This window comes from Trachemys scripta, chromosome 4, assembly GCF_013100865.1.
Source record: "Trachemys scripta elegans isolate TJP31775 chromosome 4, CAS_Tse_1.0, whole genome shotgun sequence".
In the NCBI taxonomy this organism is placed as follows: domain Eukaryota; kingdom Metazoa; phylum Chordata; order Testudines; family Emydidae; genus Trachemys; species Trachemys scripta.
Window position 1 is genome coordinate 106,899,516 of NC_048301.1, and position 71,075 is coordinate 106,970,590.

General features: G+C 47.8%; 2 protein-coding genes across 2 annotated transcripts in view; both read left to right on the plus strand.

The window, feature by feature from the left end:
• Positions 1–16,453: 16,453 nt before the first annotated feature.
• CTSD (cathepsin D) lies at positions 16,454–52,494 on the plus strand. The gene is made up of 9 exons (XM_034770298.1): positions 16,454–16,659; positions 20,928–21,084; positions 31,820–31,943; positions 35,015–35,133; positions 41,192–41,391; positions 43,301–43,423; positions 45,093–45,237; positions 47,483–47,581; positions 49,323–52,494. The coding sequence occupies exons 1-9, from the start codon at positions 16,493–16,495 to the stop codon at positions 49,482–49,484; spliced, it is 1,296 nt and encodes a 431-aa protein (XP_034626189.1). The 5' UTR covers positions 16,454–16,492; the 3' UTR covers positions 49,485–52,494.
• A 12,243-nt stretch (positions 52,495–64,737) lies between these two features.
• The window catches only part of IFITM10 (interferon induced transmembrane protein 10), a 15,597-nt gene continuing 9,259 nt past the window's right edge, over positions 64,738–71,075 (plus strand). The window contains exons 1-4 of the mRNA XM_034768769.1: positions 64,738–64,765; positions 66,147–66,318; positions 66,462–66,596; positions 67,691–68,114. Of these exons, the coding sequence (XP_034624660.1) occupies positions 64,738–64,765; positions 66,147–66,318; positions 66,462–66,596; positions 67,691–68,114 (759 nt within the window). The remainder of the gene's footprint in view (positions 64,766–66,146; positions 66,319–66,461; positions 66,597–67,690; positions 68,115–71,075) is intronic.

Genomic DNA, 71,075 nt, shown 5'->3' on the forward strand with positions numbered 1-71,075 from the left:
CGGCCCTGCAGCTCGAGTATTGTGTCCAGTTCTGGGTCCTACACTTCAGGAAAGATGTGGACAAATTGGAGAAAGTCCAGAGAAGAGCAACAAAAATGGTTAAAGGTCTAGAAAACATGACCTATGAGGGAAGATTGGAAAAATTGAGCTTGTTTAGTCTGGAGAAGAGAAGACTGAGAGGGGACATAACAGTTTTCAAGTACATAAAAGGTTCTCCTTAACCTCTGAGGACAGGAAAAGATACAATTATCTTAAATTGCAGCAAGGGCAGTTTAGGTTGGACATTAGGAAAATCCCCATCATTGGAAATCTTTAAGAGCACGTTAAACAGACACCTGTCAGGGATGGTCTAGATAATACTTAATCCTCCCATGAGTGCAGGGGACTGGACTAGATGACCTCTTGAGGTGCCTTCCAGTTCTACAACTCTAATTCTCCTTGCTCCAGAGGTTCCCAGTCATGACCAAGATAGTGGTGGTTTCTTATCCTATGCTCATTACTGTCATAGCTGGGGTCATTGTTATTAGAGATACCACAACTTATTGCAGATCTAATTAACCAAGAATTGTTGCTATTTAAATGGAAAGAGCTGAGTTTCCCCTAATCCGGAATTCACAATGGCTGGTCATGGATTACATTCACTTTGGCCCAGATTCTTAAAGGTATTTAGGTGCCTAACTCCCATTGATTTGTAGGTATAAATACCTTTCAGGATCTGGGCCTTTGTGCCTTCAATAGAAAGAACTTTTAAAAGGCATCTCAGCTAAGACAATGGATCAAAATCAGGGTGAGTGAGTCAAACCTGACTAGAGGGAGTCTAGGGTTGTGTAATTCACACCTTCTTCCAGCCCCCTCAGTGTTCATTTTATATCAAGTTAGATTCTATCTAAATTCACTTAGGTTTAGGCACACACCCACTTTCCAACCTGTAATTTCCATCCCCACCCCACCCTTACATCGCGCCTGTGGCCAGGAGAGGACATGTAGCAAGGAAAGCAGTGAACTAGAGTGAATAAAAATGTGAGTAGTTAAAGGAGGCCACTCCTTGCAGCTCCTTCTGACACCTGTGCATGTATTCCCGTACACTGGGGAGTGGGAGCAAGTAGGTCTGAGAGAATTGGAGTGTCAGGGTGTCTTAGGCTATGGCTACACTTGGAGCTAGAGCTGTGACTCCCTGCTCATATAGTTATACTCCTGCTAGCTCACATCGTGCTAACACACTAACAGTAGTAGCATAGCCAGGGCAGCAGTGAGCGGCGGCACAGGCTGGCTGTGCCAAGTACATACCCATGCGATCTAGGCAGGTTTGTACTCAGCACAGCTAGCCCGTGCCAGCGCTCTCTGCTGCCCATGCTACCATAGCTACACTACTGTTTTTAGCATGGTAGCTCAATGAGAGCTAGCGCAAATCTATGTGAGTTTCCAAGCGTAACGTACCCTCAGTGGGATAGGGTGTCTTGCTCACACTACCTAGGGTGACTAGATGTCCCATTTTTAAAGGGACAGTCCCGTATTTAAACCCTCCTGCACGTGTCCCGACTTTTTCTTAAAAAATGGACAAATTGTCCCATATTTTCTGTCTCCCCCTCCCCAGCCCCCGTCAGTACTGGTGGGTCCTGCTGCTGGTCACGGGCCAGGTCATCCCTTTCCCCCCATCCACCTCCATGGCTGGAAGCAGCTCCCATCCCTTCCTTCAGGCACAGTGCCGAAAGACTGCTGCTGGTCACATTCTGGTTTGAACCCTGGCAAAAATCTGGGGAGGGGGGCATGGGATCCTGCATGCCCCTCCCCCCCCCCACTGTTGACTCGGGAAGATGCGGCACCAGGTGCCAGAAGAGGCAGGTCCATCCTGGGGGCCCAGCCAAACATGGAGAGTGGAGAGTGCCGGGCAGGAAGGGAGGGTTGGTCGGTCACTCCCTCCTGTGTGAGAGAGGTGTATGTGAGTGTGCACATGTGTGTCACCTCTCCCTGTGTGTGTGTGTGGGCGGGGGGTAAGAGGTGTGTGCGTCACCCCTCCCCATGTGAACCCTAAAGCCTTAGTTATAAGAAGGTAAATAAAGAGAATCCAACTATGCAGTAGTTCTTTTTAACAGGCGCTCAGTCAACCTGATGTTAATTTGAACGTTTGTACTGCATAGTTCTGATTGATAGCTGTTGAACTCACTTGAATATGAATAATTTTACCAGGTGTCCCGTATTCAGCACAGGGCAATATGGTCACCCTAACACTACCTTACACATCACCTCTGAATTTGGCCCAGTGAATATCTTTACAGATCTATAAACCCTGCCTAGTAAACAAGGGGAATATCCAGAAAACTCAAGGCACCAAGAAGTGTTCTGAAAGGAGCCACTTTAATGTTTGAAGATAATATTGTGCAATCTGGAATGATCTAGTCTGCATAACGACCTGCATCCCACACCCTCCATTTTAAATATACAGCACACGTTAAGGTCAGGCGTGAGCACTAAGATCGTCTTTGCTGATCTCCCACACATCCCAGAGCCAAACATTTCTGAACTTTGGTGTGTCTGCGTGATCCAAGAACCCCTCGGTGCCACCTGGCAAAGGGGTTACAAGATTATCCTGATCCTGGTAGATACATTGTGGGTCAGCAAAGAATATCATGTGAGATCTTAACCGAAAGCCAGGGTCATGCTGGTCATTAATATCATTGCAAAATGTATGTACAGATACTATATGAGGAAGTCTATAAATATACTGAAAATATGTTCTCGATTCTGTGTCATAGCAGAGGTGGAGAAAGAGGTCATCTGTCAGACAAAAGATGTTTATTTGCCTGTCTTTCTGTCGACATGTAAATTAAATATTGTCTCATTCACAAAGGGTCTCCTATCACCCGCCCAAACTGAATGCAGATGAAGGACTGTAAGAATTTTAGATAGGAGCTAACAGGTATAGAAACACCTAAAGGAAGAGAACCTTATCTTGAGATACACTTCAAAGGCTTCCTGGACTATACTTGGGGAACAAAGAAGATCCCCCTGTCATCCTGCACCTAGGAAGCAAACAAGCAATGCATTTACATTAATGAAAATGGGATCACAACCAGTTGGTTGCAGGATTTGAGTGAGATAAACTTCATTAGACAGAAGATCAGCCTAATAGTTAAGCTAGGTCTCTAGAACACGTGTTATGATTTTGTTTTCTATGTAACCTTTTTCTCCTATTATCAAAAAAAAAAAAAAAAAAAAAAAGAGGAATCCTTGTGGCACCTTAGGGACTAACAAATTTCTTTGGGCATAATGCATAATGCCCAAATAAATTTGTTAGTCTCTAAGGGTACATCTACACTACCTGCTGGATCGGCGGGTAGTGATCGATCTATCATGGATCGATTTATCGCATCTAGGTAGACACGATAAATCGATCCCCGATCGCTCTGCCATTGCCTCCGGAACTCCACCACGGCGAGAGGCGGAAGCGGAGTCGACAGGAGAGCAGTGACCATCAATCCCGCGCTGCAAGGACGCGAAGTAAGTGATTCTAAGTCGATCTAAGATACGTCGACTTCAGCTACACTATTCTCAAAGCTGAAGTTGCATATCTTAGATTGATCCCTCCCCCCCCGGGTGTAGATCAGGCTTAAGGTGCCACCAGACTCCTCATTGTTTTTGCTGATGCAGACTAACATGGCTACCACTCTGAAACCTGTCTCCTATTAGCCTTACTCAATATCTCTTGAATCTTTGGTAATAAATTTATCCTTGTTTTTAGGATAAATATATGTCAGTGTGGTGATATTAAGCAAGGTGCTGATCCTGAGTTGACTCATCCAAGCTGGTGTATATGCTGTTCCCCTGGGGACATCAGACCTGTATTTGTGTGTGTTCCGTGGATACAGGGGAATTCCTCAAAGTTGGGGATTTGGGTGCAGCTATTGTGAACCTGCAAGGCAAAGTAAGGGCTGGTCTAGCCCAGAGGAGAGGGCTCAGGTGGTTCACAGGCTGGTGGTGCCAGGGAGCTAACACCCATTTCAGCACAACTATGTCTTCTTCACGCAGGAGATGGGGATAACAAAGTGACGCACAGTCCTGGGTACCCCAAGAACAATCACAGTCTGCATAGCGGAGCTTGGGCTCACTAGTTCAAATAGCTGCCAGCTTTGGGTGTTCATTCAGTCCTTATTCAAGCAAATTCCCATTGATGTCAGTGAGCGTTTATCCTGAGTACATCAGAAATCACAGTGAAGTAAGGACCTAACAGTTTGGCCCACAGAGTCTGCAATTCCTTATTTAACCACCTTCAGTTACAATTCTAGACCTTATTGTTAATGTGTGTTTTTTACAGTGTCTATCGCGGTGCCCAGCCCAGGTGATGGCAGGGGGCCATAACTCAATCCATCCCACATGACAGCTGTCTGACCTTCAGTGACGAGGTTCCTGATATTTGGAAGTGCGTGTCTGATAGTATTAAAATCCCTCTCTCATGTTAATGTTTTAACTGTGTTACACTCTGTAAAGTATTTTGGGATAGTGTTTACATGGAGGACGCTGTACTAGTCACTGCCTTGTCCAGCCTCTAGGATCCTCACGTTCTTCATCGGCCTTTGTACTCGTAAATTGAGATGCTGCATTTAGACAAATGATCTGAACTTGGATGCCATTGGGTTGGCTGAGGAGATGAGTTCCAGCAGGCCTGTTCTGTGGTGTGCCATGTTAGTGACGAGATGATGAATTTCTTCACAGGGTCTCTAATATGGTTCTTCAGCTGGCTCCTTTGGCTAGAGGCACCTGCCTTGTGTCTCTGTCATGGGCACCAAGAGGAAAATTAGCTTAATATGTTCCCATTTTCTCATGAAAGCCCTAAGTAGCTGAGGAGTGCTGAGTATTTCTATGGGGGCAGAGCAAAGGGAATCCTACTTGCTCCCATCACCCCTGCCCTCTACAGAGCAGTAGTAGGTCTGCCTTGTAGCCACCATTTCAGTCTAGGAGATAGAGTGGGCCCTATGGTTGCAGCACGTGGAACCATTCAGAGGTAGGTTCTCTGCCTCACAAACCTGACCCAGACCCTAGTGCACAGTGTCTTGTTCAGCAGAGTGTATGGGGGCATATCTCTTTCAAGTATAGCAGAAGTGTCGCGGAGTATTGGGGGACTCAGGGCCCTGCACCCCCGGCCTCCTGCGATTCACCATNCTATTCAGCCACACTCCCCTGTCAGCATTCACAGACCACAGTAAGAACAGTCCCAGTTCGTCACAAGAAGCACATGGACTCAGCTGAGAAAGAGGTAGGTGAGCAGGACTGAATCATCCTGAATTGCATAGTTTTTTCTGGTTACAAGTCCCCTAGCAAATACCAGCTATGGCTAGAGTTATAATGCCACTATTCCCTGAAATATCCCAGCATTTCAACTATAATAACATAAGGCTGACACAACACAAAGTCATTCATGTAGCTTTCCCGATAGAAAACCAAGTAGAGTGCCTCAGGGGTTGGTCCTGGGGCCGGTTTTGTTCAACATCTTTATTAATGATCTGGATGATGGGATGAATTACACCCTCAGCAAGTTTGCAGAAGCCACTAAACTGCAGGGAGAGGTAGATAAGCTGGAGGGTAGGAATAGGGTCCATAGTGACCTAGACAAATGGAAGGATTGGGCCAAAAGAAATCTGATGAGGTTCAACAAGGACAAGTGCAGAGTCCTGCACTTAGGAAGGAAGAATCCCATGCACCGCTATAGGCTGGGGACTGACTGGCTAAGCAGCTGTTCTGCAGAAAAGGACCTGGGGATTACAGTGGACAAGAAGCTGGATATAAGTCAGCTGTGTGCCCTTGTTGCCAAGAAGGCCAATGGCATATTGAGCTGTAGTAATAGGAGAACTGCCAGCAGATTGAGGGTAAGTGATTATTCCCTTCTATTCAGCACTGGTGAGGCCACACCTGGAGTATTGCGTCCAGTTTTGGTCCCCCCACTACAGAAGGGATGTGGAAAAATTGGAAAGAGTCCCGCGGAGGGCAACAAAAATGATTAGGGGGCTGGGGCACATGACTTACGAGGAGAGGCTGAGGGAACTGGGGTTATTTAGTCTGCAGAAGAGAAGAGTGAGGGGGGGATTTGATAGCAGTCTTCAACTACCTGAAGGGGAGGTTCCAAAGAGGATGGAGCTCAACTGTTCTCAGTGTTGGCAGATGACAGAACAAGGAGCAATGGTCTCAAGTTGCAGTGGGGGAGGTCTAGGTTGGATATTAGGAAACACTATTTCACTAGGAGGTGAAGCACTGGAATGGGTTACCTAGGGACGTGGTGGAATCTCCATCCTTAGAGGTTTTTAAGGCCCGGCTTGACAAAGCCCTGGCTGCGATGATTTTATTGGTGTTGGTCCTGCTTTGAGCAGGGGGTTGGACTAGATGATCTCCTGAGGTGTCTTCCAACCCTAATATTTTATGATTCTTTGATACTGACATTCCTTGGAAATCTAACAAAACTGCCCACAAGCCAGCTCTGAAGCACTGCACTCCTGGATCTTGGGAAAGCCTCAAATTGCTCCTGGGATCATATAATAGGCATCACACATATTAGTTATTCTTTTTTGACTTAGGCTTTGTCTACACTAGCACTTTTGTCGGTGAAACTTATGTCAGTCTAGGGGGGGCAGTGGCAGGAGACGCTCTCCCACCAACATAGATACTGCTGCTTGTTGGGAGTGCATCAAGCGGCTACATGGGAGACCTTACAGCGCAGCTGCAGCGGGTCAGTTCTGATGCTGTAAGCTCTGTAGTGTAGGCATAGCCTAAAGCAACTATTTTTTATTGTGCATAAGAGTGACAGCTTTGAGTTCCACAGCTAGCTAGCAGCAGTTGATCCAGGTCCTCCTATACCATCACATTCGCCACCATCTTTTTCTTTTCCTTTTTCTCCTCCCTTCTTCTTGCTGTGGGTGGTTTGGGTTTTGTGAGGTTATTATTATTTTTGCTTTTCAGAGATTACTCCTTCATCCTGGTATCTTTGTTTTGTATACAACGGCTACAGCATCACTCCCTTGTCCGAATGTCTCCTGTACTGTGTTTGATTTGTCAGGTTGTTTGCATCTTTATATTTGGTTTGCTTTTCAATACTTTATTTAACAATGCAAAGACCCTATATCAAACAGAGTTCATGGCCCACATTTGGGAAGCCAACTCTATAGTTTCTAGGCACTTTGACGGATTTGCAATAAGCCTGACCTGCAGCACTCTGTTGGCACAGGAACTGCCATGCCAAATCAAAACCATGGTCCCTCTAGTCCAGTATCCTGACTAACAGTGGCCAGTCCCAGATGCTTCCGTGGAAGGTGGGGGAAAAAATGAAACCCCTGTGTGATATTTTGGGTACCACCCAGACCAGTGAGGGGTTCTGTCACTGCCTGACCTGTCACCTTGGGGGTCTTTGTGCTGTGCAGCTATGGTTCAGATCCCTGACGCCAATAGCCAGCCCATAAGCATAAGGTCTCACCCTGGCTCCCACCAGCCCCGTTACTCTTTGCATTGTGATACCAACAGCCCTTCAAGTCCTGAGTCTCCCCAAATAGTCCTCCTGAGTTCTTAACCCCAGACACTCGCACCATTCCTCTGCGGTTCGTCACCCCCAAAGGTGACCTCAGCCCCCCAGTTATCAGCTCCCTCTGGCATACACACTCCACACGGCTTCCACCCCAGAGACCTGCCTGGGATAAAATAATTATTTAATAGAAAAATCAAAGTAAGGGAAAGCAAATATATGCCAATTACATAGAAAATACAAATGACGACACCATCTCAGGCTTTACACTTTCATATTAGATAAAATCCCTTTTCTAATAAGAGTTACTGATTTGCCTATGACAGTTTCCTAGCACACCCCCTAGCTATAGATGGGATCCAGGGTTGACAGACAACCTCCTGACTCGAGACTCTCCTCCATTTAAAAAAAAAAACCCTCACTTCCAAGCCTGCTTTTAAAAGATTTTTTCCTTTTAGACTCATGGTTAGTCAGAGCAGGATGTTCGAGAGCTGGGATGTTCTTCACAATTTGCAGTTGTCTCAATGTCTTTCGATTAACTCTAAAGGTCCATCATTGTCTTTTCCTAGGCTGGCCAATGGATAGTTACTTGATGCCAGTTTTGTGTTCTGGACGTGCCTTTCCTTTCCCTGCTTGACTGCTCACCACCCTGCACTCCAGATTGTGAGCACTGTTTTCTATGTACACAAATACATAATTAATAACCAGTGTGTGTACATATTTCATAATGACTAGCCAGTTCAGAACATTACAAGCTTTCATAAAAGACTTTACTCAATATATTTTTATAGTACAATAATACAGTATGCAATCAGTTGGTTTAACTGCTTATTTTTGGCAGTTCTCCCCATGGGGTGTCTGGAGCCTGACTGTCACACCCTGTTATGGACCGGTCTGCTGTCACAGTGTGATTGAGCCCTTTAAGGGGAGTCAGGGATCGGTCTACCTGTGACAGACTTCCTTAAAGAGAAGAGGCCCATCTTCACCCACCTGTAAGTAATTAATTGCCTAGGTGGCTGGTTGGCAGCTAATTGGCTAATGAGTACTTGAACCTGATAAAGGACTACCACAGCATAGTTAGAGGGAGGTGTTTCTAGACAGAGGAGTTCCCAAGGACTAAAGCAGGACAGCTTTCAAGGAGAGGGACCTCCCAGATAGCTGCTGCAGGAGGCCTAGTCTGCAAGGAGCTCCATGCTGCCTGGAGAAGAGCTGCAGTCTGTGGGAAGTCCCTGGCTCCACGAAAGGAATGCCTTGGGGGCCATTTTGGTTAGTGTGTTGTGGGTCAAGGGCCTGGTTGTGAGATTAACTTCAGGTGGAGTCTGCCTAGGTGAAGGTCTATCTTGTATTTCTGTTGAGCTTTCTATTAATAAGTGAGACCCTCTGAAGGGGGGTGCTGTTTAATACCAGAAAATCTGGCTGATATTACTGATGACCCAATTGGGGAAGCTAAGAGAGGGTGGACCCACAGCAGGTGTGGATAACATGTGCCTTTTACACTTGCCCACAGAGACGGTTTCCTCCTAACCCCTTAGATGTTGAAGAGTGATGGTTGATATCTGTTCCAATGCTGCCTCCCTGCCCCCACCCCGATCCTGCTGGGTTTTGCTTAGTCAGTAGTGCCCATGACCTGTTTCCCTGCCTGGATAGAAGGGTGTGAAGGTATACCCTTTGGGCAGAGAGTTACGGTGTGAGCTAGATGGGAGGAGGTAAAGTAAGGTACAGTTTAGTACCGTGATGGCTTTGGGTGGGGCCTTACATAGGTTTACTTTAGAAGTTTCTTTCTGTTTATAAAGCAGATTCCCGAAAGGATGCCAACTGTTCTTGGAGCAGTTTCTCTAGAGGTTAGAGTGACCAGACAGCAAGTATGAAAAATCGGGATGGGGGTGGGGGGTAATAGGAGCCTATATAAGAAAAAGACCCAAAAATTGGGGGTGTCCCTATAAAATCAGGACATCTGGTCACCCTACTAGAGGTCCTAACTGGTTTCCCTCTATTCATCTCAAATTAGCCCGATCCATTAATTTAATCTAAAATGAGTCAATCAGCCCTTAAACTCCAGGGGTTGCAGTCTTCCTTTGTCTCTGTCTGTTTCCTAGGGACAGCCTGGCATGGGGCCTCTCCACTATCCCAGGCCTCCCTGTCTCACTCTGTTACCCTTCCTTTATACCTGGACTTGTTTCCTTAGTGGCCCAGCTGTGAGTGCATGCCTCCCTAATTGGCAGTTCTGGCAGCTGTGCTAGGCTGGGGTCACCCTGGTTGCCTTAAATGGGGAAGACTCTCTGCCCATTACAGAGGGTGACTCTATTTAGGCTCAGTGTAGGTTTGTTTGGATGGGGGTAAGGATGCTGCTGGCCTGCCTGCTTCTATGCAGCAGACCCATGGGGCTCTGCTGGGACTGGGAGGATGAGTGAGCAGGATTTGCCCTGAATTAGGAGACTTTTTCAGACTCTCTGCAAAAGAGAGACAAGGGGGAAATTAAGATGCTAATGGAACAGCGGGGAGGAGAGCAGCAGCAAGCTCAAATGGCAGCTCTTGGGTACCATAGAGACCCTTCTCCAGCCAGGAAGGAACACTGGAGGCAACAATGTGTGAACCTGGGGCACTGTCCAAGCTGCCTGGAAGTCCCAGCCCACCTGTAGCCAAAATGGGGCAGGAAGATAATCCAGGGGCATATATCTGGTTATGTCTGAATGGGTGGCTACTGCAGCTCAATGGGAGGAGGAGTCCCAACCACTCCAGTTATCTCTGTGCCTAATGAAGAGACAAGCAATGTATAACCTTCTGGGTGAGGAGGTGTGACAAAGTGGGGGATTGTCTTGTTTTTTCCAATGGTTTGCATGCAGAGAGGGTGGGACTCAGTTTCCCTGGGTGTTATTGGTTTAATGAGATGATGGGAGAGGGAGTTGTTGTTACAGAGGACCAGCAAGGGAACTTGGGACCCCAGCCAATGGCCTGGAGAAGGGATACCTCAGTGACTGGTGACCTGGAGGCCCAGCTCAGGAGTCGCAGCCAGTTCTGGCCAGCGGAAGGACCATAATCTAAGTTGCGCAACTTCAGCTACATGAATAACATAGCTGAAGTCGATGTACTTAGATTGACTTACCGTGGTGTCTTCACCACAGTGAGTCGACTGCTGCCCTGTTGATTCCGCCTGCGCCTCTTGCGGCGCTGGAGTACAGGAGTCGATGGGAGAGCGCTTGGGGATCGATTTATTGCGTCTACACTAGACACGATAAATTGACACACACACCCCCGCGCTGGATCGATCACTGCCTGCTGATCCGGTGGGTAATGTAGACATACCCTCAGGGAGGATGGCCGGGGCTTTGCTCAAGCAGGGAGGAATGTAACAGGCTGGCACTGTTTGCCTGAGATGCCCCAAGCTGTTAGCAGGTCTTGAGCCTTCTGGGAATGTGTTAAGTGGGTTTTGCTGACATTGCTACAGCAGACAAGGGAAGTGGGGAATAGAGAGAGCACTAGGGTGTAGGACAGTTGCATGCTGAGGGTTTTGCTGAATCACTGGTAGAACAGGCACATGATAACACACACATTCAGGCATACAAGTGAGGTAGCAGTTGCTCTCTCAGGCAGTGGGTGAGCTGGGGTTTGGCACCCTTCCATCCTGAGGAAAGGAATGCTAAGGGCAGTGAGGTCGGGGAGAAGCCTGAGTCTGAGGGACCTCACCAGCCAGCCAAGATGAGAGTTTCATGTAGGACTAGTTTGGCAGCCACCCTTTGTTAATCAGTCAGACCTCAGAGGGGTGATTCCTGACTCTACACCTTTGCAGTTCTGTGCTAGCTGGGCTTAGGAAGCCACTTACTTCCAGGCATCTAAACCAGCAGCAAGACCTTCGGCTCCTGTTAATGTCAGAGAGCAGCAGGAGCTGAATATCTCTTAAAATCAGCCAAGCTCTAGTCTGGGGGCTCAGTGTGGGTTGAAGACAGGAGCGCTGCCAGATTTTTTGCCGCCCTAGGCAGCGGAAGTTCCCACCCGCAAAATACTGCCAATGACCGGGGTGGCCGAAGATCCGGCCACTGCGATCGCCACCCCCTAAATGTTAGCACCCTAGGGAACCGCCTAGGTCGCCTAATGGGTTGCGCCGGCCCTGGTTGAAGACCAAGATTTTTTTTTTTTTTTTCCAAAAGTGACTAATGATTTTTTGGATGCTCAGCCTGAAACACTTGCCAAGGGCCTACATTTTCAGCCAGTGCTGAGCACTCATCCAGAGCTGGGCAAAAGAACTGTGGGGGCTAGATTCACAAAACAGCCAGAGGAAGAGGTGCCTCCCTGATAACTTTTAGCCTAATGGTTCAGGTACTCTCCTGGGATGGGTCAGACTGAGACTGGAATCCCCACACAAATATTTGAAGCCATGTCTCCCCTAGCCCAGTGTGATGCCCAAACCACTGGGCTGTAGGCTATTCTGGGTTAGGTAGCTTGCAATCTCTCCTGTGCAATCTGTTCCACTTTATATAAAATACTTGAACAGTCGTTGGGGCAGAGAGCAAGAATGACTCCACACCTAGTGGCTAAGGCACACATCTGCTCCAGGGTGGGGATTCAAACCTGGGTCTCCAGATGCAGGTGGACTTCAACTGTGAATTTGGCTTGATTTTTGGCCAACAGTTCTGGTCCAAAAAAAGGGGAGGGGAAATTAGAAATGCTGAAATTAATGAAAAATTAATTTCTGAAAGTAAATGCTTCCAAAAGATGTTTTATTTTGGAATGTGCTTACATTTTATTTTTTTAATTAAACTTCTAAAAAACCAACCAAATATTTTATTCAACCCTAATTGCGTTTTTATTTATTCATTTTGCTCAGAAATTTAAAAAATATATCTTAAATAGCCATTTTCTAATGGCAAAAAAATGAATTTGTCCAGTGTTGCAGTTCTGGGCCCCTGCACTTGTATTTCCTCTCAGTGGCCCAGCAAAAGCTCCCAATCTATTCCTTTTCTTAGATGGAGACCAACTTCTCTCTCCCCATCCTGACTGGGTTATTTCCAGGCTGAACAGTTCCCTGTGTTATTCCCAGCAAAAGACCGACTCCCTAAGCAGTCCTGCATCTCTTCTTTCCTCAGAGACAGTACACCATGTAATTGCTACAGTTGTAAGTTAGTACACAGCTCTCTCTAAGAAAGCCTGTTTTAGTCTTAAGGCAAAAGCACTACAGAGGAAACATATTAAAAACAATAAAAGAACCTACATGCATGCTAATAAGCTTACCTGAGATCATCCCCTGCTTCCACCAGGGGCTCTGGCAGGAGCAGTCCTTCAAAACTCACCTAGTGAGTCTTCTGTGGTTTCAAGTTCATCATACCTTTTGCTCAGCAAGAGAGCAGTCTGATGGGAACTCAGTAGGCCAGAGTCCTTCCAACTCTTCCCTAAGGACCGGGGCCTTCAGTTGACCAGAGGCCCTGTCCATTTGCTGGTTCAGAAAGAAGGCCCTGAGTCTGTTTACCACCAAGTTATTTATCCCAACAGCCTTTCTTTGTCTGCTGGTCTCTAAGAGAATCCAGTTCAAACTTTTGATGAGAGTGTGACTAGGTAATGAGCCAGACAATAGGTCCCCTTCCCAGGACAAAGTTTCAAAGGGCTGATAACTGGAGGGATTACAGTAGTATACCCCTACCTCCCAGTGAAATTGCATATAATCTCAGGGCAGGTCTACCCTTCAACTGCTGCATCAGTGCAGCTACCCCCTTCGTGCTTTAATGAAGATGCTCTAAACCGCTGGAAGAGAGCTCTCCTGGTGGCGTAATTAATCCACCTCTGTGAGAGGCAGTAACTATGTCGACAGGAGAAGCTCTTCCACCAACTTAGCGCTGTCTACAGCGGAGGTTAGGTGGGTATAACTACCTTGCTCAGGGTGTGGATTTTTCATACCCGAGAGACAGTTATATCGATGTAAGTGTGTAGAGTAGACCAGATCTCATGATAACACACAAACAATTGCATTTTTAATACAGTGGTCCCCAACAGTATTAAACCTAATTCAAAAGGGTCTATCCAGAATATTGCATGTCTGTCATGCTTGGCTCTAATCCCAAGGTGAGTGCCCAACATCATTAGTCACTTCTGAAACTTTTGGTTTATTGGTTTTATTAATCTTGATAGAACTGTCCTTCCTCCCCTCCCCCCAGCATTTAACAAACATGCAGCAGCCATGTTCTCTCCCCTGCAAGGGGAGGGTGTGCTGAGATCATAGAGAGAGCGAGGCAGGACAGATTCTTTGAAGCAGCAGGCCTGAAGGTGGAGGAAGGATGCTTGGCTGACTCTCTGAAGCATGGTGGGGGAGCACAAAGAAGGAAGTGAAGCTGGGGGGGGGGGGAGGGCAAAGGAAGGAGAGAGAACTGGGAGGAACACAGGAGTGTAGGAAGAAATGAGAGCAGAGGTGGGGGTGAGATCCCGGAAGGCCCTACAGAATGAGGTGTTTGAATCTGATGGAGGCTGATAAAGGGTTCAGGGAATGGGGTAACTAAAACACCAAGCACACCACCCCAGTTGCTACTAAGGGAGACCCCTGTTGGCAGCCTCAGTAGAGGCCAAAAACTGAATGGGCTTGGAAACTGAGCTCCCTTTTCTCCCATAAGTTTGGAGAAGCCCCTGTTCCACCTGTGCTGTAGATCAAAAAGGGCCATGGCTGGCTGTCTGGCACCATTAACCATCCATTAAATTCAGTCTCCTTAGCAGAAGTGTCCTCCCAGCTGTTAGACCCCCCCACCCCTTCCTTACCCTGAAAGCCCTCTTGCGAAGTGGGTGCTGCAAAGCCGCATCTCCTGCCAATCCTTTATTCCTTCTGGAGTCCTGCTTTTCTCACTGACTCCAAAGTAACTCTTCAAATGCAAATGCACAGGGGAAAAAAAGAATAATTATAATGGCTTTTCCCCTGCTACTCCAAGAAAGATATAATAATAGCAAGGTGGGGGTATGGGAGAGGAGCAGGCTTCCAGGGGGTGCTTCAGGCTGTGAAAATCCCAGTCCCTAATTATATTTCATGTTTTTCTTACTCCTCTGTGCTAGTTGTTAAGCAATCAAGAGGATGAAAACGGACCCCAGGATCAGTGTAATGTAGGGGAGCATCCTGGCTACATTCTTTTTCCTCCAGCCCCCCACATTACCTGGCAGAGGTAGGGAAGGGAAGTGGCATAGGAGTTTCTATATGGACAGGGCTGGAGGTCCCCCCTCCCTGCACTCGGAAGATTCTCTAGTAGTGCTTCGCAGATGGGCTTAGAGCCCAATTCTGTCAGCAGCAGGAGGCCTGCAGCTGGCCATTATAAAGCACATCCCATTCTGATGGATCTCTTTACAATCTATGCAGCTAAGGTTTGTTTTACTGTCTTTAGATTAGAGGGCAGCAGCCACAAACACCCCCACACTAACTTCAGAGTGGGTAAAATTTTGGTCAAAGGCCCCTTGCGTCCTAAAAAGTGCCCCCAGACCTTTAACATCCAGACAAACCAGACTGCACCTGGCTTTTCAGGGTATTCTCTAAAAGATCCAGGGAATCTGGTTCATCTGCCTTGAAATGGAGCAGCTGCCCTACAAAAATTCAAACCTACAGGACCAAGGAGTCCAGATACTGCAATTTTGCTAAGGTCCCTAGGTAGGGATCCCAAATTGTGGTCCATACATCACGGGTGGTCCACAAAACCCTTGCTAGTGGTCTGCAGTGAGCTGACAGCTCACATGATGCTGTCTCCTCCTTGTTTCTAGCTGCTAAATTGCACTAACAATCTTTAGTTCAAAGTGCAGGGACGCTTAGAACATCAGTCCTTGCCCTCTGCTATTCAGCAGCAGAGTACATGCTCCTGTCTGGTGTCGCTCGTCTCACGTGAGGCTGCTAGATGTAGAGCTTAACAAAGCTATGCACATTATGGGGACTTTTTGTGCAACTCCATTGCCATAGCTGCCAATACTTAGAAACGTAGCACCACCCCATCTTTGCCGTGAGGGGGCCTCCATCCTGCTCCTGGCCAAGGGCTGTGATAACAGCAGCTTCCCTCTGTACTCTGACCTCTTCAACCACCCACCAGTTCGCCAGTCTTCTAGGAGCCCTTTATAGTTACTTGTGCCACCACAAGACATGGTGGAATCTGCTTGGTGTAATGAGAGGTCTGCGATGACAGTCATTAATAATCACTCTCTCGCCATCTGCCCAACAGGTTTTAACCTGCCAAGACACCTGTGGTCATCCCTGAACCGGTTTCGAACAGGACAGGGCCATTGTGCAGCCAGTCTCTTCAAATGGGGTTCCTCTAATGACCCACCACCAGGTAGATGCATCTAACTTCTGGCTATGTGGCATATTCTCTCTGAGTGCCCACTGACTTATTTCCACGGTGGGCTACTGCCTCCTCACCTGGCTGATGACGATGCTATGAAATGGCTGGGCACACTGTGCATACCGTGAGAGAGACTAACAGGCAGGTACAAATATATGAAATACTTTCCCGATCTCCTCTTTCCATGCCAGCAGCTGCCCCGATTGCCACAGGGAGGTTATATGATTGAGTGGGAAGTAGACATGGCACAATCGCTCTACCAGTGTTGCAAATTCTTGCAAGCGTAGTGCAAGTCTTGTCACGTTTGGTGTTTTTTCGAAAACCGTATGAGTACACCAGCAGCTCACTCTTCCCTTTTTTAAAATTATTATTAAGTTTTGAGCTTTCCTGGCTGCAGAGAAAAGCCTGAAACCTGTGACCGAAGTCCAAATTAAAAGCCAGACAGCAAAGCACTCTAAGGCAGTCTCATGATATTTTGTGGCGGAGGGAGGGGGGCTGACTCATGGTGTTTGCATGCTTGGGTTAGCAATACTGCTGACGGAAAGTCTAGCACCACACGGCCCTAAACTACCTCCCTCCGCCCGAGTGTGGCGTTTACAGGGTTAAATCCCTTCCCCAGCTTCCTCCTCCCCTAGTGGGCGCTGTGATCACGTGACACGGGATTGCAATTTCAGCCCGTCAGCTGATCCCAAAGTCACAGGATTCCATGCTCAGTCATCCCCTGCCCTGGATAACAGAGGGTGTGGGAAGGCAGTGGCGCACGGATCGGCTTGCAGCAGCCATCACGCCGGGAGCCAGCTCCGCAGCAGCCATGGGGCTCCGCGCCTTTATCCTGCTCTTGGCCCTTGTGGTCCCATGCTCGGCGCTGATCAGGTGAGGGACGCTGCAGCTGGGCACGGCTAGACAGCAGGCGCTAGGGGCTCCCGGGGCGAGGTTCTTGTAAACAAAGGTGCTGGCGGGGAGCCCGGTGGCAACAGCAGCTGCTCACCCCTTGCTCCAAAGAGCTGTTGAGGCCTCCTGGGAGACATATTTCTTAAGAGTCATCCTGCTTGGGCTTGCCCATTGCCTCACTGCCTCTGGTAACTGCGGAGGGTTATAGAAAACCAGGCTCTTTGTTGCTTAAGAATATGTGTGTCTCTCTTGCTCTTGGGAGGCTGCGATTTCTCTCTGCCATCATGAGCTCATGGGGGGGGGGGGGGGATTAGTACTTGACGTGAGGAATTAGCTGCAGACTCAGGTAAACGCCTAACAGACAAAAGAGACAGTCTCCCTGCATCCAGCCCTCGGGAAGGATTGGAAATGGGAGAATTAAGCAAAAAGGCAAAAAAAAAATCTGACCCATCATGAGCTAATATTTGGTCCTTGGCTAGGCATGGACTTTTTCCATTGACTTCCCTCCCTGGGAGATGCACCTGCCTCTCCAAGGGCACAGTTTGGCTCATGAAGTTTTTCTCAGAAGAAGCATTGGGGTGCTTTAAAGTGTCTCGCTACTGCTAAGCAGAAGTTAAAAGTACGTATAGTGTGCCACCCTGGATGTGTTGCAGCTGTTTACTAGTCACCTTCGTTCTGGGCCAAATCCAGCAAATGGGCTGAGCGCACTCAACTCCCATTGAAACTGGTTAGAGTTGAGGATGACCAGCATCGAGCAGGATGTGGCCCTAAGAAACAAACCTGTCAGGCTCAGGTCACTCACCCAAATTCATTCCTGTATAGTTCCAAGGTAAATGTATATTGGGGTGGAGCTTGTTTTGAGTTAACTTTCACTTACCTATTCACTGACAGTTTCAAAAACAAGAGGAGAAAATTCCTGACCACTAAGTAAAACCTCAAGTCTTGATGATTTCTCAGAAGTTTCATTGACCTTTACAGGAGCAAAACTTCCCAGGGCCTGATTGTTCAGAAGGGCTGGGCACCTGCAGCTGCTCTTGATTTCAGCTAGAAATGTGGGTGTTCAGCCTTTCTGAAAACCAGGGCTTGGAAAGTTTTACTCCTGTTAAGGCCGATGGAAATTCTGAGAGATCATCAAGACTTGAGGTTTTACATAGTGGTCAGGAATTTTCTCCTCTTGTTTTTGAAACGGACAGTGAATATGTTAACTTCAAACAAAACCCTCCATAAAATATACATTTACTCTGGAAGTAGGTAGCACTGGATTTGGGGGATTTGACCCGAGGATTTGGGTTGTGGAAACAACATGCCCTCTTGTTAAAGTCTGTCTTTGATCTGTGATACAGAAGTAGGAGTTTCTGGACACATTAGGAGCTTGATCATTGTGGCCCTGCACTTTGCATAGTCCGTTTCAACAGTGCAAAGTGTGTGTAAAATGCTTTCAGATCAGAATACAGCAGACCCTTACTAGAACGCGCGTCTTATAGCGCCAATTTGGTTATAGCGCGGGACTGTGCATGGATCCCAAATTTAATTACCTTCATTGGAATCCATGGTAATGCGGTCCCCATGGTAACGCGGTTCCTGCGTTAACGCGGGACCACACATGGATCCAAAACCCTACGTTCTAGCGGGGGTCCAGCGTACTAGTTGTAACACACACACGCACACACACACACACATGATTATTCTAGGTGCTGGACAACAGTGAATGAGGGCCTGGGAGTCAGAAGTCTGATCTAGGGAGTGCCAAGCTGGGACAGTTGTCCTCTCAAGTGGAACCTCAGTGGAGTGTTTGCTTATCATGATTTAGATCTTTGTAAAATAGCTGTAAGTTGTTTTCCTTATTTAATTTTCCATGAGCTGTGATCAGCTTTCTGTCAATGTTTTAACTTTCTTTATTTGCACTGGACCATAATCGACAAAGGAAGTGGCTTTAGCTAGGTATTGACTTTACCACTCTTCGATCATAGGCAAACAGCCTGATACGGGAGCTCTCATTTGTTGTATAAAGCCCCTCCTGTGCTTCAGTTGTTTCTGGACTTCGAGCAGTTTTCAACAACTGTTTTTAACAAAATTATACTCTTGTTGTGGGCCAGCAGCAACCAGTACAGCCCTGGTACCTGACAGCTTGCAATAACACAGTCAATTTCCCAGTGTGGAGAAGGCCTGAAATACAGAAATTTCAGGAAGAAGTTGGCCGAGTCCTTACAAACAACAGCGTCCAAATGGATGGCTTCTTGGGGAGACGGGAATGGATGGTTTTGAGCAGGCTGGTTACCGCACCTTGAGGAGCAGGCCACTTTCTTGAGCAAAACCATTGGCTCCAGAAGTTGCGAAAGATCATTAGTAGCATAGGGGCCCTGAGCCTTAGCGTGCTTTGCCCATTTGAGTGAAATTGCTGAGGGCCATGAGTTCAGTGGTGCTGGGACATCCCTAGCAGTTGGGAACACTGCACTTCTGCAGTTGCTAGTCTGAGTCTAAGGTGTCAAGTATCAGGGGGTAGCCGTATTCGTCTGTATCCACAAAAACAATGAGGAGTCCGGTGCACCTTAAAGACTAACAGATTTATTTGGGCATAAGCTTTTGTGGGTAAAAACCTCACTTCTTCAGATGCAGGGAGTGAAAATTACAGATACAGGCATTGTTATACTGACACATGAAGAGAAGGGAGCTGCCTCACAAGTGGAGAGCCAGTGTTGACCGGGCCAATTCGATCAGGGTGGATGTAGTCCACTCCCAATAATAGATGAGTCTAAGGTGTTGCCTATGGTGGGATCTGGAGGCTGGATCAGTAACTATTGTTAGCAAGGCTTCCCTGTTCATTTGAATTAGGGAACCATTTCCCAAACTAAACAGCGCTATACACTACACCTGCTGCCTCCCCAAATGTGGTTTTTATAAGCCCTTCAGAGCGAGAATGGTCTGTTTTTTCCATGTATCAGAGGGGTAGCCGTGTTAGTCTGAATCTGTAAAAAGCAACAGAGGGTCCTGTGGCACCTTTAAGACTAACAGAATTTTTTTTCCATGTTCATCCAGCACCCTGCTAATGGGGGGCCTAGTGCAAAGCCCACTGAAGTCAATGGCAAGATTCCCATTGACATCAGTGGGCTTTGGAACAGGCGGTTGTCATGAAAATGGTGTGTTGAAACATAGCAAGAGCTAGCACGGTTCTGCTTCTGGTATGAAGAGGGCCTTAGAACAAGGGAAGTGCCCCAAAGATGGAAGCAGGAGAAGGTAATAATGGCGATATCCAAACTTCCTGACACTTTTTTTCTTCTGGTGCTGGTAGCCCACCTCCCCTCCACACACACACAAACTCATGTGGGTCACTGAAGTTGAGGTGAGCTTCCAACTCTTAGAAGCAGCTCATGCTAGAAACGCTGGATTGTGACATACCCCCAGCTCCTACTGTAGACATCCTTGAATGAGCCAAATTTAGGGTGCCATTCCGAGCTTGAGGACACACACTTCCCCAGCTGGAAGTGTAGTAGACATGCCCCAGATGGGAAGCCGTGAGTGCTTGTCTTCATGCACAGGCCTTGGGAATTGAGAGAGACTAACAGCATGGCTCTCTGGAGAGGGCACTGGGCTTCAACTTGGGAGACCTGGGTGCTCTTCCTGCCTTTGCTACCTACCTGCTGTGTGACCAAGTCAGCCTCTGTACCTCAGTTTCCCCATCTGTGGGGATAATCGCAGATACCTCCTTTTGTAAAGCACTTTGAGGTCTACACATGAAAAGCACCAAGCGCTAGGTATTCTTATTAAGGCTCCAGAAAGAAGACCCAACAGTAGGCTTCAGAAAAATATAAACTTTGTTGAAGCTTGCCCAGGCTGGGAGCTGCGCTGTAAACCTTGCTGACATTAGGAGCCAAATTCTGTGCTGATGTAAACTGGCCAGTCCGTTAACGTCCATGGAACTGTGCCATTTTGCACCAGCAGAAGATGTTCCTGAGAACCCTACAGGCCCTGGTGTGCATTTATTTGTATGCACAGATCAACAGAAACAGGTGCTGTCTCCCTGGGGAGAAGGAGGAGGAGGGAAATTCTGTCCCTCAGAACATTAAACAGCAGCATGTTCTGGATTTTTGTAAGACTGCTACTGAACCTCTGAGTACTCCTTGTGTACCAGATGATCACTTGCTTTGCATGAGGTCCAGCCCTGCTTGGACGGGCGGGGGGGATGCTGTCATTTGGCATTGGGGGGTTACTTGCTTTAACTGGCAATGTGCTTTTCTTTGGTTCCCAAACAGAATCCCACTGACTAAGTTCCCCTCAGTGCGCCGCATCCTAAATGAAGCCGGAAGTGAAATCCCTGATCTGAATGCAATGGGCGAATTCCTGAAATACAAGCTGGGCGTGCCTGGCGTAGGGGAGCCCACCCCAGAGACCCTGAAGAACTACATGGATGTAAGTACAGCAGCCAATTGTGCAGGGTCACTACTCTATTTGGCAGCATGGTATTGCAGGGAGTTCCCTGCATCAATGCATAGGGTCTCCCATTAACCTGGAAACTTGTTGTCGTCTGCACCCCTTTTGCAACTCACAAGGACAGGAAAAAGAGCTTGTTGCTTGCCCACAGTGATAGCTGACTCATCCTGCTGGAAATGCTTCTCAAGTGCCTGACTCTTTGCTGTGAATATTGAATTGCACTCAGACCTTGACAGCCCCTGCCCATGGGCAATGTTTGTTTGCAGACACATTATACTCTCATCCAGTGCTGTGGAAATCCACTCCCAAGGAAATCACCCTGCCAAAGTCAGGGCCTCAATTCTGCAGCAAGTGCCTTACTCTGCCTCAGTTTACCCATATGTAAAAGGGTGATACCACCTCCTTTACAGAGCTGTTGCAGGGATTAGACCCTTAGGTCCAAATTGCCTAACTCCCTTTGAAGATCTGAGCCTTAAAGTCCAGTCCTGCTTCCACAGACATCAATGGCAATGCCTCATTTGACTTTGGGGGGAGAAGGCCTTTTAAGTGTAGCACTACATAAGTACACAGATGTGGTGTACGCTCACCGGGAATGGAGGAGCCATAGTTTGAAGGGTGAGCGCCTCTTATTTACAGCTATTGGCAGTTTTAATAAACCCGCTGCCACACCCAAGAGTGCTTTAAAACAGTCTTCACAGCTTCAGTAGCCTATTTCTTCTCACCTCATTCGTAATTACCCAAACTTTGACTGTCAGTAGAAGCTTTCTCCTTTGTAATCAGACCTCTCAACTTCTCGCCTGATTGGTGGTGCCACAATCCACTGCCTGTGATGCAAGGGCATAACAAACTGTAGTTTTCACTGAATGCATTAAGCAGGAGGGAGAGGTAGCTGTTACTAGTCATTGTGGCCAGGGCACTGAGCTGGAATTTGTAAGAGCCAAGAATAGAACCCAGCTCTATCATTGAGCTGCTGGGGAAATGAGGGTGGGAAGTGATTTGCCCATTCATAAAATGGAGATAACCGTATTGATCTCCTTTGCAAAGTGCCCTGAGATCTATGGATGAAAAGAACTCTTGCTGCTGTTTGTTTGAGGCCCAAATCCAGCAAAGCATGTAAGAACGTGCTTTACTTTAAGCTGTTGAGTAGTCCCATTAGAGTTAAGCCCATGCTTAAATGATTTGCTGGATCAGGGCCTAAGCCCATAGGAATCACAATGGGAGCTGCTGAGCTGTTTTGAAAGTCTGGCCCCAGTTGGGGGTGCTGAGCACTTTGGAAAGTCTGGCTTGTCAAGTGCACTTGAGATCGGGCACTCAAGAAAATCACAAGGCAGATGTTACACCCACCTATATATTGGCAGCAGTACTGACGAGGGTCAAGTGAAAAGGGAATCCAGAAACGGAATATATGTGCCATTTTGCTTTGGTAAAACACTGCATCTATTTTGAGCGTGCAGGGTTCCTTTTAATCAAATCACTATCTGGGTTTGCATTGGACACACAGACACTTTGTAGTTCATTAATGGAGCAAATTACATGTTGGATATTCAGGAAGCTGCCTATCTTCAGCCTTGCTAGGAAGTTTATGTAACTTGAATGCTGGAGGGAGGTTCAGAACCCACTTCAAAAGGAAATGTCCCCTCTTGGATTAATGGAGAACCTACATTAGATCTTAGCAGTATAGGGTCCATGAAACATGGTTATAGTCCTCTTCCATCCAGTAGAGGGCATTGGCACATATACCCATTATAATATTAACCCCTTGATACCAGTGGTGCTGACACTAGCATGAGAAAAAACCCCAAGCATTCAAGGCAGCAATTGTTTACTGAAGTCTCCTTTTGGCACATGACCGGAAACAGATTACAAAAGGTGGATGTGAGCTTGGGCCATCTGATGGGGAATCAGCAACATGATTAGGGCTGGTGTGTGACACTGTCAGCCAGGATCTAGACCAGTGTTTTCCTTTTCGATCTGCAGGGAAATGCCTGGCAAACGTCTAGGAGGCAATGGGTGTCTGGATGGTAGGGGAGGGTAGGAGAGGCAACCCTCTGCCAGGATAGAGGTCGTTTCCCACCTCCGCAGCCTGGGTACTGCTGAAACACCCCTGCCAGCATTATCCCTGGTTCTTAAAAATGTAGGACTCCCATAGACTTCAATGGGCTTTGGATCAGGCCCCCTGACTGGTGTTTTCAAACAGGGCCTCATTGTGAGAGACCCCCATACGAGGACTTTATCCACCCTCAGTAAATGACTTGGCTCATACTGCAGGCAAAGGCTTCCAGAAGGGCCCACCTTTGAAGCAGGTTCTTTCTCCTACCTAGTAGCTGTGCTGCTGTCCTCTGGAAAGTTACCTATTAGTCGCTTCATGTAACCAGAACAGGGCTCAGCACAGCTGCAGTGTTCTGCCCCTCAAGGATCTGCCCAGCTCTGCCCCGCCCAGGTTTCTGCTCTTGATTCATATCACATCGCACCTCTTCCCCCACAGCTGTGCTAGCCTCACCATGGCCTATTTCCTTATCTCACTCCTTCCTGATCTTCTGTCTGGGGAGCAGTGTATTTAGACTGTGTAGTTATGCCAAACTTTTTCTAACTTGGGTGCTGAAAATTAAACACTGAATATGAGGCCTGATTTTTTTTTTGTTTTTGTTTTTCTCCCTTCTGAGTTGCTGAGCACCTGCAGCTCCTATTGACTTCAGTTGAATTTGTGGGTGCTCAGCACTTCTGAAAATTAGCCTCAGGTTGGGCACCCAAAAATTGAGGCCTTTAAATTTCAGTGGCCATTCAGCCTTGGTTCCTACGAGACAGGTGGAATTTTAAAGCTCCCAGAACTGAAGGCATCAGACTTAGGAACAACCATACATGCCATGTCCTGCGTATGTGGAGTACTCTCCTGGGAACGGGAATGTCTTGGCAGCTCTTCACTTGCACTCCCAGGCCCCCTGGGCTCTTGTCAGGTTTCCAATTTCTTCCTCCCTCAACTTCCTTGGGATCAGCAAGGAGGGACCGCAATTGGTTAATCAGTGATGTCGAAACAGAGGGAGGTGGGGATTACACAACGGTGGGGCTGCGATTCCGAAACATTTTTGGCTTCTTCTTTTAAAGACCTTTTCCTCATTTTCAGCTCTTGGATGTTGAGAGCTGACACTAAGTCACTTCTCAGGTGCTGTTTTCTCCATCTGCAAATCTTGTTGCTAGAAATGATTTCAACCCTCTTTCGGTTTATTTTCAAGTCACAAGAAAGTCAGAGGAATGTGGTTGTGCTCCTCTTGTGACGTCAGGCTAGAATACTGGACCCCAGGAGCTGTGGCAGGGCAGATTTATCATTTGTCTTACTATAGCGCTTGCAGCCCAAGTCATGGACCAGGATCCCAGTGTGCTAGGCACTGTACAAATGCAGTAAAAACAACAGCGCTTAGAATTGAAGAAAAAGGCCAGAGGCGACAGGTGGAGACAGACTAGCGTGGGGTGGTTAAAGGAAATAATGAGAATACTAGTCAGTGTGATGGGTGGTGATGTAGCTCAGACCTCACTATCCTTTCATGTGAAAGAGCACGTAGCATAGGCACAACCACTGGGTGGGAGAGGATTCATAGAAGGGATCACTGTAGTTCTTGTGCATGATACCAGCTGTGTCTTTCTTAGCCCACCCCCACCTCCTACCTTTTTTCCTTCCAGGCAATACCCCCTCTTGTTCCCACCCAGCTCTGCATGCCCTGTGCCTGAAGAGTTTAAAATAACCAGGTTTCACCCCATCCCCTGAAATATACCCTCCTGCTGCTGCTCATCGCTGCTTGTCCCCCCCGCCCCCAATCCAGACCAGTGACTCCTGGTTAGATGGGCAGAAAATCCTGCCCAAGTTTCTCCGAGAGGCCCCTCTCAGAGTCTTGGTCCCCACTGACCAGGATGCCAGTGACTCATTGCGTTTCCGTCCCCCAGAGCTCATGGCCCCCAGGTGGCACAGAATGGTACTTGGTATTGACCCATAGGGGGATACTCTGCATCTGTTCCTGTTAGTGGACACAGCATGGCTTAAAGTCAGCTTTGTGGTGTTTCCAATGGCTTGTTTTGGTTTTTCCCTTTCTGGTGCAAAAAAGTAGGGAATGAGGGGGAGCAGTTGTGCCTTTGCCTTCAGGTTGGGAGACCCTGACGGCATGCCAGAACCCCACCCAAAGTGCTAGGAGACTGGGGGAGCCTCTAAACCTCCTCAGCAGAAGTAGCCATTTGGGCATGATGCACAATGGAGACTGCACACCCTGCATTGCAATGCCATTGAGATGTAGGTGGTGTCATGAGAATGACATGACAGGTGGCATCTCCATGGTTTTCTTAACTGTATTAACATAGTTCTCCTGCATCCCTACATGCCTATGATGCCCTCCCTGGCCAAGGGAAGCAGTATCTCTCTGCATTCAGGTCTTAAAGCACCTCTTCCGTGAAGCTCATCAGTATTAAGGCATAGGTACTTCCTATGGGTTTCCTAGTGTATATTTGGTTCTGGTCTATCCATTTATCTGTCTAGTTCCTTGAGCAGCGACTGTTGGCCAGATCATGGCTCATATAGAGAATGCCTTGCTTTGCGCTGCTAGATTGGTGCAATCTTGTAGCCAGTTTAACTGGCTACCTTAAGAATTTTCCCTTAGGAATCGCCAGATGGCATAGAACTGGCCTGGCCAGCTGCGGGCCGCCCATCCCACTTCCAGCATAGGGGTGTGACATACAGAAGGGGTATGTGGCTAGTGGACTACTGCATTCCTGCAATTCCCAGGTCCCAGAACAGCCCAGTGGGGCTCCATTGCAGCCAGCAGACCTTAAGGTCTAAGTTCTGTGGCCTTGCCATAGGGTGAGCTGGGCCTGTCAAAGAATCAAGCCCCCAATTCTAGCCTGCACTTTCCTCAGGTGATGGAGGGTCGTGTGACTGAAGGCATAGGTCCATATAGGCCCAGCTCATCCTGTGACGGAGACTGACCCAGCAAAGCATTTAAGTATCTGTTAACTTTTAAGTACTTTGCTGGATTTTCTGCAAATTCAATACAGAGCCAACCTTGTAGGATTGGCATGTGTTTTTAAAAGTTCAGCTCCGTTCCCAAAGTTCAGGCTCCCTTCAGAGGTGAAGGAGTCTGCAAAGCTTCTCTTGTCTGTCTTCTTACTGTTTGCTGTGGTGTTGTAGTCATGTTGGTCCCAGGATATTAGCGAGACAAGGAAGGTGAGGGAATATTTTGTTGGTGAAAGAGACCTGAAGAAGAGCTCTGTGTAGGTCAAAAGCTTCTCTCTCACCAACAGAAGCAGGTCCGATAAAAGATATGACCTCATCCACCTTGTTGACTTGCTAACAGATTACCAGCTAGAGCACTGTAAAAGCCTAATGTGCAAGAGTTTAAATAGCCTGTTACGTGGAGGGGATTTGACTGTGACTGTCAGTGACAAGGTGGAAATCTGTCACTCTTAGTGGAGGGATATTTGTAAGTTACAGAAGGATGCTTCAAAAGATCAAATGGAGGAGAAAGAACCAAGAGCTTTTTCTCTCAAGATTGTGACCACTCCTATGTTTTAACCCAGTCAGGTACCCGTTACAACACTTGGATCACCTGACCCAATTATTACATGGTTACGTGTTGGTTACACCAACTAGTATCTGTGTTTGTAATCTGGTCATGGGACAAATGTGTTGTAACTGGGTCCCCTGACTTGGTTCTGATTAAGGTGTAGATGAGGTCTTCGCATCAACCCAGGGTCATTCTCATCTAGTACTAAGGAGGTGCCTTAAAGTACGCTGATCTTTGGCTCACTGTCTAATGGCTCCTTTTCCCCACGGGAAGAATGCCGAGAAGTGAAAATCTTCAGCACAGCTGTTGGGTGACCTTTGAGGGGTGCTGGGTTTGGACAGACATTGGTGACCGTGCAAAACAAAAAACATTTTTAAAAAAAAAAAAAACAAACAGAAAAAGTGCTGAATCATGGCCCATCCACACTGCCTTCCCTTGTGACTGCAAGTCAGCGTATTGCTGGCAAGCCTGTGGAAAGCTGGTCCAGGGCTATTCTGATCAGATGAGTTCTTATGTGTGAAACCTCTTCAGTTAAGGCAATTTAAAAAAAAGCCAACATAGCTCCATGTGCATTTCATTTTATTCAGCCTGCCCTGCTGTGCTCTGGCTACACTTCCATTCAGCCCCCTGCCATGCTGCTAGTAATTGGCTTTCCTGATCAGTCTCCCAGAACTGCTGTTGAGGGGAAGACTGATCCTGTACTACCTTGCTCCTTGTGTGGCCGTTTACACCCGTACCCAGTGCATGTACAAACCCTGCTCCACTGTAAGCTAATGCGGTGTTTATTGGCTAGCACTCGAGGATGGTATAAATGACCACAGCAGGGGCAAGACAGTAGAGAATCATGCTCAGGATTCCGTAAACTGATGCCGTCAGGCACGTGTCCTGTGCTAATCCCTCCTTGCCTGCGCACAAAGGGTTAATTTTTTTGAGTTCTAGCAATAATCAGAGAGCACTACTGTCTTCCCATTAGTTTATTATCATGGATCACTAACTACTTAGTGATCCGAGCTGCCCTACAAAACTGCTAAATATTTAGAACACTGCCTCACTGCATCTGGCTATACAATGCAATGTCCTTTTTAATCAGGAGCCTGAAGGGCTTGGGGTTTTGTTTTGTTTTTTTTAGGGCAGAAATTGACCTCCTTTCCTCATAGCTTTCACTCTAAGGTCTTGATCCTGCAAACTGCTCTGAGCAGATTGTCAGTGGATCAGGGCCTGAGATTTTTATTTAAGGTTGCCCAGCCTTCCCTTATTATATTAATCATATTTATTACAGTAGTGCCTAAGGACCCATCAAGAGTGGGGCCCCCACTCTGCTAGGCAATGTAAAAACAAAGAATAGCAGATGGTCCTTGCCCCAACAAGTTTACAATCTAAATCGACAAGACAGGCGCAGCGTAGGAGAAGGGGCAGAACACACAAGCAAGGTGAACGTAGAATCATAGAACACTAGGGTTGAAAGAGACCTCAAGAGGTCATCTAGTCCAATCCCCTGCTCAAATCAGGACCAATCCCAACTAAATCAAAACAATGTGGTGGCAGCAAACAGCCTGCTCGTTCCATGACCTTTATGGGCTTAGTTGGGTGAGGATAAATTCAGGGGGGCGGGGGGGAAGTGAGGGAAAGAGGAGAGAGGGGGCAGGACAGGGAAGAAAGGGCTAAGAGGGGCAGGTGTAGTGAACCAGGGTGAAGAGATTGGGAGGTGAGATAGGGTCAGAGCAATCAGCACAGGGCAGAGGAAGTTCTTGGTATGTCTGGTCCCTGCTTTCACTACATCAGTGCCTGCTCCTACCACATGGACTGAATCTCTGGCTGATTTCTCACTGCAGTTTTCCCCCAAGACCATATCGGAAAGGAATGGCCAGGTGACTCACCATCTGTGTCCTATTGCCCCCAGTGTGTGTTTGGGGGGGCGGGCTCCTCTGCACAGTTCTGGGTCCAGGAAGGGGCTAAGGGGAAGAGCAGCTCTGGCTGGACCCCATTTTACCCCCTGCCCCCAGTGTAGCAGTCCCTGCTTTGGTGGCTTCCATGGCATGTGGCTTTCCTTTGCCTCCCCAATCCCAATGGTTCCCAACACCAGAAATAAACTTTAGGAAGGTGGGGAGATGTCCTCTGTCATGTGACAGTCAGAGTAAGCAAACCCAGAGCATCTGTGTGCCTCACACCTAGAGGCTGCCCCAGCTCTCAACTTTCTTCTGCCCTAAACCAACTGGCAGGGGACTGCCCTTCCCTCCCCGCAGTCACTCCCATAATAAGCAAAATTTTGCTGCTGCCAAGGGATGCTATCTACGCTGCCTGAACAGGAGCGCCAGCCTGGCCTAACTGAGTCTACTTTGTACCGTCCTCTCTGTGTTCAGCATTCTGTAGTCCAGGGCGTCCAGCCACCCACACACTTAGCTGGCTGATAAATGAGACTCCAAGGTTGCTTCTAAACTGCTGTTCCAGCTCTTCCCCACAACACTGACAACACCTCTCCCACATCCCTCTCTTAAACAACTCAAGGCACAACTAGTGCAATCTCTTCCTTTCCCTGGCTCAGCAGGACGGTCTTCTCCTACACCTGTCATTTGAAAAGTTTCTGATCTCTGCTAGCCTGAGGACTAAGCTTGCCAGCTAGGGTGCGAAATACTTGTGCTGTCACTCCTTCCCCCTTGCAATTTGCGGGAATAGGACTCTTGTGCACTGTAATTGTCACAATGCCAGTTGGCTTGCTAATTAATAATTGTTCACCTTACTCCCTCTCTCTTCGTTTTGTAATAGCTTTGTTTCCTTCCTGGTTTCACTCCACCTTTTTGTTTGTTTCCTATAGTAGATTGAGGTGCGTCTTCAGCATTTGCCTAGAATCTTCCTTTTCTCTCCCTCTGCCACTTCTCTGCCTTCTCCCCACTATTTTTTGTCTTTGCTTTCTTTCTCCCTCCCCTTTCCCTCTCTGCAATAAACAAATAAATCCTCCTGTCTCTCTGAGTTTCCTAACTTATCTTTTCCCTCCCACTCACTTTCAAATAGGAGTTGAAAATCTTTCCAGACTTCTGTGCGCCATTAGAATAAAACTAGTAGCCAACAGAAGTTGGTCCAATAAAAGATATTACCTCACCTGTCTTGTCTAGCCAAAGACTGATAAGAACGAAGGGGAGGCATTACCCATATGAGAAGTCAGCCCCCTGTCTAGCTCCTGGGAGTCCTACTTGGAATCTCTATCTCTGATCCCTGCTCAAGGACTTTTCATACCAATCCCTGGCTTGCAGGTCTAGTAGATGATCATTGTGTATTCCCTACTACACCTATCCCCTCCCTGCTGGAAGGGAAACTGAGCATTTCTCTCACTCACACACCTACCTTTTTTTAAGCTGTAAGGGTGCTTGGAAAGTTCCCTGCTATTCTACCTCTATCCCAGCCTGTTTGAGTCCTGACTCCTCTCCACTGCCTAGTGAATAGCTCCATATATGCTTCTATTGCTACTTCCAGCTCTCTCCAGTATCAGCAGGCTGAAACTGACCTGATTCTTGGAATGGCAACAATGCAAATTGGCAAAACTGTGGTCCAGTTTCACTCTGCTGCAACTTGGCAGAGTGAAGAGCAGCAGCAGAGGCACCAGAGCTGGCTATCTACAGACTCAGACTGCACTGCATCAGTACACACTTTGGTTCACATCTGCAAGGTTCTCTTCACTGTCATAAGGATTAGAAACTTCTTATTTTAATGAAAACTTCAAATGATCAGAAGCTAATGGCCCTAATCTGGGAAATCTACCTACCCAGCACATAGGAGCAAGCAAGTGTAATCTAGCTCTACTTACACTTGCATATTGGGGTTAGAACAAAAGCTCAGGGAGATGGATGCCCAAGGTACTGTCTGCGGGCAGCCAATTTTTTGTGGCTGTTGCTTTGTTTTACATTTTAAATAATTTAAATGTGTTTTTTAAAAAATGAGGGTGTGAGCTGGTAAGAAACTAGAGGAATGTCAGGCTTGTCTGGGCAGGATAAAACCTCCACAGAGGTGCACATCCGTCTGCCAAAGGAACTGATCTATGCTGTATGGTTTTGCTATGCTTGGGAGTAGCTGGGAGGCGACAGCCCCATCTACATTCTGAGGCACCTGGAAGAGCAGAGAAGGCAGGGATTTAACATACTGATTTAGAAGGACCTGTTCTGTTTCACACATGACTTTCCTGACATTGTTAGTTACTACCTACTAAGAACTGACAACAGGTGGGGTACTTGGGAGATGACAGAATCACTTTATTAAAGAAAAAAATACAACTGGAAGTAGCCTTCCTTAGTGTCTATGTGTGATAACTTCCAGGTATTCTCTGAGGAATTTCCCTCTGTTTGTGTTATGGTAGCACCTAGAGGGTTAAGAGGCCTTGATCTCATAATGCTAGGTGCTGTACAAAGATGTAGTGAGAAATAGACTTTTACATTCTAAATGAGCAAGACATGCAAAGGGAATATTTACCACCATTTTTTCAGAAGGAGAACTGAGGCACCAAGAGATTAAGTGATTTGGCCAAGGTCACACAGGAAGTCTGTAGCAGAGCTGGGAACAGAGCCCAGACCTTATGACTTGTACTGCAGGGCTTTCACCACAAGCCCATCCCTCCTTTCAGCACTTTGTAACTGTGCGGAGAAGAGAGAGGGAGACTCCTACCCAACCTGCAACCCTGTAACCTATTTGGATGCTGCTGTATCTACTGGATTCTTTACTATTCCTTTCAGTGATTCTTGCTGTGTGAGGCTGACTGCCATAGGACTGAAATCAGTGTGGGGTTAGGCTGCTAGTTACCTTTGAGGATCTGGGCTTGTGAATTTACCGCAGCCCGTGTTCCTACACTAATTCCTCCTGGGAGAGGCTGGGATTGGAGCAGCTGTGAGCTCACCACAGCCAACATTACTATGCCCTTCCCTACAAATGATTCCTGCTGGAAGAGGCTGTTCTGGAGTGATTATGAGCTTGCTACCGCCAGCACTTGTCTACACTATTCCCTACTCCTGCTGGGGGAAGTAGGGATTGCAATTGCAGACTTACACCACTAAGTTATTTATGCATCAACCCCAGAGGATTATCCGGTTCAATTCAGTTTTGAACGAGAGCGCCTAGAAAGTTTGTGGCAACAAGGAGAGTATTCCATCTGTATTAACACTCCTCTCTGCGCTCCTCTTCTCTCTCAGGCTCAGTACTACGGAGAGATTAGCATTGGGACGCCACCGCAAAAGTTCACCGTGGTCTTTGACACTGGATCGTCCAATCTCTGGGTGCCATCTGTCCATTGCAACCTCCTGGACATCGCCTGCTGTAAGTAGCTCTTGCGCTGTGTAGCTGCTTGGCCTCATGACCTTTAACAGCCTCCTATTCCTTGCGTATCCAGTACAGGCACCAAAGAGCCGCCCTGTGAACCAGGGACAGAAGGCCAGAGGGAGAAACCCCTGGCCTGCAGAGGGCAACCGGCATCTTCCAAACCAGTCTGTCCTGCAGACTTCTTGGCCCATGAGTGGACCAGCTGGAGCAGTCAGGGAGAATAACCCAAGTGAAGCACTGAATGCTTTAGGGCTCTCTTGTGTTCTCATTTGCATGCCAGTTCCCAGGATGGTTTCCCCAGCTTAGGTAGCTGCAGCATGGCTAAGCTAGACACAGCTCTGGGAATACACAGAGACAGCCCCTGTCTTTGGCACCTGTAGCCACTAGGTCTTCAAAATAAGAATTTCCTCTCTCTTTCCCCTTAAGTTTGTCCAGCCCCAGGGGTTTGGAGGATGCGGTCTTTTATATTTTGCACTTTTCAGGCTCACCAGAGTAAGCCCTTTTCTTGCCCTATGATGACAGTTGCATTAGTGGAGCATGGTGCTGATATCTGGGCATTAACACCCTTGTTCCCCTTGACTGAAGGAGAAAGGGACAAGGAAAGGTCAGGGGAGGGATAGCTCAATAGTTTGAGCATTGGCCTGCTAAACTCAGGGTTGTGAGTTCAATCCTTGAGGGGGCCACTTAGGGATCTGGGGCAAAATCAGTACTTGGTCCTGCTAGTGAAGGCAGGGGGCTGGACTCTATGACCTTTTGGAGTTCCTTTCAGTTCTATGAGATATGTATATCTCCATATATTATTATTTTATTAAAGTCTATGCTGATGTTTTTCAATGACCCACCTAAAATGGGGGAGTGGCGGTGGGGGGTAAGGGAAATAGAAAACAATAATAATATCCAACTCTTACGGCAGTTTTCCTCTGTAGCGCTCGAACCCTTTACAAAGGAGATGTCAATATTGTTATCCCCATTTTACAGATAGGACACAAAAGGCGAAGCAACTTGCCCAAGGTCACCAGCACAGCCAGGAATAGTACCCATGTGTCCTGAGTCCCAGTCCAGTGTGCTGTCAAGTTAATGGCCCTTCCTTCTCCTGTCTCTTCCCCTCCCCTTCCTCCCGTCTCCCACACACACTCACATTAATTCTTTTTGGAATGACCTTGATTGGGTAATCAGTCATTCCATGTGTCGCTCTGCTTCTCCCCAAATTATAGCTATGTTGTCCTGTTGCTCAATGCAGTCAAAAAAGCCTATCTTGATAGATCTGATACCAACTGTCCTAGTTTCTAGTTTATTACTGCCCAGAATGTGCATGCACATGTTTATGGATCTATAATAATAACCGTGTTTAAAAAAAAAAAAAATGTTGTGGCTAAAACCAAAGGCTTATAAATTACAAGGTTTTCACCCTGTGATGTTCCAGTATAATAAATCTCCAAAGAAGATGATGTCAAACCCAACTGTGGTAAAATGCCTTTTAAAAGCCACCAAATGTGCTACTTAAGCAGAATGGAGAAAGTGGAGCCAACAAATATACAAACATGAAAGGTGACCTGCAAAGCCTGGGGGGTGGGGGTAGGGAATATTGGACTTGTGCCCTTTATGATTGATAGTGGTTTGTCAGGTGGATGGAGATATATATTTAATGGGTTTGTTTCCCACTTGTGTTTATATATTGGAGATTTTGGGCCCTGTCTAGGCTGGAGACTCTGATTCAGGACTGGTCTATCTTGGAGATTCTGTACCTCTAGAGAACTAGGGAAATGTTGACAACCCAAGAGCCAGGAGTAAGCTAGCTGAGATTTTAGCTGGTCTGTTTACAGCTCTGTGGTCCTGATTCTCTACTTGCACCTTGTAGAGCTCATTTTACTCTAGTGCAAAACAAATGTAAAATGCTCCCAAACTGGAATTGAGTTTGCACAGATGTTGTTATATCCAAGGTGCCCAGGCAGTGATGTATCGGGTCCCCTCTTTTTAGCTTGTTTGTCTTTTGACCTATTTTAATTCCAGGGATGAATAAACATTTGGGAGCAAGGATGTTGTTGCTAATGACTTGTTGTCTCCAGTCTTATAATTAAAAACAATCCATGTCTGCTGAGACATCCATTTACACCCTTGAGCAAAACTGGGGAAGAAATAAATAAAATTCCTCAACTTTCTAAGGTATAAAACAAATAGGTGTGGGGAAAGACATCCTTTTTTCTTTTTAAACTAAAACCTTCCAGTCATCTTTATAAAGAAGGGCAGAAAACGTATATTTAAAAAACATCTTTTCCAGATCACCTTTAAGAAAGAAACACTCTCTGATATAAATGAGTGATACAAAAATTAATGTTTGTGTTTAATACCTGTATATACTTAAATTCACCCAAACTCTCCATAGCACAAAGCATCTTCCTCTTGGGGCAGTTATGGTGACTTGAGCCTCACTCTTGCAGTTTCTAATGTCCCCTGACATAACAGCCATGTGTACTCTAGTCTCTAAATATGGGAGCCAAATCCTATTCAACTGCTAAATTGGATCTCATAATTGAATTCCTTGCATGTTAGAAATGCTTTATAAGGCCTTCCGGAATTGGCATATGTAAGAATCAGGGCTCTGCTTACCCTCTCCTTGAACACACATTTACTTTTAAGAGCAGGGGAGGCAGCATGATCTGGAGTTATGAGTATGGGGTTAGGAGTCTGGAAGTCCTGAGTTTCTTGATCTATGTTCCACCACTGACTTTAGTGTGACCTTTACATCTCTGCTTCTTCCCCTCCCCCCAGGTGTAAAAGGTGGATAATAATCCCCTATCGCACCTCTCAGGAGGGTTGTGACATTTGATTTCTAGGACTTCCTGACAGCTTCTTCTTTTTTTAATTTCAATTTTTCGTTGAAATTTTGACAGAAAAATTGGGAAAGTTTTCCCAATTTTATTTTATTTATTTATTTATTTATTTATTTTGGACCAGCTCATTTAATTAGCTAATGCCCGACCAGTGCTTCAAACATGCAACGCACTGTATAAATTGCTGAGTGGCATTAATATTGTGTGTACCTCCTGTATTCCTATTCCTCGCTGCAGTGATCCATCACAAATACGACTCCTCCAAATCCAGTACCTACCAGAAGAACGGCACAGCTTTCGCCATCCATTATGGAACCGGGAGCCTGTCTGGATACCTCAGCCAGGATGCTGTGGGGGTTAGTAATGACTGTACTTCACTTCTGCAACCCATTTAGGCCCTCGTTGAGCCAGGAATTCAGGCATGTCGCTTTGATTTCAATGGGGCTTAGCAATACCCAGCACTTCTCATCAGATATCAAAGCATTTTACGCAGGTCAGTATCATAAGGTGGGGAAACTGAGGCACAGAGAGGGGAATGAACTTGCTGACAGTCACCCAGCAGGCCAGTGGTAGTTAGGAATAGAACCTAGGTCTCCCGACTCCCAGACCAGTTCGCTAGTCACTAGGAAAGACTGCATCCCATTACTCCTTAAAGGTAAACACCTGCTTAAGTGCTTTGCTGAGTCAGGGCCTTGGTTGGGGATCTCAGTCCACCTCCCCCAGGGACACGTGTCCACGTTGCAATTGGCAGATCTCGTTAGCGAGGCTAAACATTGAGTGAGAATGGAGATTAAACTACCCTACCGCCACTAGAGGTAGTTCCATCGTATCAGACTTGAGGCAATCCGGGGTAAACTTGCCCTGCTATTGCCTATATTGCACTGGTTCTACTTCTGTGTAGAAACTTGGGGCCTACATTTTCAAGGGACCTGTGATTTTTGGGGGAGGGTGTGTCCTTTTTTTCTAGCACTCAACTTGAGACAACTTAAAGGGACCTGATTACCAGGAAGTGCAGAGTATCCACCCTCTGAAAATCCGCCTACTTAAGTGTGTCTCAAGTTAGGCACTCGGAAAATGAGATGCCCGAAATCACTCTTGAAAATGTGGGCTCAGCTTTCAAAAGCACAGCTGTGAGTTAGCGCTCAAGTCCTGTTGAAAGTCACTGGGACTTGGGCTTCCAAATTACATAGGGCCAGGTCCTCAGAGGTGTTGAAATCAATGCAAGTGAGGAGCCTATATACCTCCTGAGGATCTGGGCCTTAGTCTTCAGTGTTGGCTTGAGAGCCCTAAACTTGCTTAGCAAAATAGATACATCTATAAACCTATTTTAGGTAGGCCCAGAAATCCATTGGCATTTTCTCTGTCTGTCCCAGTTGAAAAGTGTTGGCTAACGAAGTCTGCTGGTGTCAAAAGAAAGGGATCCATCTCTCTCTCTCTCTCTCTCTCTCCACCTCACTGTGCAAAAAAACAGCCTGAACTGAATTTCCCATCTGTCTTGGATTATACTCTGGCTCCCCTCTGCCAGAATCTTTTCTAGACTAGTGCAGAAATACTTGACTTACAGCCAGAACATCCCCTTGTAGGTGTTATCCCCATAAGCAACAGACTCGGGGACCGATGCAAAACGAATCGGTCAATGGGCAGACTCGCACTGAGTTCAGATGATGCCGTTAGTGAGTTTCGTCTTGCTAAGATTGACTGTCAGTATTCCCTGGACGGGTGAGAGGATTTGCCACCCCACAATGGTCAAGGATTGACCTCCAAAACCAGTAGATCTTTCCTCTCTCTCCCCCCCCCTCCCCATTCCCACCCCCAAGTACTGCACTGGTCTTGGAGGATCTGCAGAGCCCAATGCTATCCATGTACCTCCATTCTAGCTCCCTGTCCCTGCCTCCCATGCCTAGTTCCCTGGCATCAAAACATTCAGCTCTAGATGATCTAGACTGGGGTGGCCAGTCTAGCTCTTCAGAGGTTAATATGCGACTTCTTGCATCGGAGCTGGAGCTACAGACACTAACTTTCCAATGCACCAGGGAATGCTCACTGCTCAACCCCCTGCTCGGCCCCCACTCCACCCCTTCCCCCAAGCCTGCTTGTGGTGGGCGTGGGGAGTGAGGGGGAGGCGCTGATTGGTGGGGCTGCTGGTGGGCAGGAGGCACTGGGGGCTGGAGGGGGAGGAAGCTTATGGGGGGCTGCTGACATATTACTGTGGCTCTTTGGCAATGTACAGTGGTAAATTCTGGCTTCGGCTCAGGTTGGCCACCCCCAATCTAGACCCTAGTCATTTCCATTCAGGAAGCTTCTAGGATTCACTAAAACCCCTTCCAAGGATTTTATTGCTGTTGCTGAATGAAGTCATGTTGCATTTAGCAATAAATGTTCCACTTCTGTTAGGTTTAAAAAAAAAAAAAGTCTAGCGCCAATAGAGCTGTCTGCTTTTGCCCTGTGCTGTCAGTTGCTGCTAGTGGGATTGGAGGATTGCAGGGAGAGAGCAGCGGGGGGGAGCTGGGCGCAGGTGACTGGAGAGATGAAGAGGCCGTTTGAAAGGAGCTGTTCCAATGATGGAGTGGGGCGGCGATCTAAAGCAGCTGGCTTTATGGGATTGTGTTAGTAGGTTTCAGTGCTCTCCAGTTTAATGGAGGGAGCGAAATGAGTGGTAAGGAAAATTGCAGCTTTTTTTAATTATCACTGTAATGCCTTCTTTTTAATTAGTTTGTTCCTGAGCCTGCCTGTGTGGGGGGATAAGGGCTCTCTGCAGCCACTGCAACTGGCAATGTTCAGCTTCCCTGTGTGCGGAAGTGATTGAAGTCTATCCCGTGATGAGCCGAGTTTACAATCCAAGGGAGCACTGCAGTGGGTTCTTGGCACTCGCAGAGGTGGGGTGCTAAATGCTTGGAACCCAAGTGGCTTCCCGTACTGGGCGGGATCCTGCATTCATTGCACACCCCAAATTCCCACTGCCGTCAGAGAGAGGCTTGGGGTGCACGAGAGATGTGAAATGGGAGCCGTTGTCAATGTCTGAGCCCAGACCTAAAATGCAACCATCGGCTTGGGCCAGATGCTCAGCAGGTTGATATCAGCAAAGCTCCATCAAAATCACGATTTGCCAGCTGTGGGTCTGGCTTGGCGGGTGTTTGGCAAGGACAGCTGACTGGCTGAGAGGGAATGAAGGACTGTGTCTTTCCCTTCTCTGCCTTCCCCCTAAACCCCAGCCCCTAAACAGTCATTCTGGGTGTCCTGAACCTTTATTGAACATCCCAGGGAAAAACACCCCATGAGAGGTAATAGAAACACAGAAATGTAGGGCTGGAGGGGACTTCAAGAGGTCCTCTAGTCCATCCCCACACACTGAGGCGGGACCTACCAAGATCATCCTTGACAGGTGTTTGGCCAATCTGGTCTTAAAAATCTCCAGTGAGCAGGATTCCACAACCTTCCTTGGAAGCCTATTCCCATGCTTCACTAGCCTTGTAGAAAACTTCCTGATGGAGGTGGGTATCGCACTCCAAGTAACAAACGATGAATGCAGCTGTAGCAGGGGAACCTCTGCTTCCCAGAGTGTTAGTGATTCCGAGTTCTGCCTAGGGCTTCTAGCTTCAGTGAGCTTAGGGGGTGCGTTACAAGTACAGGACAGAAAGCACAGACAGGTGAGTGGTGGGCTGATGGCGCTGCACAGTGAAGTCCTCATTTAGCCACACAGCGGGAAGGGAGAATTCAAGGCCAGATTCCTGGCTGGGGTAAATTGCCCCCACTCCACTGAAGTCATTGGAGCCAACCCTGCTCTACACCAGCTGAGGATTTGGCCTTCAGCCTTTATGCCCTTCTCCGTTTTTGGTCTTTCTGCTGAGGCTGCTAACTAGGGTGCCAATTGCAGGATGTGATGCGTGACACCTCTCTGCAAGGAACTGGAGTGAGGCCACCAAACAGCCATCAGCTAGTAATGATTTTTGATCATTATGTACCTGGATGGGAGCCAAACCAGTGACTTAGAGAGGGAAAGTTCTGTAACCCAATGCCTTTGCTCTGCTAAAGATCCTCTCAAGCTTCAAGCCTGAAAAAGCTTGCACGCCTGGCTATCTTTGTGCATGTAAAAATGATAGCAATTTTTGGTCAGCTCCCCGGTTGGCGTAAATCAGCGTTGCTCCAGCTAAGGATCGGGCCCGTCAAATATTTTATTGCTATTGTTTAAAAACTGAACTTGTGCTGCGGTGGTGCCTTTATCACTTCTGAAAATGCCTCCCTCTTCTCAGTGCGTTACCGGACGTGTCGCTCAGATCTTTCTGCCCCACATCCTGCTTCTGTGGCTTTTGTCTCTTGTGAAGCAAATTACACTTTGAAACAAAAAGTGTTCTTAGTCCAGTTAAAATAAGAACTCTCTGTACGCATACTAGGCCTGCACACACCCCTTTACACACTGACACAGAGCGAGGCACTATTTAACCCTGGGGGGATTTTAGTCATTTACAAGGGATCGTTTTCTGATGTCAGGTCAGAGAGGCTGAGCTTTTCATTTCAGTACAGTACATCTCGCTGTAATGCTGCCAATGGGAGTTTCAGACCCAACCAGGGTGGACTGAGGAAAGATAGTTAGGACTCTGAAAGCATCCTGGTCCAATTGGTAAAATTGCCTGTGATCATTTTAAGCTATGAGATCTTGTGAACTGCTAGAGAGAGAAACCAAAGGCCAGATCCCCATCTGGTGTAAATCATCATAGCTCCATTGACTTCTGTGGGGCCACACTGATCACCTAGTGCTTTACACCATGTCAGTCCTTCTAGCCATGAGTCTGGCAAGAGAGCTGACCTTAAATTCGTATCAGTCAGATTACCACTTTGCCCCTCCCACTATCCCAACACAACCCTTCAGTGCCCACCTCAATTTCATGACCTGCTTTCCTGAGAACTGTGGGAGCCAGCATCTATGGTGTCTGCCTTCTGAATGTTTGGGGTCTCCTGATTCAAAGGGCATAAGTAGGGCCATAAATGTAGATGGGGAAACTTCCCCTACACTGAGGGACGTGCAGTCCAAATCCCACTAGACAGACAAACATGTGGCACAGACCAACAGTTCATGACAGGAGGCTGCAGATTCTAGCTAGGAGAATAAGCTAGATGGGGTTGGGGTTTGAAGGAGGAAAGAGAGCGGTGCAGGAAGGGAGGTTGTTTCAGGAGTAGGGGGGAGCCTGATGGCTGCTGAGAGCATAAGGAAGGGAAAGGTGAGTAGGCGCGTTGGGAATGAAAGGGGGAGTTGTAGGATTCTGTAGGGCCTTGAACTTGAACAGGAACTTGAATACAATGCAGTAAGTGACCAGAAACCAGTGGAGGGACTGAAAAAGCAGAAGTGATGTGGTCATAATGGGAGCTCCCATTAGCAGAGGTTGCTTCAGACATGCCTTTGATGGGGGAGAGCAGTGAGGCAGTCAAGCCAGACAGGAGATGATTGTTGGGGGGCGGGGTTGCAGGGGATGACCTCAATAAGGGGATAGCAAGGAAAGGGCAGGTAGAAGCAACAGGACTCAGCAACTGGCCAGATGTGTGGGGACAGAGCGCGGAGACGGGAAGGATAACAGTGCTGCCGGTGGTGATGGGGATCTGAGAGCCATTTTGAACTGGAGTTGGACACACAACTGCAGAGGTTAGGGAGGAGGGCTGTCGGGGTGGTGGTCGCTGTGGTAGGTGAGGGAATGGGTGGGAGATGGCGTCCCCTAAAGAGAGGGAGTACAAAGCGGGGACAGAATACAGAATCGTGTAGGGCAGAGAGGAGGCCAAGAAGTCACTGAAAAACATGCTGAGGGCATGAGGAGAAATCAGGAAAGCGCAGGGCCAGGAAAGCCATGAGGTGAAAGCCAAGGAACGAATGGGATTTATTACTGTTACGTGTTTTAGCACTAGCAGCCCCAGTTATGGACCAGAACCCCATTGTGCTGGGCACTGTACAAGCACTGAACAAAGACACTCCCTGCCCCAAGGAGCTAAGCTATCGGTGACCTGCAGGAGGGCTGTTTCAGTTCAGTGGAGGGGGCACATATCGAGCCGAGGGGCTCAAAGAGAGGGAGCCAAGAGAAATAAGAGAGCAGCTAGAGGAGTAAGTCTGATCCAAGGAAGGGAGCATAAGCATTTCCTGTCATGCCATTCACAAGGAGCTATGAGGGCCCAATGTCGTCTGCCTGCACTAGGTGGGAGCTGTATCTCCAATGGCCTGTATTTGTAGCAAAGCGTTCTGACCTGAGACCCATCTGTGGTTTCTCTGTGAGGCATGCATTGAGGGGCAGGATCTCTCTAGCCAATGCTAGACCAGAGCACAGCTCTCGCGTGTTGACTCCATCCTGTTTCCAGGAAAGTGCTTTCTCCCACCCCGGTACTCTGAGACTCTCTTTTTAACCATCTTGGATTTTTTTTCCCCCCTCCCTGCAGATTGGTGACTTAGTTGTCAAGGACCAGATCTTTGGTGAAGCAACCAAGCAACCTGGCATAACCTTCATCGCTGCCAAGTTCGACGGCATTATGGGCATGGCCTTCCCGAAGATCTCTGTGGATAAAGTCACACCCTTCTTCGATAACGTCATTCAGCAGAAGCTGGTGGACAAGAACATCTTTTCCTTCTACCTCAACAGGTGATGTTGTGGGGGCATGGAGCTCATTCTTGAGACATCGCGTCTGGCTGTCTCCAACCTGTGGGCCACCTCCTGTCCTCCCACCTCATTCTAAGGGCCAGACCCTCAGTTGGTGTAAAGGGGCACAGCTGTATTGAAATCAGTGGAGCTGCATTCCTTTACACCAGAGGAGGGCCTGGCCATCCCATTCCTACAATAGGGTGTGTTTTCTGACACATCTCTCATGGTAGCTACTTCCCACGGGTTGCAGGCAACTGACTGAAGAGCTCCGGACAAAGCTGCCTCTTTTTTTTTTTTTTTTTTTTTTTACAACGAACTGATTATTTCAGTTCTCTGGAGCTCTGCTGATTTACATCAGCCACAGAACATTCCCTTTCCTGAATGCCTACAGCATGTTGGTCACTGGGCAAGTCCGTGCACGTCCTGCCCCGAGGAGCTTACAATCGAATGGCCCGAACCTTTGAGGAGATGGAGCGTCCCCAAAAAGACTTGAGGATGCTCAGCTGCTCCCTCTGTCTGGCCCCTTAGACAGTCACTTCCACCTGCGCAAAGCGGGTGTGTTCATGCCACCTGATCAAAATGGTAGCCTTTCACATCTCCTCTGCACAGGTGGCATTAATAGTGTCATAGCAAAGTAGGGCTGGAAGGGACCTCCAGAGGTCATCTAGTCCACCCCCCTGCACTGAGGCAGGATCAAGTATACCTGGATGCCTGCCCAAGGGGTAGAGCAATGGGGAATGGGGTCTCAGTGCAGAACTCTACCCTCTGCGTATATGTCGTCTGAAAGTCAAACTCTGGACTGGGAAGGAGTCATGAATTCCTTCTGGGTTGGTTCACATCAGGCCTGTGCACATAGCATGTAGTGATGGGAATCACTGGTGGGACTTGCTGAAGGAGTTCAGGCCTGATTCCTCCTCCCCCTGCACCAGTGACAGTTGGGAGTACCACCACAGAGCTACATTGGTATGAAACCGGTGTGAGGGAGGGGAGATTCAGGGGCTTTGTTTCTAAGAGGAGGGGTTGAATGTGGTGCTGTGGTGGGCCAGGAGAGGCTGTGCATTCCAAGGGGAGCAGGAGATGAGTGGGAAAAGACAATACGGAGGGAGGACTGGGATCATGGCAGCAGGAGGCCCTGTCATACCCTCGCTGGCTCTGTCATACCCATCACCACCCCTACAGACCTGAGCATGGTCTTCCATTTTCCTGGGAGAGACGAGACTCCTTGGGCCGAAAAATGTCTTCGGGGGGGGGGAGGGGGTTCTGGTTCAGTTATGGCTAAAAATCCCCCATAGCGATGCTTCCTCACACCTAGTCAGCTGCAATCTGTGGGTTGAAATAACCTGGAGAATTCAGTTCTCTGGGCCGTGAGTCAGGCAATAACAATGTATCATTTGATCAGCTGCATCCCTCCCCACATAAACGCATGTTGTTGGCTGGATGAAGGGTATTGTACTAGTGCACGAGGTGACAGAGCTTATTCTGCCCCTGCCCTACCCCAAATGCAAGGGAGATAAAGAAATAGGCTATGGCGGTCTCTCTAGTCGTGGAGCTAGTAGTAAAAGAATTTGGCCAGTCTTGGGCTGTCAGTGAGCAATGATCTTTCTTCCATTGCTCTTTCCTTGCGTGCAGTGAGTTTCTTCAGGTCTCAACACAACGTGCGTGGCTGTTACAGGATGGCTCAGCCCTCAGCTAGCCGAAGACATGCTGGAGTTCCCTTATATCTTCTCACAACCTAAGCCACAATGTTGGTGGTTTAATATTTTTTATATCTTTCATATGTGGGTGCCCTGCTCGCGCTCTCCCCTGGCATGAGTGCACGGGGATCCATTGTGAATGAGCATGCTTGGAGAAGCAGTGTCTGCCTCCCTCCCACTTCAGCTGAATTGATGTTCTGTGTCTTTTCTTTCAGGGACCCATCAGCTCAGCCTGGAGGGGAGCTGCTGCTGGGAGGGACTGACCCCAAGTATTATACTGGAGACTTCAACTGGGTGAATGTCACACGCAAGGCATACTGGCAGGTCAAAATGGATGAGTGAGTTCCACCTTCCTTTCTGCGTGCGCGCTCGCGCGCGCTCACACACACACACACACACACACACACACACACACACACACACACACACACACACACACACNCACACACACACACACACACACACACACACACACACACACACACACACCCCCATGTATTCGGGGGCAGAATTTATCCCATTGTCTTCCGCCTCTCCCCACTTCCCAGGGACTAACTGGCTAGGCGTGAAGGGTCCTGTCCAGACATGTGTATATCCCATTGTTTTCATTCAGGCCTGCTCTGTGCTGGGCACAAGCCACCACTGCAAACGCTTATAAGCTGCAGCTTATGCCAGCTTCAAGCAGGAGTAAACCCACCAAATCACGGCTTCTGGCAGCTTTGCCTATCTCCCCTCAGGGCCTCGCTACACCAATTGCTATGGTTCCCAGTGGGGCTGAAACCCCAGAGTTGCTTGTACGTAAGGGCTGAATGGAGCTCAGAGAATTCAGCACTTGATGGAAGGGGCCCTCTTCTTATAGGCACACAGTAGTAAGCACTCTGCATTGCTCGGGGAAGTGAGGGGGAGGGACTGAGCCTGGTTGCGTGGTCCGAGCAGAGGGCTGTTAGCCAGGAAGCCTGGACCTCTATTCCAAGCTCTAGACCAGGTCTACACTACACAGGTTTGTTGGTGGAGCTTTGTCAGTCAGGGGTGTGGAAAGAGCCACAGCTGACATAGCCGTGCCTGCAAACCTCTTCCCCCCCCCCCCCCCCGCCATTTCCTCCCCCCCCAGCGTAGATGCAGTGATAGTGACAGAAGAGGGCATCTCTCAGCATAGCTAATGTCATATGGGGAAGTGCTGTTACTATGCCAACAGAAAAACTCATGTTGGCATATGCTGTGTCTACACGAAGGGCCTCTGCTGGTATAGCTACATAGGCAAAGCTTCTGTAGTAAAGGCACTCTACATGGTCCTGTCTACATCTAAGGATCTCCAAGTGCCTCCCACCCTTCCCTGGCACATGGGCCAAGTATCATTATCCCCAAGTTATTTAATGTTTGCAAAGTGCATTGAGACCCTTGACTGGAAGGTTTTATAACAGTGCAGAGTATTGTGATGCTTAACATCAGCAAAGGTCAAACCAGACCCTACTAGACTTCCTTTGAAGTGGGAAATGTTACACAACCCTTTTAACCCTTTGCCATCCATGGTGGTACATACTGCTGCATAAACCCCCTGCAGATATCTGAATCTGTTTCCACAGTGAAGTGCCAAAGTACATACAGGTTTATGTGTCATCATCCTGGGTAACGCATCATGATAACAGGTTTAGCATGTCAGCTAGCTGTGGGATACCAGGCAGAAATGAAAGAAATTTGCTGGCCCTGCTGCAGCAAAGTATGTATAACCTCAGTCACATGAGTGCTCTCACTGAAGTTGATGGGACTATTCACTTAAAGTGAGGTATTTGCTCAAGTGCTTTGCTGGATCAAGACCTAGGTATTTCCATACTTCAGCATATTCTGGGAGTTTTAACTATTAATTCCCTACTCCAGTTTGCCAGTATTTTTATACTGTTCTGTTAAGGGTTTTTTTTCCCCCCTATTTAAGTAACTGATTCATATTTGCAACCTGAACTGCAACTCACAAAGGGCTTTTATTATCTGGGACTCTTCTTTTTCACATAGACTGGATGTTGCCAATGGCCTGACCCTGTGCAAAGGGGGCTGTGAAGCTATTGTGGACACAGGAACCTCGCTCATTACAGGGCCAACGAAGGAGGTGAAGGCGCTGCAGGCTGCCATCGGGGCTAAGCCGCTCATCAAAGGACAGGTAAACCCCGGCAGAGAAACTGGGTGGTGAACTGGAAACTTGGGGGGAGGGGGGGTGAGTATTCCAAAAGACTGGTGCCCCCACCCCTTGGAATCTCTACACTGGCTTCCCCTCTTCAGACAGCTTAACATCAAGCTTCTCCTTACTTTGCAGATTTCTTATTCTGTCCCTCCTTGCATCTTTGCCTGTCTTTCCTCCTACAGCCCCTTCCCGCTCTGAGCTCTGCCCAAGCCTCTCTTGGGGGTGGGGGGATTCCTTTTCTCCTTCTCCTGATTAATATGATCCAAATCCCCTCCCTCTCCTCGCCCATGGCTCCTGAAACCCAATGGTAGTGTTCCATCAGCACTTAAGTCTTTGTCTGTCCTGCGTCACGCCCGCTTGTGCCTCTAGACTGCAAGCTCCTTGGGGCAGGGACCTGCTGTTTCTTTGGCACGGTGAGCTGGGTGCTGTACGCTTTACAGCCCCATACAGAGAATTAAGGGCAGCAGCCTGGGAGAGGGAGGGACACACACTGCCCTTCCCTATCCTGAACCGCAGCTAGTGAGCTTGGATTCTCTCTCCTGCTTTGGAAACTGACCTGCTTCTGTGGGAGGAGCAAGTTGTCATGGAGAAATCCCAGCCCCCTGAACCGTGATTGTGCCAGTTCTGGATAAACTAAGAGCGAAGGAGCCAGTGAGGAAATGGACTGGAGTTTAATAGTCTCCCATGCTGTTTCTTGGCCAGCTGGGACAAGAATTAAGGCCTGATCCCATTGACTTCAGTAGGCTTTGGCTCAGACTCTGTATCTCCTCCTTGTAGCAGTGGGGGAAGGGGCGGGGGGTAAATTCACATTTGAAAGCACTTGCACAAAAGCCCTACAGGGTTTAATAGACAATGAGAATCTTCCCATGGGTGTTTTCACCATCCTATAGAACCTAATAGAGAATCAAGTCCCCAGTCTAGGATTCTGTTAATAAATGTCCTATGAGGGATCTCCTCTAAGAAGTTTTGTAGGATTTTAGAATAATGTGTATATATAGCACTATTTGATGCAGCCTTATTAACTTCTGCAGGGATAAGGGTGCCTGTAATGTAGTGACATTCGTTCTGGACCTGGCTCTCTCCAGGCCCCATCAACACCACTGAGAGGATTTATTTATAATTAGATGGATTGCACCTATCCAGAGTCTCTAGGGTTTTTTGTTCAATACCATCTATTTCTATTGCAGTAGCAGCTAGAAGGCCCTATCCCTACTGTGCTAGAGGCTGTACAAATGCCTAATGAAGAGACATTCCCTGCCCCAAAGCATTTACAATCTCAGTAATATGACTTGCCAAACAGCGGTTGAAAGCATCTTCCCCGGTGCTAGAACAGAACCAGCCCCCATAAGCCCAGCTGTCCTAGGCAGGATGTAAGAATATAGTGTTACAAGCCCTTGTATGTCTGGGGAGATTTCTCAATGCAACAAACACTTGCCCATTACATACCCCAGCATAGCCTGTAACAAGCCCCACTGACAAAACTGGGTCTGTGGAGAGCAAGTTGGGGCCTGGCTGGCCAAGGGATTGAAGGACTTGAAGCCCTGTATTTGTGCCCCTGCTCCTGCTTTGCATCCAGTATTTTGTGCTTTTATTCATTAGTTCAGCAGCTCCTAGGGGCCCCATTGTGCATAGGCGCTACATGTGCACTTAGTAAAATAGTCTGTGCCCCAAAGAGCTCTGAGTGTGGGGGTTTCAAAGGAGCCCAATGGCATTATATTCCCATTTCATCGGAATTCGAGACGCCACAGACAAAGGTTGGGAGGAGAGCCTGGCAGGGTGATGCAGTGACTTGCCACAAGTCTCTCACCACAGATCCGTGGCAGAGCTGGGAGCAGAACTGAGGTCTTCTGACTCTCAGTCCAGCGTGCTACCCACAGGACCACACCGCCTCTTGAGCTAGTCCTCCCACTGGCTGTCTGAAACTCTGTGCACTGAACTGCGCTGAGCCCTTCTGATCGTAAGGGGTCCATGCCTCAGCAAAGAACCCATTAGGATTCTATTTAAGGCTAGAGGGTACTAATTACCATAGGCTGCCTCCTTTCCTTTCCTTTCCTTTCCATTTTTTTTTTTTCCCCCCTTAACCCGCAGAAGGCTGTTGTCTGAGCACAGAAGGAGAGGCCTAGCCATCTCCCATAGCGACCCCCTTTTCCTTAAGCCTGCCAACCAGCAGCTTTTCTGTGCCCATGGAGTCTCATGCTTCAGTGTGCTGCTGCTTTCTTTTCAGTACGTGATCCCCTGCGATAAAGTGTCGTCCCTTCCCGTCGTCACTCTCATGCTAGGAGGAAAGCCCTATGAGCTCACCGGAGAACAGTACATCTTCAAGGTGAGTCCAGAGCAGCTTCTACCCAGCTCCCTTTCCTACGCTAGCTCTTCTCACTTAGACGTAGGAGGCAGGGCTGTTGTGGTGAAATCCTGGCCCCTCGGAAGTCAGTGGTAGTCTTACCACCTCAGTAGAGCGGGGGTTTCACCCCAATCCCCACGTGAGTCCTGCCAGGATAGTGCCTGTTCACTGCTGCAAGGTTAGCTGCTTGCCAGTCCTATCTGAGTCCGCGTCATAACCTCTTCTAGTCAAGAGAGCAGGCAAGTCTCCAAAGCAGGATATGTGGAGCAGGATCAGCCCAGAGCTTCAATCACAGGGTCTGACTCTCACCTCACTCACTCTGGTCTAAATCAGAAGCAACTCTGCAGAGAGTTAGACCTGTGTGTGTAAGGTCAGAATTGGTTTCATGCACTACGGTTCCAGATGGGACCCCTGCGTGCCAGACTCAGGGAGAAACATGAGTCTGAAGAATCAGGATATTGTCATGCAGATTTCAGCTGCTGGGTCTGTAGAGAGCAGTGGAGACCTCCACTGGTTTGTTGCAGTAATAGGAGACGGCTAAGGCCTTGTCTACACTTGCAAGTTAGAGCACATTAAATCAGCCCTGGGCACCCTAACTCCTGAGATGTCCACACTGGCAAGGCACTTAGAGAGCCTGGACTCCACAGCTGGAGCGCTCCTGGTAATCCACCTCCACAAGAAGCATAGAGCTTTCTGCACCCGGACTGAAGTGCTGGGGTGTCAGTGTGAATGACTGTTGCATTACTGTGCTGTGATTGGCCTCTGGAAACATCCCATAATCCCTTGAAGTCAAGTGGCCACTCTCGTCATTGTTTTGAACTCGGCTGCAGGCATGCGGCTATCCCCTTTCAAAGCTCCATTTCTTACAGCCAACATGCTTATCTGTTCCAGGATAAAGCAACCATTACTGTGGATTGCTCCTGCTGCAGAGGCAGGCATTTGTGCATGTGTGAGAGAGAGGTGGGGGATGGGGGCTGATGTTGGGGTTTCCCCTTCCCCCTGCCGCTGTCTGAACTTACAAGACAGCATGCTGACACACACTCTGCCCCCCAAAACACACTGTCTCTCCCTCTACATACACACAACACACTCCCTGTCACACTCCACCCCTATCCCCCCATTTGAAAAGCAGCTGGCAATCTATTAGGATGCCCTGGAACAAAGGGATTGGGAGACCTGCATCATGTGACACTGTGCCTGCCCCATTAGGCATCGCAAACCCTTTCCAAAGAACGCTGCAGCCACTTGCACACTGGGATAGTTACCACAATGCACTGCTTTCTGTGGCGTTGCAAGAGCTGCTAATGTGGACATGCTCCACAGTCACAAGGAGCACAGTGTGAACACACGGCAGTGCTTTCGCTGCTGCTGTCTCTGAGGGCTGGTTTAACTCCTAGTGCTCTACATCTGCAAGTGTAGACGTAGCCTGAGTAAAGCCATCAGCTCCTGCAGTGGATGAAACTAGGGAGGCAGGGTGAGCAATAATGGACAGGACATCATGTGACTCTTTCAATACCTCTTCTACTATTGTTGTCCATCTGCCACTGGGTTTGGAGCGCTCAGGGCCAGTCCCTGTCATGATAGATGATGATGATCACGGTTAATACCTCATACCACGTAGAGTCAGTTCCACCAATTGGTGCCCTAGAGCCGAGCTTGTGGGAGGGCGGGGGAAGGGATGAAAGACTCGTCCTTCTACTGACCTTCTCACTCTTTCCTGTAGATTTCTGTACAGGGAGAGACCATCTGCCTGAGTGGATTTTCAGCCCTGGACATCCCACCTCCCGGGGGCCCGCTGTGGATCCTGGGAGACGTGTTCATTGGCCCCTACTACACAGTGTTTGACCGTGATAATGACTCTGTTGGCTTTGCCAAGTGTGTTTGAGCGCCTGCCCCACCACCCCTGCCACACACGCACTGTAGAGAGTGAGTCCCAGGATTAAGAAGCAAATGAGGAAATAAAAGAAATGGAAATAGATTTAAAATTAAAAACAATATTAGTGCCCTCTTAATGACCCTTTGCCATCTCTTGAATAAGTGATAATCAGAGAGCTCTAGCGGATCATTCAATCTAGAGCAGCCCCCGCCTTGTTAGATCTTCCAGCTCCATTTTAAATATTAGCAAATGAAGTCATGACTCCAAGCACCCGTCTCGCAAATAGGAGAGCTAGCTCATGAGATCCATGTGATGATTCCACTCCTCCTGCAGAGAACCTACATTGGTAATGGTCATTAGATTCACTGTTATACTGGGAGGGGATGAGGGGGTTATATATGTACATGCAGAAAACTTTCTCCTTATTCCTCTTCTCTAACCAATGACAGGGTGGGGAAGCTTAGTCTGGTGGCTCTCAATGTGCTTCCTTGTGAGACTGATTTCTTTTGTGGAGCTGAGGAGGGTGATCGAGAGATTGCCGCATGAGCCATCCCTTAAAATACACCAGGGAAGGCTTAGGATCAAAACACAGTAGCCGAGTTTCTTGTGTTGTGGCAGCACAATGGGAGCACTTGGTGTGGTGTGACCATCTCTATTGACGTGTCTCACTGGGCAGGGATGACAATAGGGGCTCCAGCCAGTAGAACCCTCAGGGAGCAGAAACTGGAAGGGGACCGTGGTAGGATTTGATAATGGTCTTTGAGTTCATGTCCACAATGGTCCATCTTTACACTTAAGGCTGAGCAAACCAGTTCAGATAAAATAAGAGAGAACCCAAACTTCTTAGGTTTGAAATAGTTTTGTTGGTTGGGGTTTTTTCTTAAAGTTCTACAGTTTGGGAAAATTTGTCAAGAGCTATTGAGCTGAGAGCTAATTTTTTGTTTTTTTTTTTTTTTTTTAAAGCATTTAAGTTACCTAGAAGCCCTAGGTCCCACTGACAGTCAATGGGGTTTAGGTGCTTTCAAGTCACTTAGCTGCTTTTGAAGATTTTACTCGTATTTTTGATCTGATCAAACCAGAGACTATTAGCAGTCAGACAGGAGACTTGCAAGACTTCCAGATCAAAGAGGTTTGGGGAAGCATCTCAAGTTCCAGGTGCTTCTCTTTACCAAACCTCTGAGCCTTTGGAAGCCAATTCATCTCTACTCTACACTCCCTATTCCGAACCCTAGCTTACTTTTCTTATTCAAAACCAGGTAAATGCACATCGTGCTATACAAATATAGAGTGAGGCGCATTGCCTGCTCTGGAGAGCTTACAGTCAATGGTCATGCGCACAGACCCACACTCTCCCAGGCAAGAGCCAGCAACTACGTATGCAAAACTGTTCACCCTGTCGGGCCCTTACACAAGACAAACATGGGGCAGCAGTACAGGGGAGGGACTGCAAGTAGCGAGTGGTGGACAGACGGGGGATAAAGTGGTTTTTAAGTAGGGTGTTGAGGAAGTGGGAGAGAGTGAGCTTGGTAGAGTTATCAAGGCTTTGAGCCAAAGCCCACTGAAGTGAACAGACACACTCTCGTGGGCTTTGGCTTGGGCCCCCAAGTGTATAATGCAGCACGAGCGATGGCACAACACGGGAGGGTGAAAAAGAAAAGTCAAAGATGCAGATCGTGCCCTGGTGTGAGCCAGCGTAACACCAACAGTAGCAGTAAGGTGAGAGGAGTGGGAGTAATGTATGCATGAAATAGGAGCCCACTGAAGTCAATTGGAATTTTGCCACTGACTTTAGTGGAGCCAGGATTTTGCCAGGCAGTGAGAGCAGTAATGTGCCTGGGGGCATATAGGAGGCCAGTCACACTAGGGAGCATACACACTTTTCCCCAGGCCCAAGCCAACATTGAGCGTGCCGTCGGGGGAGAGAAAAGGACTGCCAGTTAATCTGGATGTTCAGGGAGAATGGGGCGGAGAGGAGCTAAAACGAGTCACATCACATCAGCTTGCTGAGCGCCACCCTTTTCCAGTCCATTGCACCTGTGAGGAGTTTGCTAACGTTGACTCGGGCTTTAATAACAACCTCTGCTGCTCAGACTGGGCTGGGTTTCGTTTGTGCGTACTTAATGCTTACAATCATTACTCTTACTCAGGCCCCTGGAAGGGGCTGCCTGAGGCAGCTGTGACTGGTGTGAATGTAGGCGCTCTAATAGACGCGTCGGTCTGCACAGCCCCAGGAATGATAAATACGCTGTTCCCACCGTAGCCTGCTGTCTGTGCCCACTCTTCAGCTGCTGCCTCGGATTGGAAGCTGAAGGCATCTGTTACAGCCTAAAGACCTAGCTGGAGAACAATGGTGTATTCCCAAAACCCATCAAACACAGATACTCAGCTGCCCTCCAGAGAGTCCCATTTGCAAATTGATCAAGTGCCCAGAGCTCTTTAAAGTTTTGCTAAATTTTTTCTCAGCTGAAGAATTTATCCCATACAGTGACTTAAACATAGAACTTTTCTTAGATGCCCATTACTTAGATTTGGTGGAAGGTAAAACTCTAGCAGGGAATTGACTGTAAGCTTAGATTTTATTAAGGATCTATTTTTAACCCCTTCCAAAACAGGCACAGGATATTCTATGAAGGAGCCATTGTACAGTAATTGCTGTTAAACATATACTGCCCTATATTGTACATTCTGTAGCATCTCACTGGTAACATGGGGCCAATTTCTGTCGTCAGACATGCAGGACGTTTATATCTGAGGGAAGAATTTGGTCCATAGTGATGCCCTAAAAGACACATCTCATGACAGGCTGGGGGAGCGGTTTATTTGACGTAACACATTTGCAATGCAAAGATTGTGCTGCTTCTGAAATCAGACTCTTCCCCTTGTTGTTTTACTTGTGTTTTTCAAACAGAGCTTGAAATACTGTTTGACTTTCTTTCCTGGGCAATCTGATTTGCTGTCAGAATTACTGTCTCTCATTTTATTATAGAAAATTGAAATGAAAACATCTTTTCTCCCCTTACCTTGTGGCTGTTTTCTTTTGAGTAGTTTGGAATTGCCAAGGTGTAGTGAACACTTCACTTAGGTCAGGCATTACGTTAAGAGGTGGGGGGAAAGCAGGAAGAGTGGAGGACCTGGTGAACTTAAAATCACTTCAGGGTTGAAATTGGGAGGGGGGGGAAGAGGATAGATATTCTCCCAAGCTCCACCCACAAGCCAAGCTCCGCCTCCTTGAGCTGTGAAAAGGAAACACTGCTCACAGTACATTGTTACATATGTTCAAAATATGCTCAGGTGGGCTTCTTCGGGTAGGCTCCCCACGCTGGGGTTTGAATGTCCCACTGGGCTCTTCAGGAGTGGCTCCCCGTGAATGGTGCTCGGAGGCCCGCCTGGGCTTTGCTCTTCCCCTCTGGCCTTCTAGTTCCACAGGTCAGATTTGGAGTGAGGAGTGGGGCAGAGGAAGCTGTGATAGCTCCACTTGTGGCACTGCTATGAAATGTCAGAGCAGATTGGGCAGAGCATAGCAATGGGCTCCTTACTCGCCTTTCTTACAGAGGTTCAAGCCGTAGTGAACTATTTAACACTGTTGACATTTACATTATCTTCACTGGTAATCTGAGGTAACATGCCTTTGAGATACATGGGCCAGTTCACATCTCTCAGACCTATTGGTTCAGGCTCTCTGCAAACGGAGGCAGGCAGAACTGTGTCAGTTACAGAAGGTTTACCTCTCAGCCATTAGGGATAGAAGCATACTGTCCTGTATTTTTAAATTATTAAAATGTTAGGTTGAGATTCTGTAAAACAATATGCTACCCCCCCTATCACTGACCCAGTGCAACCTAGCCCAATTGGAGCTCTGAAACCAACCCAGCAGGCACCGTTCTCCTCTATGTAGTGCCTGCTCTAATTTATATAATCTCCTAATGACCATTATAACACTAACTCCTAGCTTTTATCATCAGTAGATCTCTCAGTGCTTTGCAAAGGAAGGCAGTGTGGTTATTTCCATTTTACAGATGGGGAAACTGAGGCACAGAGTGGCAATGGGCCTTGCTGAAGGTCACCCACCAGGCCAGTAGTAGAGCTGGGAACAGAACTGCCATCATCCAGTTCTTGAACCTCTCGTCCACATAACAGTCAAGAGGAAGGGAATGCCCAGCCACTCCCACTGTGTGGTCCTCAGGAAGGGGGCAGTGCAGCAAATATTACACAAACACTATGCAATGAAGGAGCCACCTACCATAAGATAATCCTCTCGTGACCAGCTGTACCAGCGTTAGTACCTCTTTGTGTTGGAGATATGGCCTAAAGCAGACCCATACAGACACACACCCCCAAATGGCCACAGATCAGAGCCCAAGTTTATAATCCTGGCTCTATCAATGAAGCACTGTATGCCTATGGATACGTCACACACCAATGTCTTTGTGCCTCAGTTGAAGGATGTATAAAATGGGGATGACACTAAAGGATTCAGATCTAGGAAGAGCACGATTCATTTTTTTCAACTTCATAAAAGAATCCAACTTATGTTCTGAGCCTCTTTCCCATATTATTACTTTTTGTATTATGGTAATACCTAAAAACCCCAACCAAAAATGAAGCTCTCTGTGCTAGGTGCTGTACAAACACAATAAGAGTCAATCTCTACCCTGAAGATTTTACTATCTAAACAGCCAAGACAGACAAAGCAAAGTATTATCCTCATTTTACAGATGAGGAATTGAGGTACAAAGAGATGAAGTGACTTGGCGAAAGTCACACAGGAAGGCTGTGTGTCTTAACCACAAAACCAACTTTTTCCCTAAATTAACATCTATTACTATGAAAGGAGTCCCCATAAATACCTATCAAATACCCAATTCTCAGCCAAGGAAAAAAGATGTAATCAATTGCCAAATGTTTATTAATATAAATATGAGGGCAAGGTACCTGCCTCAAAAAACTTTTAAAGCCCTAATCCTGCAAAGAGCTCCTCAGGTGAACCCATGCAGAACTGGGGCCAACGCAGTTACATTTTGGAGAAAAGATGGAAGCAAGTGACAGAAGTGATGTTAATATGCCTTATTGGGTCCATGGTTTCGGTTTGAGCTTCTATTGGTCACCCCCTACTTAGTTAACATTAAGGGGAGAACTAGGATTGCTAGGCCTTGTTGAAGAAAATAACTCACCCGAAAAGGGACTGTCTGGCAGGTACTTTAAGAATAGGCCCAAAAATTAATTTGGAAAAAAAAAATTGTAAACAAAACCTAGCGCTACTAGAAATGGTTTCCTGATCTTTTTAACCTTTGATGAACCTGATTTCTTGTTTGGATTCAGAACATCTCTGCAGTGTTGGCAATGGCAACCCAAACTCTGCTGCATTGGGCTAGTGCATGACAACTAAATTACAAAACTAGCTATAAGCAAGGTTGGAACTGACTAAAGCCCTAGGGTGACCAGATGTCCCGATTTTATAGGGACAGTCCCAATTTGGGGGGCTTTTTCTTATATAGGCACCTATTACCCCTCACCCCTGTCCTGATTTTTCACACTTGCCCTCTGGTCACCCTATAAAGCCCTGATCTGTTGGGGATTAGTACAGGCACTAGAGCCTGTTTGTGTGGATCTAATTGCAGAACTGGGTCCTAAATTCATTTCAGAGCCTAAGCGGCGAGAAATGCAAAAAATAAACGCACAGTGAAGGAAATGGGGAATTAGATTTATTTTATTTTTATGGGGGATTGGTTTATTTGCTTGATTGGTCGGGTGGGTGGGTGGTTTTAGTATAATTAGTGACAAAGGGAGTGATGTTTGACTTTTGAAATGGGATTGTCAAGCTGGTGGCGCCCTTTGCTACAAAAGAGCTTGTAAACACTTTGAGGTACAGACTGTCTGTTTGTACAGTGCCTAGCCCAATGCGGGCCTGGGCCTGGGACGCCAACGCAGTCCCACAACACAAATAACAATAATTGATAAAAAAGGCTGAGTCAGTAAAAAACAACCTAGCCACGTAGCACAGCTCCTCCTTTTCCCTTTTTTCTGCCCAGCTCATCTTTACCCCTAGATGCCACAGTGCATACAAGCTAACAGGCTCCATTTGGTGGCCACTAGGGTGACCAGACAGCAAGTGTGAAAAATCAGGACAGGGGGTAGGGGGCAATAGGAGCCTATATAAGAAAAAGACCCCAAAATCGGGACTGTCCCTATAAAATTGGGACATCTGGTCACCCTAGTGGCCACTGGGTTTTTTCAGCTGTCCTCTGATCATGCTGTTTATTCCAGTATCAGAGGGGGTAGCCGTGTTAGTCTGTATCCACAAAAATAACCGCGGAGTCCGGTGGCACCTTATAAATCTGTTAGTCTTTAAGGTGCCACCGCCTCCTTGTTGCTGTTTATTCCAGGCAGCTGGGCGTGAAAACACAGGTTTTCCCCACACGCAGTTTGCTCATATTGCCACTAGGAGATGCTGTTTTCACTGCTGTGGCCCTCAGAGGCTAGCAGTCATTACTGCTCCCTTGCTGGCTTTACTGCTCTCTGCTCTGAGTGCTTTCTGCATCCCCAGTAGCCAGAGGGGGTTCAGCTCCCTTCAGGGAAGTGGGAAAGGGCAGAGAAGGAAGGGGAAGAGTGACCCAAGACAGGAAAGGAAGAGGGGGGCACAGCTGGCTGAGGGAGAGGGAAAGGGGAGTCACAACAATGGTCTGATTTTCAAAGGTGCTGAGCTCCTACTGACATCCCATTTTCAGCCCCTCTGAAAATAGGCAAAAAGAACAGGAGTACTTGTGGCACCTTAGAGACTAACAAATTTATTAGAGCATAAGCTTTCATGGGCTACAGCCCACTTCTTCGGATGCATATAGAGTGGAGCATATATTGAGAGAACCCGAGGGCCTGGCCTCTGAGAGGCCAATTAATTAAGGGGACCCCTTGTAAGTATTCTCACACTTCTTATCAAATTGTCTGTACTGGGCTATCTTGATTATCACTTCAAAAGTTTTTTTCTCTTAATTAATTGGCCTCTCAGAGTTGGTAAGACAACTCCCACCTGTTCATGCTCTCTGTATGTGTGTATATATATCTCCTCAATATATGTGCCACTCTATATGCATCCGAAGAAGTGGGCTGTAGTCCACGAAAGCTTATGCTCTAATAAATTTGTTAGTCTCTAAGGTGCCACAAGTACTCCTGTTCTTTTTGCGGATACAGACTAACATGGCTGCTACTCTGAAATCTGAAAATAGGGTGACCAGATGTCCCGATTTTATAAGGACAGTCCCGATTTTTGGGTCTTTTTCTTTTATTGGTTCCTATTACCCCTCACTCCCTGTCCCGATTTTTCACACTTGCTGTTTGGTCACCCTATCTGAAAATCAGGCCATTAAAGTGACAGGAAGGGGAGAGCAGAGGGGAGGGTTCACAAAGCTGTAGGGGAGAAGAACAGGCCTGGCCTTGGATCACCTTGGAAGGGGCCAGAGGGCCGCTGTCTGTCCCATGCTTGCACTCCAGCCTGCCTTCCGGAGACAAGAGGTAAGAGGGAGATGGGGTCCATTGCGGGAAGGGAAGGGAAAGTTGTGCAACCTGGTGCCTCCAGCAGAGGTTTTGGATGTTTCCTCACCCCATTAGGGTGCTCCCAGGTGTAGTGTTGTGCCAGTGGCATGCTGAGCTCATGCTTTAAAACATGTGTGCAACTTGCCTTGTGACTAAACACCAAGGCATATTGCATTGGGCCACAGTGGCAAGGCAGCGGAGGAGGGTGGGATTAGTGCAGTTTTGGTCTTGTAGAGGAGCCAACCTTTAACAACAGCTGCAGACCATTACTGGGAGGCCTTGATCATTCCCATACTCATATCGAAACACCCTGAAACTCACCAGAATGCGCACACACTGATTTTCCAGTACTCTGCACCTCATTTACATTTGGGACAAGGTTCTCTACCCCTGCTGGCCAGGTGGCTCAGTGTCCACCACCACTCTCATCTTGTGTCCTGCACTGCAACATTATTTCATTAATTTTTGCAATGCAATTTTTAACATTAACAATCTGATTCATTTGCCCTTCCTCTGCCATCTCCCTCCACTTACTGCATTCTCTCCACAACTAAATTCATTTGACTTAGTTGATAACTTCATCTGTATTAAAATTTTCCACCAACACAGAGAAGATAAACAGTACACACCACATGTACAGAACAGTAAATATGATACCCTCACTCTAAGAGTCCAATTCTCCTCTTGCTGACCCTGCTGCAAAGCAGTGAATTACTAAATACTAAGCAACGAATCAGCTGAAGTCAATGCAATTACACCAGGGTAGAGCTCATATAAATGAATGGAAGATCTGACCCCATGTTCTTGGAGGCAACACTCTCAGACACTCAGGGCAGTATCTAGAAGACAATCTCTTGCTTTTGAAAACTCTTTTTACTAAAAACAAATGATGAAGCACTTTTGTCTTGGGGTTGGTTGTTTTCTTTTTCCTCTGATTTTTTTATTTTATTTTTTGGTTCCATTGGGAGGTGAAGAGAGGTGGAATGCAGCTTAAAAGCTAGAGGACAGGAGAGAGAAAGCATGGGGGAGGAGGCCTTGCCCTTCCAAACGTCAAACAATATTATTGTTCAGCTTGCTTAGAATTCAGTAGCAAGAATTTCAAAGAGTGGGGCTAGGAAAGGGGCGCCATAGGGTTGCTGCTGTGTTTCCTCCCCTGAAAAGTTGAGCAGTTCAGTCCTACATAACTCTATTGGGCAGGGCAAGGATGGTGTCGCTAGCCTCTCTTTGCCAGAAGCTGGGAATGGGTGACAGGGGATGGATCACTTGATGATTACCTGTTCCATTCATTCCCTCTGGGGCACCTGGCATTGGCTACTGTCGGAAGACAGAATACTGGGCTAGATGGACCTTTGGTCTGACCCAGTATGGCCATTCTTATGTTCTCCCAGTGTTGCTATTCTGGTTCTAGTAGGGAGAGTTCAGTTAGTGTTGCCAACTCTCCTGATTCTGTCATGAGTCTCACAGTATTTGAGGTTTTTTAAAGCCTTCCCCCATATTAAGTGATAACAAGAGAATCTCTTTGGGCAGGGATTGTCTTTTTGTTTTGTGTTTGTACAGCACCTAGCGCACTGGGGTCCTGGTCCTAGGCGAGGGTTCCTAGGCACTACGAATACAAATAATAATCTCAGCTTTCATTTGTAAAAAAGGAGATGTTGAGCCTTTATGGTTGTAGAGAAAAGCTTGAAAACATGACCCCTAAAGGCTCAGAAACCAGGAGGCAAGTAAAAGAATGAAAAATGTAAATGAAAGTAAACCCTCATGATTTTTTAAGCCAATTTCATAATTTTTTCAGGCTTGACTCATGATTTTTTAATGCTTAGAAATACTGAGTATGTAACATTCTGTTCAACAGTAGGGTGACCATGATAATATACTGTGTGATAGATTATACAGCACTTGCCATCTTGAAAGATTATGAATTAATTATAATTAAGAAGAGATCCCAAAGTGGTTTGCAAGCTATGGGGCTGTCTGGCACCCACTGAAATCAATGGAAAGAGTCTCATTGGCTTCAGTGGGCTTTGGCTCAGGCCTTGTTTACAGGACATACAGCATCATTGAAATGCTCCCGCCTCTGAAGTGGGATGGTGGCAGCCAGCTGGTGCGGGTGATTTTTTGGCCATGGAATCTAGGGCCAAAGAGCACGCGTATGGGGTGCTGTGGTACCTAGGCAGAGCAGACAGGACCTTGGTTTTTAAAGTCTCATCTAAAAGAGCCACATGTATGTAGTAAACTCCATTGGACTCCATTCTCAGGTGCATACTGGCAGCATAAAGGGACCTTACAGGGGATGGGAAGAGTCCTCTGAGAATACCCACTGTGTAGGGGGCTTCTCCAGCTGAGACAGGCCTGGCATCAGAGTTTTGCTGCTGCCCCATGCCCAGCTCTTAGTGTGGAGGGCAGGGAAGGGGAATGGCCAAGGTGCACCACCCTTTCTGGCTATTCCCTGCTTCTCAAAGACCATAGAAGGCCCTGGGAAGTAGAGGTGTAAGTCAAGCAGCCCTGAGGCTGCTCTGACTTACACTGGTGGCCAGGTAGGCCCCAGAATAACACTAGAGGACAGAGAGTGTGAATAAGGTGTAAAGACACCCATGCCCCTTCTCTTCCGGCCCTGCCCTAAGCACAGGGACAGGGCAACTGAGAATCAGGCCTATGGAGGCTATAAGAGGGATGAAGGAATGAGTCGACGCTGCTGGCGATTGAACCTGTGGTTCCAGAAAGCCTATGGAGTTTTAAGCATCTTCTGACACGATGGCACATTAGGGACTCTTGTAAAATGTAAACCTTTAGTTCCATAGTGATAGCAATAGATTGTTAAAGGAAACCTAACTCTGAGGGAAACACGCTGGCCTTTATATTAGTGAAAGGAGGAAATGAGAGCTGCAGCAGTGACAGAAGAGGAGATTGCAGCTCAGGGTCTCCCATGACTCAGGCTCTGCTCCCATAGTTTGTGATGGCATCCGCACCTGCTTTTGAATGGAAATATGGCCTGATAGTCCATGGCTGCTGCTTGCTGCTTTCTCCTTGTGTGGCTTTCCACATAAATCTCAGAGCACAGATCAGCTGTCACCTTTACACAAAAGACAATCAGGGAGGTGGATAGCAAAGGAATGGAGTCAGATCTGAACAGGCGGTGTCACCCCACTCCTCCGCACACCTTCCCAGCCACACCCAGGTAAACATTCTCTCTTGCTGGTGTCGTAAACAGCCGCGCCATGTAGCCTGCCATAACGATCCCCTAAGGCAGGCTTTCCCAGGCCATGGGGCTGAGTCCCGCGGGTGGGGCCTGAATTTCTTGCCTTACTCTTTTGTTAGAATCTGGAAAATAAGAAAATGCAAATGGCTACCTGGGGATTTTTTTGTCAGCTACCCCGGTGTGTGTGTTCCGGCTGCAGCTGGTTTCTCATGCACTCAGTTAGGGCTGCAGGAACTGAGCAGGGATTAGGGATTCCCCAGCAGTTACTCCTCTCTGCTGGTGGAGGCTGGCACTGAGAGCAGGGAGACTCTCTCCTCATCTGCCCTCAGTGCTTCCCCTACAGGTGCCCACCCAGCCAGCAGGTGCAGGAGAAAGCAGTAGTCTCCAAGCCTTGCCAGCAGGCAGCACTGTGGTGAGGAGCTCAAGGGGGAATGGAGGCTTTCCTTGAGCCTCTTCCTCCCCCTCCCCTGCCACAGCCTATACCCATTTGAGCCCTAGGGAGATTGACAAGTCACTGTCCAGTCTGGATAATGTCTGCAACCAGGAACAAGCTCCAGCATCCCTCTGGAGCGAGCCAGGGTATCTCTGGGCTGGTATAGCTGCATGCACTTCAGAATTCTCCTTCCTCATCAACAGCTGCTCTGTAGAAACATTGTCTCCAGTGCACAGGAAGGCGGGGCCTGAGCTCCTTTGCTGTGATAACACCTGATAGTGCCCCTCCAGGCAGAGCTTCTCAGGTGTTGCACTAACTGATTGCCTGCCAGGCAGCCTGAGGGTTCAGGCTGTCTGAGGAAGGCTTGGTGGCAGCTGTGGGTGGCTGTGGAGCCTGGGCGGCTCAAAGTTTCCCACCACTATCTTGCAGAGCTCAGCCCTTTCTCTGTCTAGGCTTCTCACAGAAATAAACCAGTTCCCCTGAATTACCTTCAGCATCACGTCAGACTCGCTTCGTTGGGGGGAACCAACCTCGGCTTCTAACAGTATCCAGCTACTGGGCCAGAATATTGGATAAAGCAAACAGACCATGATATTTAGAAAGGAGAAGCTGTCGTGTCTCCCTAGCTGTGCTCTTTCCTCTTCTTTCCTTTTATTCTTCCTATTCGTTAGGTTTTCTTCTCCATCTCTGGTTTTAATTCAGTATTTCTCAGTGCCCGTATTTCCCTTAGTTGATTATTTTTGATTAAAGGCCCATCTTTCTCTCCCTCGCTTTCTAACATTTTTGGATCTGGCCTCTCTTCCCCAGTCCATTTTTCACCTTCTGTGGGGATTTTTCTCCACTATTTTTTCTCCTACTCTCCCTTCTCAGTGCCAGCCTTTCCCCTCTCCTTCAGCCCCCATGCCTTCGATTCTCTCCCCTCGACTTCTAAAGCAGTCTTGTTGGTCCTGTCTCTCCACCAGTCCCCCCCTGCACACCACTATCATTTCTCTCCAGTTTTCTTGCCTCACTTCCTTACTTGTTCCTCAGAACAAGTTCCAGGTTTCACAGGGTGAGTGGGTGATGGAGTAATTTTTGGTGTGTTGCACTCCAAATGCAGGTGAGCTGATGGCCCTGTCCATATAGAAACATAAGAACTACATCACCAGATCAGAGCAGTGGTTCATCTAGTCTGGTATCCTGCCTCCAACAGTTGCAAGTATCAGCTGCTTCATAGTAAGGTGCAAATAATGCTGTAAAGGACAATTATGAAACGGGAAGTTTCTTTGTCACCCTCACCAATTTATATCCCTTATAATTTTTCTCTAATGTGTCTGTAGATGTTCTCATTAGCCATATAAATGTCTAATCCTTTTAGGAATCCTGCCTCAATAAAATCTTGTGACAGTGAGTTCCACAGTTTAATTGTACATAGTATGAAAAAGTATTTCCTTTGATCAATTTATTCTGTATACTTCTAAACTATCCCAGTCTTTCCAATATTTTCTCCTACTGAAGTCTTCCCATATGTCAAATCATTTTCCTTGCCTGTATTTCGTTCCCTTCTATTTATCCTTTTTGAGATGGATTGACCAGAACTGAGCATGGTATTCAAAATGAGGACATCCCATTTATGTATATAATGGCACTATAATATTGTTGCCCTTTGGCCCAAGCAGTTAGCCAGTATTTGGGACTTGGCAGGGTTTTGTCTGTTAGGGGGAGAATTTGATGATAGGACTCAGGTATCGATGGAACAATCCTGTTTATTTACAAAGAGTGTGCACAAAAGTCCTGTTCCCCTGAATACAATAGGAGCAAACCTCTGTCCACATGGCTTAGTTCTGACTTGCCTTGGGTGATTCCACCCCAATAGTCTGCAGTTGTTTTTAGTACATAAAGTGGCTTGATTGATCATTCTCATTAGCAAGAGATGTTAAGAGTAACAAGAAGGGTTTCTTCAGGTATGTTAGCAACAAGAAGAAAATCAAGGAAAGTGTGGGCCCCTTACTGAATGAGGGAGGCAACCTAGTGACCGAGGATGTGGAAAAAGCTAATGTACTCAATGATTTTTTTGCCTCTGTCTTCACGCACAAGGTCAGCTCCCAGATTGCTGCACTGGGCAGTACAGCATGGGGAGAAGGTGACCAACCCTCTGTGGAGAAAGAAGTGGTTCGGGACTATTTAGAAAAACTGGACGTGCACAAGTCCATGGGGCGGATGCGCTGCATCCGAGGGTGCTAAAGGAGTTGGCGGGTGAGATTGCAGAGCCATTAACCATTATTTTTGAAAACTCATGGCGATCGGGGGAGGTCCCAGATGACTGGAAAAAGGCTAATGTAGTGCCCATCTTTAAAAAAGGGAAGAAGGAGGATCCAGGGAACTACAGGCCAGTCAGCCTCACCTCAATCCCTGGAAAAATCATGGAGCAGGTCCTCAGGAATCAATTATGAAACATTTAGAGGAGAGGAAAGTGATCAGGAACAGTCAGCATGGATTCACGAAGGGAAAGTCATGCCTGACTAACCTAATTGCCTTCTATGATGAGATAACTGGCTCTGTGGATGAGGGGAAAGCAGTGGATGTGTTATTCCTTGACTTTAGCAAAGCTTTTGATACGGTCTCCCACAGTATTCTTGCCGCCAAGTTAAAGAAGTATGGGCTGGATGAATGGACTGTAAGATGGATAGAAAGCTGGCTAGATCGTCAGGCTCAATGGGTAGTGATCAATGGCTCCATGTCTAGTTGGCAGCCAGTTTCAAGCGGAGTGCCCCAAGGGTCGGTCCTGGGGCCGGTTTTGTTTAATATCTTTATTAATGATCTGGAGGATGGTGTGGACTGCACTCTCAGCAAGTTTGCAGATGACACTAAACTAGGAGGTGTGGTAGATACACTAGAGGGTAGGGATCGGATACAGAGGGACCTAGACAAATTAGAGGATTGGGCCGAAAAAAACCTGATGAGGTTCAACAAGGACAAGTGCAGAGTCCTGCACTTAGGACGGAAGAATCCCATGCACTGCTACAGACTAGGGACCGAATGGCTAGGTAGCAGTTCTGCAGAAAAGGACCTAGGGGTCACAGTGGACGAGAAGCTGGATATGAGTCAACAGTGTGCTCTTGTTGCCAAGAGGGCTAACGGCATTTTGGGCTGTATAAGTAGGGACATTGCCAGCAGATCGAGGAACGTGATCGTTCCCCTTTATTCGACATTGGTGAGGCCTCATCTGGAATACTGTGTCCAGTTTTGGGCCCCACACTACAAGAAGGATGTGGAAAAATTGGAAAGAGTCCAGCGGAGGGCAACAAAAATGATTAGGGGTCTGGAGCACATAAGTTATGAGGAGAGGCTGAGGGAACTGGGATTGTTTAGTCTCCAAAAGAGAAGAATGAGGGGGGATTTGATAGCAGCCTTCAACTACCTGAAGGGGGGGGGTTCCAAAGAGGATGGAACTCGGCTGTTCTAAGTGGTGGCAGATGACAGAACAAGGAGCAATGGTCTCAAGTTGCAGTGGGGGAGGTCCAGGTTGGATATCAGGAAAAACTATTTCACTAGGAGGGTGGTGAAACACTGGAATGAATTACCTAGGGAAGTGGTGGAGTCTCCTTCCTTGGAGGTTTTTAAGGCCCGGCTTGACAAAGCCCTGGCTGGGATGATTTAGCTGGGAATTGGTCCTGCTTTGAGCAGGGGGTTGGACTAGATGACCTCTTGAGGTCTCTTCCAACTCTGATATTCTATGATTCTATGATTCTGTTGAGAGTACTTGGCACACCCATTGGCTTTAATGAGGTCTGTTATTGCCTTTGGATCTAAGGGCTATGGCTATACTAGAGAGATTACTGAGATGCAGCTGTACCTCTGCAGTGCTGCCGCTGTAAGGTCTCCTGTGTAGCCACTCTATGCCGATGGGAGAGAGCTCTCCTGCCGGCATAATTTAAACCATCCCCAATAAGCAGCAGTAGCTATGTTGGTGGGAGAACATCTCCTGCTGACATAGCACTGTCCACACCGGTGCTTTTGTCGGTGAAGCTTATGTTGGGAAGGGGTGTGTGTTTTTTTTTTCAGCCCCCTGACCAACAAAAGTTTTGCTGACAAAAGTGCTAGAGTAGACAAAGCCTGAGACTCGCATGGCGGCAGCCATTAGCACCTTTCAACGTAACAATATTTTCAATATTATTTTCCACTCCTTTCCTTATACATCACAACGTTTTGTTTCCGCTCTACGTTGAGCAGAGGTTTTGATTCAACTGTCCAGTTACCCGCAGGTATTTTTCCAGATGTAAAGTTAATTTAGAATCCAGCAATGTGTATGAGTACTTCAGAGTATCCCTTTCTATGTACAGAGAATCCCTTTCTATATACATTACATTGCATTGAGAGACAAAGTGGGTGAGGGAATATTGGACCAACTTCTGTCGGTGAAAGACAAGCTTTTGAGCTTACACGGAGCTCTTCTTCAGACCTGAAGAATCATGGGACCAACATAGTTACAACACTGCAAATTACATTACATTGATCAATAGTGATAATCATCTGCCCATTCACCTCGCTTTCTAGGTCCTACACACCGTCTCTCGTCTTGACTTACCTAAATAATTGCATGTCACTGCAATATTTTGCCACCTTATGGTTCATTCCCGTTTCCAGATCGTAAATGATGATATTAAAGGCATGAATCCTTACATGGAACATTGTGGCTCCCTACTGTTTATTTTCAAGATGGTGAAAAATTGACTATTCCTTCTCTTTGTTTTCTCTCTGTAAGCCATTATGTTATCCTAAGGAGAACTTTACCTCAGAAGCCGCACTGGTGAACCACTCTCATAACGTGGCCATTCATGTATCTTACAGTTCTGTTTTTAATTATCATTTCAACACGAGCATCCCCTCGTTTTTACTGCTTTCCCTGCGCCGCCCAGTGCCACAAATCACAGCCACCAGCCTTCCAGCCAAAGAGGACTGGATGCAATTCCATGCCTGTCTTCACCATGACTAGTCCACTACTGCAGAACACCTTTAGTGGCCTTCAGGCACCACCTTTATGCTTGTGCCCTCTGGGACAATCTGAAAGTTGTGACCTTGCTACATTGGCCAGCCCACAAAGTGAGGTCGTTAGGTTGTAAAGTTGGGTGAGCTGGGTTGTTTCAATGTAGCTTTTGGGATAGGTAAAAAGCAGAGACGGGAACCATTTAATTCAACCCCTGCCAACAATAGGGATGTGCAGAAAACTGGACTCAGATCCCAACCCTTCCTGGCTTTTCCCATCCTTAATGACATCCATCCATCTTCTTCTCTCTGTAGCTGAGCGCACTGCTTCCTGTGTGCTTCCAGCCGCTGTTGGCCTGGGGATGCTTCTCTCTTGTTTTGATTGCGTGTGCATGTGTCTCTCTCCCTGCATGCAGAATCTATCCAATTTCTATCCATTCCCCATGACCGGGAGCGCAAACACCGCTGAACACCCTCCCCGCCTTAGACTTGTGCTCCCAGCGTTTGGTTGACCAGACAGCCCTGTACAGCGTGTGTATGTTTGGTCTAGGTTACCAAGGCCTCGGCAGCGACTCCATAGTTAAGGCTGCATCGAAATCTCTCCTTAAATATCTCGATGGAGGTGGTGGATGGTATCTGTCTAAGGTGATCTTCCCAGCGAGCACGTGCACCGATGCCCACGCCCTCGAGCCATGCGCCTGGGAGATGTGCCTTCCTGGCAGGTAGGTGCAAGGAAACATGAACCAGAAGGTCATGCTCGTGGGCTGGGAGGGCATGAGAAAAGAGCATCGGTGACTGAGATTAAGTGGAGCTCTCCTGCCCAAAGGCTGTAATGAGCATGTGCGCCTTGAACTGTTTGTTTCAGGGGGATGCTAGTTGACCTCTTCCTCCCCCACTGTCCACCCCCAACTTCCTCTCCTTCACCAACTCCAGTTATTAAGAAAGCAGAGCCGGAGGCAGTGCTGAGCCGGAGATGCAGCAACTCCCTGCATTCCTCCTTGTGAGTATCCCTCGCTCTCTCCTCTTGCGCCTTTCCCGAGGAGACGGATGGATGGACAGCCGGGTGGCTAGAGGCAGATGGTTCCTGCTAATTACACAGCTAATGGGGTGGGGAGCAGGAGACCGCCTCTTCCCAGCTCCCCCTCACCCTCCTCTGTCCTCGCCCCTTCTTCCGCCTCTCGCCTCGGGGTTGGCCATGCAGGAAAAACTGCTGACAGGTGAAAGGAAATGGGAAATTCAGTTACATCAGGAATTCCAGGGAGATGAGGACTCAGCAAAAAAAAAAAAAAAAGAAAAAAAAGAAAAAAACAGAGGGCGAGAGAGAGAAGCCAGTGCTGCGCTGCCGCAGCTGCACAGCCAGCTGGATTGACAATCATTTAACCTCCCCCCAGCAACCTGCTTCGATCCTGGAATGGGACAGAGAGCAGCAGGGCCCTGATGGATGGACAGGGCGGGGGGAGGGTAACGCTGGAACGGCGCCTGTTTGGAAACTCTCTTTGGAACCTCCCCTCCCCCTTCTTCGGACATGTTCTTTCTTTCTTTCTTTCTTTCTTTTAAAGAAACAAAAGCAGCCGCTGTCTCCCATTCCAGCTTATGTGGGGGGCCAAGTGAGGAAACAGCCACATGCTTTATTGCTGGGGTGCTCCCGCTGCAAAGGCTTTTGGCAGCGATAATGTGGGACGGTGGGAGTAGAGGAAGAGGGTGACAGATGTCAGAAGCTCCTGGAACTCTCCGGCTATTCTGCGAAGTGGGGCGGGGGGAGACAGAGCATGCTGCGGGAGCTGGGACAGCCAGCTGCATGGAGAGCAGGAACTGTTCCACTGCTGCATACATTACAGACTGCTCAGTGTGCAGGAGAATGCTCCTTTGTGGTACATGAGTGTAAATACTATTCTCTGTCTCCTCCCCCTCCCCTACCCTGCTCTCCTCCCTCCCCTCTACCTACTCCCTCTCTCTTCTCCCCAATCTCTCCTTTATCCCTCTGCCTCTCCTTTCTCTCTTCTTCCTCTCCTCCGTTTCGCCCCCTTGATTCCCCCTGCTTTATTTCATCCCTGTCATTCTCCGTTTCCCCTCCCCACCCCCAATCTTTCACAGGGGATTTCACTTTGCCAGGATACAGTCTGGTAAATTTGCAGCAGCCACCACGGAGAGAACACAGGAACCCCCCTTGGGCCCGCCGTGTCCCTTTGACGGAGCATTCTGGATTCAGAGACCCCCCCAGCAGGGGTGCTTTGCTGGCATTCCCAAGCCTCCTGCCATCCCACAAGCTTCGCCTGCCCTATCTCCCTCTTCGGCTGTTTGCTACATGGAGAACAAGAGCTGCAAAGGGGACAGCCTGCGGCCAGCTGTCCAGTGCAAACACTCTGTCGAGAAGAAGACAATGACCAACCCCACAACGGTGATTGAAATCTACCCAGACACCACCGAGGTGAACGATTACTATCTCTGGTCCATCTTCAACTTCGTATACCTCAACTTCTGCTGTCTCGGCTTCATCGCCTTGGCCTATTCTTTGAAAGTAAGTACTGATTGCAAGCCACCCTGTGGGGAACACACTGAGCCAGAGCCATAGCTGGGGTAAATCGGTGCCGTGGCTGTTGAAGTCAACAGAGCAATGCCAGTTTACCCCTGTGGAGGATCGGGCCCTGTCATGTTAATACACATTGTCAGGGGAGATCTTGGGAATGGAAATGTTGTTTTGTGAGTGGTGTGGGTATCCATGGCATTCAGATACCAAGGTAAGGGGCATCACAGAAGAATCTAGATAGAGAGATAAGAGGAATCAGTGACGATGGCTCTGAATTGGCTTTTGTTGTGACTGGAGATTTATAATTCTCACTCGTCTGCAGGCTTGGTTATAGCGTAATTCTGAGAATTAGAACAGTTGAATTTACTACCAGGAGGACAAACAATTTCCTCCCCAGGTAGCCAGAATCCCTCAGCATCTGGAGACCTGCGTGGGGCAACCCCCATCGCCATAGGAGAGGGCTTCAACTGGTGGTGGGGAATCCTGAATGCCAATAGGCTATTGGGGGCTCCCAGGTGTATGATGATGATAAGAAGCTCTTTACATCCTCCCAGTACTTTGCAAATCAAACTTAATTCAGCCTGGCAACGTTTCTGCGGGGTGGGGGGGGGGGGGGGGGGGGGGGGGGGGGGGGGGGATAAGTATTATCCCCATCTTGCAGACAGGAACACTGAGGCACAGAGCACTGAGGTGACTTGGTGATGGTCCCAGTAGAAGTCCATCTGAGAGCTGGGAATAGAATCTTGGAAATCCTGCCTGGCAGTCCTGTGTTCCACGCACCAAAGCCACTCACATCAGTCTGGTACCAGCATGCTGAGGCTCTACATAAGGTAGTTTAGCTAGAGGCACTGGACCAGATCCTCAAATCATGTAAATCAGTGACTCCACTGACTGCAGGGGAGCTCTGGTGATTTATGCAAAGTCAAAGATCTGGCCCAGTACTGGAAAAGGAAGTCAGTCTTTTAAGAACTCCTTAGGGGGCTGATTAAATCTGGACTCAGCTGAGAGTCCTTCCATTGATTTCAGCAGGCTTTGGATCAGGTCCTTAGTGAGTGTTTCCTGGAGTATGGGGCTAGCAAGGGCTCCAAAGAGAAGGAAGGAAAAGAGCAACTGTGCAAACTGGAGGACCCGGGAGATCGGTGGGATTGGCTTTAAGCACAAACACACCAAACAGCCACTTGTGCCCCAGCTCTTTTGTCCCCCCATCCCATCCTCTACAAGTTCTGCCACTCCGAGCCCAGCCCCTCCTCTTCTAGCAGTGGGACCAGAAAGGCATGAAGCAACTTGTTTCCTTCCCTGGCTCTGGCTAAAGCAGCAGTGAGAAAAGCAGCTCATGGCCTGATTCTCCCCAGGGTCCCCTAAACCATAAGGCCAGCCTTGGAGACCTGCCAGGAATGTGAAAACGAGGTCTGCTAACTAAGGTGATGGAAGACCATGGAGGGCTTCATAAGGGAGGAATGGAAATAGATGCATGAATGAACTGGGAGCCAGCGTGCAGAGTGCAGCCCAGGGAGAATGGGACCTGAGTAGTTTGGGGTGGCCAGCCTGTATCCTGCAGCCTGTGTCCTGCTCTCTGTTTGCTGGATCACCCTCGAAATGGAGTCAGAGTCTGATTCTAAATGCCAGTTGCCCCAGTCTGCTACCCTTCTCTGAGGGCTCCAGACCTCTGCGTGTCTGTAAGATAACACTATCCTAAGGTAACGCTATCCTTTGAGTCCATGAAATCTTCCAGAATTATTCCCTGTAAGTGCCAGATGAGTACAGACCAGCTGGGCTGCAGGATTTCATTGCTGGTGAACTCAGCCAGCAAGCAGTTGCTAATCATCTGTCAAGGAAGAGAGGGTCTGAGGGTTTGGAGGGGTTTTGTTGTTGGGTTTTGTTTTGTTTTTTCATAAAAGCAATTAGATAATTATATATGTAAATGAGACCAGGCTCCTGGGTGGCCCTGAATGTGTCATGGTTTGGGTGGCCTCGGGGACAGGAATCTAGTGGATGTGTTTTGGCAGGCAGCATTTACAGGAAGGCCAGTGTACAGAGGGATTCATCACAGAAACAGATCAATTAACCCCATCTAACTCCAGTGACTGTGACTTCCACAAGTATACAAGGAGGCTGTTTCCGAACCAGCCAGGCCCTGGGGTCCTGTTATTGCAAAGGCAGTGTGGCCTAGACCACTGAGCACAGGGATTCTGATTGCCACTCGCTGGGTGACCTTGGGAAGTCCCTTACCTTATCTGTGCCTCGGTTTCCCCATCCACGAAATGGGGGTGAGAATGCTCACTCACTTTCCTTGCAGGGGTGTCAGAAGGCTTAACTCACTGCTGTTTGTAAAGTGCATTGAATATAAAGGACTATACAAGTGCTGAGCATTACCATTGCCAGGGCTGTCCCAAGGACATTTAGGGCCACTGCCAACATCAAACAAGGATGGTATGGAAGTCTCGCTTACCACGTAACACTCCGTGGGATGGGCGCACCAGTATAGGACAAGAAATAGGCTTTTCCCCTCTCCCCTGCCCCCCCCATGTGTTTATTAGCTTAAATTTGCTTTAATAACATGGACGCTTCTCCCCCACAAGGGAACCATTGATGCGGGGAGGGGGGAGGAATGACTAGGAGAGTTAGGCTGAACTCAGGAAAAGGAAAATATAAGCTGAAGATCAGGAGACAGCACTGTCTATCAGTCTATGGAACAGTCTCCTGTTGGAAGTGGGGTAGTTCCCATCACTTGAGAAATATACAACTAAACTGAACCAGACAGGGTGAATTAGCTGTAGGGTACAGTCCTGCTCTGGCAGGGGATGGACTAGACCATGATTTCTCAACCTTTTTGATACCAAGGATCAGCTTGCTGCCTTCCTAAACTGTGTCAGGGAGATATTGGGGACTGGCACCAGTCCACGGACCAGTCACTGAGAAACACTGGACTAGATGGCCCAACAGGTCTTTCCC

What these genes read in the sequence shown, in the direction of transcription:
- CTSD (XM_034770298.1), top strand. Translation starts at nt 16,493, where the DNA reads ATGCTCAGTCATCCCCTGCCCTGGATAACAGAGGGTGTGGGAAGGCAG. An exon ending in CCCTGAAGAACTACATGGAT is followed by an intron (nt 21,085 to 31,819) that starts GTAAGTACAGCA and finishes CTTCTCTCTCAG; the next exon opens with GCTCAGTACTACGGAGAGAT. An exon ending in AGCCGCTCATCAAAGGACAG is followed by an intron (nt 45,238 to 47,482) that starts GTAAACCCCGGC and finishes CTTTCTTTTCAG; the next exon opens with TACGTGATCCCCTGCGATAA.